Source organism: Porites lutea, chromosome 1 (assembly GCF_958299795.1).
Source record: "Porites lutea chromosome 1, jaPorLute2.1, whole genome shotgun sequence".
Taxonomy (NCBI): Eukaryota; Metazoa; Cnidaria; class Anthozoa; order Scleractinia; family Poritidae; genus Porites; species Porites lutea.
In genome coordinates this window covers 34,563,394-34,634,539 of record NC_133201.1, presented here as the reverse complement: position 1 = coordinate 34,634,539, position 71,146 = coordinate 34,563,394, and the positions used below count along the sequence as shown (strand labels likewise).

At 38.9% G+C, this 71,146-nt stretch overlaps 6 protein-coding genes and 1 non-coding gene across 7 annotated transcripts in view; 4 read left to right on the top strand and 3 right to left on the bottom strand.

Annotated features, from left to right (window-relative positions):
* Positions 1-2,813, top strand: part of LOC140937636 (dermatopontin-like) — a 3,614-nt gene extending 801 nt beyond the window's left edge. Inside the window, exons 2-5 of the mRNA XM_073387195.1 lie at positions 1-337; positions 859-1,081; positions 1,792-1,953; positions 2,293-2,813. The exon at positions 1-337 is cut by the window's left edge and continues 115 nt beyond it. Of these exons, the coding sequence (XP_073243296.1) occupies positions 1-337; positions 859-1,081; positions 1,792-1,953; positions 2,293-2,365 (795 nt within the window). The 3' untranslated portion in view covers positions 2,366-2,813. The remainder of the gene's footprint in view (positions 338-858; positions 1,082-1,791; positions 1,954-2,292) is intronic.
* A 997-nt stretch (positions 2,814-3,810) lies between these two features.
* Positions 3,811-11,897, bottom strand: LOC140948896 (large ribosomal subunit protein eL24-like). The gene is made up of 5 exons (XM_073398165.1): positions 11,836-11,897; positions 11,434-11,509; positions 9,360-9,607; positions 4,033-4,084; positions 3,811-3,951 (listed from the first exon to the last, which is right to left on the bottom strand). The coding sequence occupies exons 1-5, from the start codon at positions 11,838-11,840 to the stop codon at positions 3,865-3,867; spliced, it is 468 nt and encodes a 155-aa protein (XP_073254266.1). The 5' UTR covers positions 11,841-11,897; the 3' UTR covers positions 3,811-3,864.
* On the bottom strand, positions 4,175-4,245 carry LOC140924418 (small nucleolar RNA SNORD34). The gene has a single exon (XR_012164281.1). It is a non-coding gene; the product is annotated as a small nucleolar RNA SNORD34 (small nucleolar RNA).
* A 135-nt stretch (positions 11,898-12,032) lies between the features above and the next one.
* Positions 12,033-12,425, top strand: LOC140928558 (coiled-coil domain-containing protein 28B-like). The gene has a single exon (XM_073378322.1). The coding sequence runs from the start codon at positions 12,033-12,035 to the stop codon at positions 12,423-12,425; it is 393 nt and encodes a 130-aa protein (XP_073234423.1).
* Positions 12,426-17,497: 5,072 nt separating this feature from the next.
* On the bottom strand, positions 17,498-27,748 carry LOC140948887 (5'-AMP-activated protein kinase subunit beta-1-like). Its single transcript, XM_073398155.1, has 7 exons — positions 27,675-27,748; positions 26,947-27,112; positions 24,991-25,168; positions 21,818-21,911; positions 19,645-19,768; positions 18,200-18,423; positions 17,498-17,685 (listed from the first exon to the last, which is right to left on the bottom strand). Exons 2-7 carry the CDS (start codon positions 27,062-27,064, stop codon positions 17,599-17,601), a joined length of 825 nt encoding a protein of 274 aa, XP_073254256.1. The 5' UTR covers positions 27,065-27,112; positions 27,675-27,748; the 3' UTR covers positions 17,498-17,598.
* Positions 27,749-29,703: 1,955 nt separating this feature from the next.
* LOC140948876 (uncharacterized) lies at positions 29,704-54,957 on the top strand. Its single transcript, XM_073398146.1, has 3 exons — positions 29,704-29,777; positions 35,087-39,256; positions 53,946-54,957. The coding sequence occupies exons 1-3, from the start codon at positions 29,711-29,713 to the stop codon at positions 54,128-54,130; spliced, it is 4,422 nt and encodes a 1,473-aa protein (XP_073254247.1). The 5' UTR covers positions 29,704-29,710; the 3' UTR covers positions 54,131-54,957.
* A 1,885-nt stretch (positions 54,958-56,842) lies between these two features.
* Positions 56,843-66,657, top strand: LOC140928549 (uncharacterized). The gene is made up of 2 exons (XM_073378310.1): positions 56,843-56,906; positions 59,833-66,657. The coding sequence occupies exons 1-2, from the start codon at positions 56,843-56,845 to the stop codon at positions 63,984-63,986; spliced, it is 4,218 nt and encodes a 1,405-aa protein (XP_073234411.1). The 3' UTR covers positions 63,987-66,657.
* Positions 66,658-71,146: the final 4,489 nt, after the last annotated feature.

Genomic DNA, 71,146 nt, shown 5'->3' with positions numbered 1-71,146 from the left:
CGCCGAAGAAGAAGGTACCAACGGCCACCGCCACCTCCACCTCCACCGCCACCACCTCCGCCGCGACCGCGACCGCCACCGCCACCGCCACCGCCACCGCCACCGCCACCGCCACCACCTCCACCACCTCCGCCACCGCCGCCACCACCGCCACCGCCACCACCTCCGCCGCCGCCACCTCCAACAACGCCGCCACCACCTCCGCCACCACCTCCGCCACCACCGCCACCTTCAACAACGCCGTCACCACCAACAAAGCCACCGCCGCCCTGTAATTCATCAAGACCAATGTGGCACAACAAGTGGAAACAGTCGTTTGAGGTTATGTGCCCCACAGGTAGGCCGTTTTAGTGGTACACGAGCCATGGTAAACAATTACTTTGTGGTTCAGACTACCTATTTCACTTTTGTAATAATTTAAATTAACTCGCATTTACAAAAGTTAGAAAAATTGCATGGCGCCATCATGATCAGTTTCTATGGAGACGCGAGTGGAGACACGCGCGAAGAAAGTGCGAGGATACGCGCGTGGAGAAATCTCATCAGTCTATTGTCATCCTGTAATTTCTCCCTTGTCTGGTGACGCATTGAAAAGTTCTGTTTTTGAGAAAAGACCTAAAAAAAATCGTTTTTGATTACCAAATATAAAAACTAAAGAAGTGAAACACGGCTAATAAGAATGAATGGTTTGTTTTGAACCCCTCAAAAAAGTTATAAAAGGTTAACCATTTGGGATATAAGGCCAAAATATACAAAAGCACCACCCGTTTTTTGTCTGACCCTTTGGTAATAGAGATTCACCGGTAGCTATGGCCAGGCAAAACGATTTTCAAAGGAAAACCTTCATTTCAATTGCAGGATATTCCCTAAACGTGTGGTTCAGTATTTACGGAAAGTGCCAAAAAGACCGCATCTTCCACTTCAGATGCCAACTCATCCGGAAGGAAACGTACATCGAGAAATTCTGTAAATGGATCAAACCATTCTCAGCTGCTAAACAAGATGTGAAGTTCAACTGCCCTCGCAGAGGTACTATCACTGGCATTCGTTCTCTCTTTAATGAATCCTCAAGCGACCGAAGGTATGACACGTGTCTTAATAATACAACTATAACCACCATCCAAAACAACAAAAAAAAAAAACCACTCATCTCCTTTGCAAGCGCAGTCTTTGCAAGCAAGAACGATTTGCTTAAATTCTCTTGAGGATAACGATATGTGCTCAGTAAAATAACTTAAAACAAGAGAGAGAAAAAGAATACTGGACTGCTTATTATTACACTAATGGCTTCCTTCTTTGGCTTCTCTGAGGTTTGAGTATAAACAGTGAAAAGCCGTTCTTTTTTGTGTCATCATAATTTCATGCTGAACTTACTGCCGTGATTACAAAATTAAATTTTCACCTTGTTTGTCTGTGAAAAGAGAGGAGATCACTGACAGCTTTATTTTTTTTAACATTTAAAAATATCGAACTTTGGCTAAACCTTCTTGGAATTTAAATGTTCATCTTTTTATTTATTGAGGCAAAACGGCAAGTGCCCTTATTTCGAGGCTGAGCTCACTTTTTTTGCCTCGTCCCTATTATCTGAACATAACATACCTGTAACAACTTTATTTAATTGTCGATGTTTTTAGCTAATACAAGCTAATTGGGGACACAACGAACGTCTGTTGAGCAGGCAAAAAATATTACTGTTTTTAGTTAGCACAGAGTGAGTTGATTGTGTAGAAGAAATTTCCTTATACATTTGATTTTTAGTTGTTTAAAATCATCCTCCTCTCATTTATTTAGGGTTTCCTTCAGGTGTTGTACTCCCAGTGAGTCCGAAAAGCCTGTTAAATGTCTAAAAACACCGTATATGAACAAGTTCGGTGGGCTTTTGCTCTATGTTGTACCAAGAGGTTACCAGCTGGTTGGCATAAGGAGCAAGTATTCGGGGAACAGCTCTTCCAGGTTAGTAGGACTAAAAACTAATAGGCGTAAAGAATACTAAATAGACCTTGTGCCTTTCTGACGCAACCAAACAGCACAACGTTCGTTTTCCGTCCTCGAGCCTAAAGACCCGAGAAATTCCACACAGCTGTCCACATCACTTAAATTACTTTGCTTAACTTTTGCAAATATACCTCCGTTAACCACAGTCAGCGCTCGGGCGCTGTATTTTCGTTATTTTTCATAAATTCTTACTACGATAAGCTGTAAACTTCACACAAACCTAAAAAGACTTTGACTGACATCAGTTCCCTCTTGCCTTTTGCGCCCAGAGCCTAACTATCCTTTTTAACTTTTCAGCCTCAGTGACCGCCGTTGGAGGTTTATAATCTGCAAAAGATGTGAAAAATCTGACGACTGTAAAGCCGGATGAGAGCTGTGCACTCAAAGCGCGGGGAGATATCTCATAGACTTAGTTGTAATAGGGTTGGTGCTGTTAAGTGCATGATCATGGCAAGTGGTTTTTGGAGGGAGTAGTTCTGTGAAGCTTGTAGAAGCAACACAACCCTTGTATTAGCATTTAGGCTAAAAATAAGCATAGCGGATAACTTTGGAGGCAGAAGCATAAAAAACTGGGTAGATTGGCTTGGACAATTGTTGCTCATGAAAAGACCCTTTGGGGAGGAGACGAGACAAAAATTAAAGAGATAAACGCTTTGTGTTATTTTTCCCTTGACTGTTTGCACCTGTTAAATTGCTAACTGCAAACTCCACGACATGACAAATCAGAGTCAGTCGCCCAAGGCAATCAAATGTAACTGCTGTTCTAGTACTTTTAAGGGACATGCTTTGCAATTTTTAATAAAACCCGTGCAGATGAAGATTTGTGTTCATTTTTTCTGTGTGCATAAGACCTCCCTCTCCTTTGGTACTTACATAATGAGGAGGTAGTGGTCCCAGACTAGTGCCCCCCCCCCCCCCCACACACACCTCCAAAAAACAGCTATGAATTCAACACAAATACGCTACACATTACGCTACACCATTACAAATGCGCCTCGACCCTCCAAATTAATAATGACTTTAAGCATAACATAGATTTAGCCAGAGCTAAAAGCGAAGCTCTTGTTTGTGCGTTTTACTTTTACTTCAGACAATGGACTTAGAAAAATTGAAAGGTAATTCACAAATTTATACTTAACTTTAGGGGAAAACCAAATGACTGAAAAACATAAACTTGAGCCTGCTATCAATTCAGAGTTGTAACTTGTCAGCGGAAAACGTCAAAAAACACGTGACCTCGATGAGTTGGCATCTGAGCCCACAATATGGTCATGTGACTCTGGTCAGCAGATACCCTGTTTTGACAGCTTTCAATTGACAATAATATGGATGTCTATTATAAAGTTAAACACAGGTTACAGGCTCCCACACTGGCTTGGAAGTTTGACATCATCAGTATCGAATAATAATTTCAGTTCTTGTTTCTAAGTCAAATGTCACCTCGCAGGGAAACCAGTGTTGGCATTGCGAAATGTTGGCTGTTTTCTCACGCTACATTTGACACTGAATTATTAAAAACTGTATCATTAACTTGTAAACTGTATTATAACAAAGTGTTTTGCGGACACCCCCGCAAAACAGAATTGCTGGTGTCTGTGGGTGTCAATAATACCCAAGCCTGCTCCACAATAGAACTCTGAGTCAACATACACACAATGCAATAAATTACAGCAATGTAATGAATGAAAGGGAGAGTAGCCTGTGAATGACGACGTTTTTTCGGTGGTTGGGTGGAGGGAAGCGACGACTGCCTGTGTTCGCAGCATAAAGGGAAGGAAGCAGTCCAAAGATACACAAAATAACTCATGCACGAGCCACTTTTAATCAAGGGCTTTATTACATGTTGGACACTTCTTAGAACTTATTTTATTAGCGTTTTCCTCCAACACGTGGAGCCTTTGTTTGCACTGGTTTGGCTGCCTTCTGTTTTTGCCGGACAGGCTGCTGCTGTTGTGCCTGTAGGAGAGAAAACAGTTTTTAGAAAAAAATAGAAATAAGGGATAAGTTGGAGGCAGAAACAAAAAAAAAATTGGCTACCTTAGCAATCCTCTTTTGTTGCTCCTTAGCCTTGGCTTTTTCTCGTGCAGCCCTTTGGGAAAAAAGAATAGACAAATCAAATTAACTGATTGCTGATTGACACATTTTCCATACATGTTCTTTAGCTAAAACAGAGCAGAACATTTTTCTCAGAGCATGTTTTTCTCACAGACACTCAAACAATGTAGGTATAAAACATCATCACTGAAAAATGTTCAGCAGCAACTGGTAAACAGCATCAAGTCTGCTGTGCATCATTAACTGAGCTCTTTTCTCCATGAACAACGAATTCTATTTCTAACAAGGAATGAATGAAATACCAACTTGCAAACTTGCAAGTTTGGGTGGTTCAATTGATCATATTCCGATATACATGTAAGACTACCCAAACGTTTTGCTACAAGTCTCTTCTACTGGACCATTTAAACTTTATCTACAGGAAAATAATATATTTCAAGCCATTTTTGTAATATCGAAGTACAAAAAAGCCAAAACAAGTGATTTTTAAAGTTCATTCCATTTATTGTTATTCCACGTTTAAACAGTGTCATGTGTGAGTACTGCTGAACAAATAGTGCTTTGCACTATTACTAAAAACGGTTTTGTCACAGAAGACCCCTGCATGACTCAAACAAACTTTGCATTCTACTCAAATGATTTGTATGAGCAACATGCATTTCCGACATAATTGTTCTCCAATCATAAAATTTGCAATGAAAGTTTTTAAAACATTTTTTTACCGTTATTCTCATAAATAAAAGCCATTTCTGCTGTAGGGAGCAAACCTGGTCCAAGTGACTCAAATAAGCGAATCTCTGCTGACGTCATTGTTTAGATTTTTCTCATGAGCATACAACTTAACTCATGGAAGCAATGGCTTTTTAAAGGAACTAAATTCAAAAGTTGAAAGAGCTGATTACCTTGAGTAATTTGTGTGATTTTCTGTTCGTTGCAAGCAATGTTGAAAGAAGCATTAGCCATCAAAAACTGCAAAATTGCTGAGGGGCAAAAAAGTTAATGAGCCATGCATTTTTGGTAAAATTTCGAGTTTTTAAAAGAGAATTTCTCCAAAACCATTTGGTATATCGGGCTCAAATTTTCAGAGATAATTGAAACTTTTATGCTCTTTCAATATTCATAGATTTTATTGCATTGGCTTTGGCAGATAATGATAAGCCTATGTTAATGAAGCAAAAAATGTAAACAAAAATTCGCCTATAAACAGTGAAAATCAGAAAAGAAAACCACCTGGTCAAAGTAGGCTACTAAAATCATATCCGTAGCTCTGTCAGATAGCACTGAAACATCGAAACAAGACATAACATTTCTTATTGTGTAAGACTCCAAAACCAAACATGCTAAAGAGAAAATTGAGTTTGTGTGTGCTTTTTGCAAGCCTGTGGCAGAATTTCTAAGCTTAAAAGCACACCAACATGAGCACAAACCGGAAATTGTACAAGTTTATTATGTTTGACTGTGTGGCCAGGTAGGAGCCGTACAGGGTTTTATACCCTATAGTAGCATAATACATATAAGTGTGCCTTTGCCCTTGTAAAAAATTGAGCATCATTTGCTTTTCATTTTAACCAAATGCGCCTTTTTTTGAACAGCTTTGCCTCTCTGCTTTCTGTACATTTCTTAATAAAATGTGGTAAGATATTTTACCTGCAGTAATGACACTGCATTAGGGATAAAATTAGTCACTCAACTGTACAAATATTTCCATGTTTAACATAGTCTTGGCACATGTTTAATAATCACTTGCAGAATACATATAATTGAAATCAAGCCAGATTTCAGTTCTTTTGATGATGAAAACCTTTAAAGACAATGTCAAGTTGCAGGTGAACGTGATTTTTCCTTACAAAATTCTAATAAGGATCATGTTCAATAGACCTTTTTACTGATATGGCAGCCATATTGAATTAAAGGATTATTATGGGATGCCCAGGGGGCAAAACAAACCTCACATGACATGACGCATAGCATCAAGGTTGTTTATCTGAGAGCGTATATTTTTATTTTCTTAGTCATGGCCCGACCAATCAGATAAAAACAAAAAAAGAGTTCTGTATTGAGGAGCTGAATGAATGGAACGTCAAGAAACTGTGAAAATATTCGAAAAATCGTGGTATTGTTATCATCAGTGATACTTGTAATGGGGACTTCTTGGATAAATTGCTAAGCTGGGTGAGTGAAAGTCATAATTTTCCCGACATGATGATGACTGACAGAGAAGATTACCTGTCAAAAAATAACGATAGAAAATCTGCAAAGGAGGGAAAAAAATCTCCACAAAAGCGGTTTACAACTTTTACCACCAGTATTCGATCAGGGTCTTCACTGGGTTCACACATACTATTTTGCTCTCCCCTCAGAGTGTCCACTTTAGGAATTGTTTATTTTTTCACCCGCTGTTTAGAATCAGTATCTGACTTCTACTTCTTAATCTTAATTGGTTGTACTGGAAGCTTTTACATGGGAGCTTTTCTCTAACATGTATGCGTTACTATTTCCCCATCGTAGCCGTTCAGAAAGAGCATTGGATGAGGATGACTGTCAACTGGTCTTCCAAATTTAAAATGATTTGAGCCAACTTAAGTATATTATTTTGTTCACGTTAAATCCCTTCCAGCTCAGTAGTCTCATCCACGTAGCTAAGTGCCTTGGTTCCTTGTACTTCTGGTTTTCTTCCAAAGAAATAGGTTTGGTCTTTCACCAAATATTTCTCGGGAAAACAGCGAGCATTATGACAGTGTAAATCCAAACAAGGCACAAAGATCTTTGTTGTTTCGATTACAATCTTGTTCTTGGAAAACTTTAAGGTGACGTTACATTGGACAATTCGCAACGACGATTTTTAGCGCAACAAAGTGATGCAATGTTGGAACGGTGCTGCAACCATTCGAAACAATATTGCAACAATGTTGCAAGCTGTATTGCGCTAAAAATCGTTGTTGCGAATAGCACACGTTCAACATAAATCTTATTAAAATTCTAACATGACTACGAGGCTTTGGGGTCAAAATTGCAAATTTTTCATGACTCCATTGTCTTGCAAATCCTAGAAGAGACTTGACCACAAAGAAAGCCAAACCAAATATTAAAAAATGACTAGAAAGTCTCGGAGTCATGTTAGAATTTTAATATACTGAACATACACCGAATGCAAATATGGCGGACCTCTCGGCCGGCCCGGGTCTAGTCGCGCGAAAGCGAGGCTAGTTAGGCCTCGAGAGTTTTGATCAGTTTTGTTTTGACTGCGCGTCTTAGTGATTGAGTCGATCGATATGGTTTGCATCGAGTTGTTGCATGCCTGAGGGCCACCAAAAAGAAGATTTTACTTTAGCTGGAATAGCCTTTACTTTCCCGAGATCTTTTCACAAAGAAACTTAAGAATTCATGCGATTCGGCGCGGCGATGGGAAGCACTTAACAGCGAAACTGTGCTCGCTCACTTGCTTCAGATGAGAAGACTCACGAAAGTATTTGAGTGAAATAATTTTCATAAGAGATGGTGCTGTTCCAAGATGTTTGCATGGTCTGTTATTTATCCAACAAAAGGTAAACATTCTCGAGAACAGGAGCAACCGCGGTGGACCGTAAAATCTTTTAGATTTCCCGCTGAAAACAGCTGCATTAAAATATAACAACAATAATAACAATCGCCTGTTAATCCTACAAACAAACGTGGCCTGTGAAACTATGTAAGAACCAGAAGAAAGCGACATATTTCAAGAACAGTCCTTGACCAAAATGCACTGAAAAAACTAACGGAGGAACCGTTGCCAACTAAGAAAGTAAGAAGAGGAAAAAAGGTTCTGGAAGAAAAGGAGCGTGCAAGTATTCGAGCATAGTATTTGACCTTGCGCGTGATCTATTTTAGCTACTTGTCGAATGGTTTCAAGATAAACTAACAGCGATTTTCCAAAAATTGATTCTTTTATGGCACTGCTCAAACTCTTAAACACAGGATCGTGAAGACTGTGAAAAAACATTTGCCCTTGTTGTTTGTCGTTGTGTCCCTGAGAGCGCCTAAAGATTGGTTAGTCGCGACGGCAGATTCACTCGTCCTCGAGGATATTTACCTTTCCTTGGTAAGAGAACGGACAAAGCAAACTTGAAACAGTGAGTTTTCTCTTCTGAAGTGAAGCGAGCACACTTTCGTTCTTTTAAAAAATAACTCCGTGATAGTAGAGTGCCTCCATTCGCCGCGCCGAATCGCTTGAATCCATTTCTTTCTTCGTAAAGAACTTTGGCAAAGCGAAGATAATCAACTTTCGTCTCTGCTGGAGTTAAATCTCCTATCTGATGGCTCTTAAGCACGTAGCAACTCGAAGGAAACCATATTCATCGACTGAATCACTAAGACGCGCAGTCAAAACAAAACTATCGAGGCCTCACTAGCCTCGCTTTCGCGCAACTAGACCCAGGCCGACCGAGAGATCCGCCATATTTGCATTCGGTGTATGGGCTTGTGTCCAGTGTAAACATCACGTTTAAGAAAAATTGCCCCAAAAGGCGCACGTAAATACTGAGCGAGTGTCATGTCCGCTGAGCATCCCATAATACTCCTTAAATTTAATTAATTCAATATGGCTGCCATATCGGTTAAAAGGTCTATTCACCACTTTAGAAACGAAAAGGAAACTGGGCCAAGTGGAGGTACTCCTCACTGGAGACACACTACTGTATTTAGCTACAGTGTATTGGCCAATTTTTTAGCCCTGTCCCTAGTAACTGTCCCAGAAGTCTTTGTGAAAGTTAACTCAGCCCAGTTTACTTATTGTTTCTAAAGTTAGTGGCAAATGTCTGAGTCACAGCAGCAACCAGAAATTGGTAATATCATTGGCGTAAAGTGCTATCGTGTTTGGGGAATAGCACCACTATAGGTAGACTTAAAATTCTAAAAGTCCTTTTTTTTGGTTGGTTTATATGTCCTCTTAAAGGACTTTTCATACCTGTTTGGCATGAAATTCACCAGTTGAAAATTCTTTCAGTGACGTCATGACAATTTGACCAATAGGACAGTGAGTGATATTCAAGTCGCTCCAGATACAGCAAACATGTCAATCATTTTTTTCCCGTGTGAATTTATAATATCATTCAAATCCATTCAAGTGAACAAGTTGACCTCGAGACTTCGTCACTCACTTCGCTCACTTTTAAGAACTTATATGTATGAGAGGTCGACTTGCAGCAAGTCTACATTATAGGATTTTGTTCACAGGCTTGAACACACAACAACACACTTCAGGAGTGAAAGGGATAGACACAGTGAGCTCTAAAAACTTTGGGGAGCAAGGGTACAGCAAGATAATCATTTACCTGATAGCTTGTTCACGCTGTGCTTTTCTTACTTCAGGCTTCTGGTTTCGCTTAGCCAAGATGTTTTCTAGAGTTGCACCCTGAACTGAACGTTGGAACTTGACATTACGCCTAGTTCGTTTCTTTGTCACTTCCTCTGTAGTACCCTTTTTGTGCTTTCGTCGATAGAGAACAGTCCACGTGATCTTACGGGGATTCCGGTGCATCAGAAGAGCCCTCTCACATTTCTTGTTTAGGAAGTTAAAGACCTGGATAAAAACAAAGAAAACTTTTGGTTAAAAATGACCCATGCGCCAGACACAACTCAGGGATGATATTTATTTCTCCACAAGATCGTATTGTACACTTAACTTAGTTCTGAAATCCTAGCAATGTATATACACGGGAAGTTTGGAGAACACAAGACGAGCGTTAGAGTTGCTTGAGGCGTAGCCAACTTCTTGAGTGCTCTTAAAACTTTCCAGTGCATCCATAACTCTATACATGCACAGCTAAAAGCATGAACCAATAATTTTTTTATAACATGGCTAACAAAAAATTAATGCTTGCTTTTTGATAAACTGCAAACTTCTTGTAATGTGCAACACAGAAAACAAACACTTCCATTGGTTGGTTACAAACATGCCACAATCATCTAGTTTGAAAGAAAATTCTCTGTCTCAAACTGACAGTGGAAATTTGCTTGTATTCAGTAACGATCAAAGTAAACAAAACAAAAACAAAGTTAAAATACTCATTATGTTTGTTAGAAGGCATGGAGTATAGTTTGGATTCATTGAAACAAGGCTCACCAAAAAAGTTGAAGTTTTTGAGAAAGTTTCACGGCCTCTATCATAATTCAAGTGGGCAATCTTTCAAATCGGCTGACGTCAATTTCAGGTACAGTACAACAATTTTGGCAGCACTTATATTGCGCAGTTATCTTGTTTTTCTATGGAAGCCTTTTATGAGAATATATAATCACTGCATTGTATTTCTCAATTTATCTACACTGTCACGATGAACCAAATTTTAAAAGCTTAAATATTTTTACAAGTTTCATATGCATTTAAAATTGAACATCTCTTATAGTTCACAAGATAGAATTCGTATAAAAATACAAAGACTGGAATATCTGAAATTCAAGACAAACAACCACTCGTTGGTCCTTTTTATCACCTAAAACTTACACAAACACCTACACAGTTGCCCCTTTCATAACCGGTTGCTGCCATTTTTAACACACTCAAAAAACCTGGACCTTTCATATCCTAATTTCTCTCCCTTACCACTACACTACCATACCAACCCACCAAAATTTCAAAAAATTTAAGTACATACACTAATAAACTGTCTTTGTTAACTGTTACATCATAACAGGTGACCCTAGCCCTTTTTGTAAATTTTAACGAAAACTCACCTGGGGCATCAACGTCGTTCTTTCTAACAGTATTTAAAAACATGTTATTTGCCTTTTTGTAACTTATCCAGGGAATATATTACATATACCATGACTGAAGGCTTGGTTACCAATGGTGGCATTGGCTCTTAAAATTGGCAAAGACTGTTTACAAAAGGGAAATAGGCGGTGCTGATGGTTGGTGCGAATTTTCGCTGTAATGCAAAAAGCTTTTAAGTTATGAATATTCAAAAATGCTGGTTTCTCTAAACTTGATTCTCTAGTCTTGAAACTCCATTCGTTCTAGCTTCGAGAGATAAGATTTTAGTTTCAAGTCAAGACTAAAATCTGTCAACTCATTAACCTGTCAACTTACATTTAAGCGGTACTGCATGTCTTTCTTATGTCTGTCTCGCACTTACTTTTTGTATCTTTCTAGTTCTGTAAACACTTGTCTGTCTCATCTTCATTTGCACCCACCGAGCCACCTCACTTTAAGATCTTACGATATGGCTGTGTATTCTGTAGTTGCTCCCTTAAATTTTACTTTGAGTTTTGGCAGTCCACTCACAGTACTTTTACGAACACAGGAATATTTGTATGTTTTTATAAGCAGAAACTGGATATCATGCTTAATTCTTAGGTGAACTTTTCGAAAATACTCACACAAAAATATAAAAAAAAAACTGTACATACCTTTCCGTCCACCCGAGCGTACCTCTTGCCATGACCCGGGTAGATCTTGTACCCACTGAAGTTACACAACTCGAGCCTAAAACAGTTTTGCCTTGTAAGTTTTTTAATTCGATGTTTTTTACAAACCAAAATTACTTTAGAATACCTAAGTTTGTCTGTGGTAAAATGCAACAGATTCTTTGGAAATTTTATTTAAGAATTTATTGTACGACCGAGAAATTTTTCGCGATACGATAATAAAGGGTTTTCGTTAAGTAGTTATATAGAGAAGGCTTAACATTCCTCTTTTCAAATGTTTAGGTTAAATAAAGGTACGATAATCACACTGGCCGTTCATTGCTAATAACGGCAAAATATCGGCAGTTTATACCCTGGATGGAAAAAGATTTTCATCAAACTTACTTCATCCTGCGAGATGATTATTTTGGTGGAAGAGAAGAAACATAGGTGCGCATGCGTGAATTTGAGCGGAGCAGGAGTCGGCTTGTTTTGCATTCTGGGTATTTTTAAGATGGCGTCCTCGAGGACGCGAACGAGACGCAGTACATGTATTTCTTTCTGATCTGTGTAGTTTATACAGGCAATCGATGGCTATATACATGGAAGGCGCAAGCAGCAGTAAGAATAAATCAAGGGAAGCAAAGGAAGGGGAGAGATCGCAGGTTCAGGCAACGTCCAAGATGCAAGAACATTCTTTCTTGACTGATAGGACAGACGTGAAACAAATGGAAAAAGGTTTGCTTGACCTTATGCATGATTTTAACCACGGTAAACTGCATGCGTTTGGAAAAGACTGTACTATTGAAAAGATGGATAAAGTCCGCGAGCTTCAAGAGCGTTTGGCTCAGCTGCATTTTGAACTTGATGATATGACTGAGGGATTTGGTGAGGAAGAAGACACCAAAAGTGGGGGAAACCTTGAGAAATTAATGAAGAATTTAGAGACTCTTAGTTCAACTGTTCAAAGTCTACATCAAGAGAGTTCAACATAATAAAGCGAGAGGTCACCTAGCCAACAAGCCTACACTCTGAAGCCTTGGCGTGTTCACAATTTTGAAAACTAAAAGGAGGTGAACATGCATTTTACATGTACAATTGAGTATGCTCAAAGTTTTTTCACTGCGATGAACTGTGCACCTATGAACTCCTGCTCAAGGCACTATCACTTAGTAATTTTCATCATTGGTAAAAGAGAAGTTATGGGTAACTTATATTTGAAGTAACTGCACTGTAATCTAGCACAGAGAAACTGTGATAAGATGAAGTCTTAAAACTTCTCAATTTTAAGGTTGTTTTCAAGTTGTCTCTCTTCATAGGACATTTACAGGGGAAATTTGACTGACTTCAGACCAAAAGTAATATTCTCCTTTTATATAATGACCCTCTCTAGGGTGCTCATTAGGCATCAGAGATCAGAGAATTCTCCATTAACTACCCAGAATTCTCCGACAAATCTGTAATAGCCTATGACTTTTTTTTATTCAGACGTGACGCTTCTTTCAAAATATTCTCCTATAACATTACACTTTTCTCCTGCTACTAGAATTCTTAGTGAAAACCCCGCCCTCTCAGCAGTGGATAAAAAGGGTTAGAAACATGGGGCCTGAAGGCAGGTAACTCCCACACGAAAATGACAGGGATGCTCATTGTCTTAGTTAGAGGTAAAAATTGCAGATTTTGTTCTCAGTTAAGGTTTTCAGGACAGAAAACCAATATTTTTACTCATTAAGGACTTAAAAAGGGGCTACATGTTTGTCACTAGAATAAATCAGCTGTTTTAGGTCAGTTCTGTGCTGAAGTCATTACTAAGTACCTTTACCCATACACAAAATGCCCTGGTAGAGTTGTGAAGCAGATATCAAACAAATAAATATAATCAAGGAGCACTGACCATAATCATAATTGTTTTTTGGTAATTTTTGCAGGGATAACGTTTAAACTTTAAAAAGATGGCCCAAGTTCTTCAAAATTCAATCCATGTCCATCCCTGCTATCTGTTGCAAAGGACGACAGGAAACAGTTTCAGTGCCTAAATATAGTCTAAATAACAAAACTGGACAATTATTTTTGGAATTCAATTGATGCAAAGATACATTTTAGCCCTATTTGAAAAAAGCAAATAGCATGACATAGTCCCTTTAAATGTCCAGTTAAAAAAACAAAATGTTTTATACTGTGTTTGAGCTATGTCCTGGTTGGTCTCCTTTAGGGAGCCTTAACTTCTAAGTTTTCAATGAGCATCCCCCTTTCTTACATAAGGGAGTCCCCCCCCCCCTTTCAGGACCTGTATTTTGCTTGGTAGACTTGAACTCATCCTAGATTGAAACTTGTTGTACAACATACATATTGCAAATTTCTCTTGATCTTATCTCTTTGGTGATCCAAAATAATTTTTTTCGTGAGAATGGTATTGAAATGAAATTTTGCATTATTTTGTACCAAAAAATGGAATGTTCCTGTGACACCATTCTCTTAACCTATAATCAATGCATTTTCTCCACGCTGTGCTATGTATGATTCCCAAGGCACTGATGAAAAGAACTTGGTGATTGGTCAAGACCAATCTCACTTTTTGATCCTTTCCATTTTTCTCACAACCTTCCTGTTTGATAGTGAGCAGTGTTACTATGGGGAGAATTGAATGCTAATCACTCAAGTTAGTAGGATCAATATTGTAACTTTATTCATAGTGTCTTCCCCCAAGGGGAATTTATGAGATTGCCGTGAGTGAGCAGTTGTCATTTGATATTAGTGTGGGCTCAAACAACAGTTTAGTCAACAATTTATTTTATCGTGAATTGAATATTAATGTAGGAATTTTAATTCATTAAAATAGTACATGTAGTATAGATAAAATAAACATCTTTGTGTTTACTATTGACATTACAGACTACCGGGTTCTAATATTTTACAACTTATAGCCAAATTTGTTGTATCGCGCTGCTCGTTTGCAAACTTCGAATGGGTTTTTCTGTTCTGTCAGTCATTTGCGTGGGGGCTGAGTTAATGCAAATCACAATGCAATGCACTCGCCCAGCTTGGCCCGCAAAAACAAAACTGAGAATGACTCAAGACTGCCCAAGTATAGCAAAGGAAGTCGCGATGATGAGTGGAATTTTTGTGGAGAGCAGGACGCAGACAGTGCTTTATTCTTGCAAGAGACAAGAATAAGAAAGATCAGAAAAATCTCTGAAACAGGGCAATCACAAGCAATAAACCTTTAAACACAGAAATAAACAGAGTGGATCGAAATGCACCGATCACAAGTAAACAGGTGTTTCTTAAGAGGTCCATTAAGATGATTGATGGAACAGAAAAACCCAAAATACTTTCGAAGTTTGCAAAACATGCAGCGCAATACAACGAATTTGACTGTAAAAGTTTTAAAGTAGACACTAGGATGTATTAAGTAGGCAGCTTGGCAATTGAGTGCTGAAGGCAATTTCAGGCATTTACTTGTCTCATCTTACCTGTTTCCATAGAAAGTAGGTGACTCAAAATTTGCAGTAACAGTTTGGTAACTGGTTGCAGTGGCACTTAATGAGTGCCTAAGTCAATGGAAACTCAATCAAAAACCACTAACTTTCAACTAAGTCCTCGAAATTGGAAAACACTGACACATGTTTAACGAAACCTTGTTATAGTGAACATATTTTTCCAGCCTCTTGACCCTTCATTATTCTATCAAGGTTCCACTGACTGTAATTTATATGACCGTGTAGTACTTGTCACCATCATTAAATTGCATTTTTTTACTATAGTTTTATGTATGACCCAACAGTGCACAAGGTCCTCTAGTGGCATGAAAAAAATGCCTGTGGAATCTGGGTGTCTCCTTCGTGCACCCATTTAATACTTCCAAGCACCTGCTACGTAGGCTAAATCTGGGTATAGTCTACTCTCATTACTGCAGATACCCTCAGGACACCTCATATTGGTGTCCATAGTGGTCAAAGTCAGTATAACCTCAGACTCTCTATAGGTACCTGTGGGTGTCCCTTTTGTCATATATTTTCCATCAAATTACAGGTTGTTCATTGAAGTCATTGCTTGCATATCAATGTTATTGTTTTGTATGATAGTACTACTAGTGAGCTTGAGCAATCAGGATGATGAAATATAAACAATAAGTGGTTTTATAAACAAAACAAACTCTTGTTTTCTTTGCTGTCATTTCACGACTAACTTTGTCTTGATGACGATGACAGTCATTGTGATCATTGCTGAATTTATCTCCAAGGATTACCATTCATCAATAGCGATCATCACAACTTTAATTTAGTTGGAAATACCCATACCATGCAGATAGTCTTGATAGCATGTTGCAAGAAATTAATAACAGTACCTGTCTTCATGAAAGGAGTAATGTGCAATAACATGTGCTACTTCATTTTTTTGAATAATGAACAGATCTGCTCAGTGGTTCTAAAACAATGGAAAGGTGCATTAAATCAGATAATGCCTGAGCTCCAAGGCCTTCTTAAAAATAATGACGAAGGGTGTTTATCCTGTATATAAGAACTTCCTCATCGAAAATATCAATAAAACAATTGGTCAGGAATAAGTACATTTTTTCAACAACAATATTTTATTGAGTGGCATAATTTTATCATAACAGGCAAAATTACTCCTGTATTTTTTAATCATCCTTAGGTTAGTTATTTTCAGCTTACTGGTTACTACAAACAGCCTTTCACAGAATGCCCTCTGTAATTAAGCTATTTTTTCATTCCCTTGTTACAAGTACTGGTACATCTAATAACATCATGGAAACCAGAGGCGTAGCTGGGGGGCAATCCTAGGAAAACCGTGGAAAACCCCTCTCCTTTTTTCCACCAAAACATTAGAAAATTCCACTCTAAAAGCTTAAAATTTGCTGTGTTTGAAGGCTGCTGTGTTCCAAATATTTTGCCAAAAATACCACAGTTTCAAAGCTCACTTTGTTAAAAAGTTTTTTTTATCAAAGTACTTTTGTCAGCACTTGTTGAATGAGCATTTTATTCCAGCTATTTTGCAGCCTGATGGATGTGCTCCAGCAGTGCCCAGTGGCCCCTGGCATTTAACTTTTGCTCCTCAGGGACTAGAAAATCTACGCAGTTTTCATAGAAGTCATATGCTAGGCACCCTGGATTACAAAGGTTCAAGGCACTGGGCCCCTTCAATTTTTCTAAGGGCACAGCCTTGGGGCTTGTCCCTGCCACCATGCTCCCAATCTGGTACATGTAAGTACACTGGGTGTGCTGTGCACAGTGTCACACCCCTCTTTTAAAGATCATAGCTACACCCCAGGAATATAAAGTACAGTCAACTCTCTTTATAGCGGACACTTAACCCTTTAAGCCCCAATATCAACATAAAAATTCTTTACTCTTGACTACACCGATTTCCACACATTTCCTTGAAAAACTAGTCGAGAGAATTTGTTTTAAGATCAAAGCATTTTCACTTAAGAGATCATTTTATCAATTCTCATGACCCAGTCTCTTGATTATCTATTGATATTGTAAGGAGAAAATAGATGTTGGTCACTCCAGAGACTTACAGGGTTAAGGGACCTTGAGTTAGTGTCCTTATTAGCGAAAGCCCATAAAAGCGGGAGTTTATTTCAGCCAAACTTCTGTAATATTTTTTAGCCTGGGATTTAGCTGCTGTCCGCATTATCTGGGTGTCCATCATGGTGAGGTGTCCGCAAGGCAAGAGTTGACTGTATCCACAAAAACCATGAACAAAAGCAACAGTTGATGTTTAGATCCTTAATTTATCTTATAACGTTTTCACACTTGATGTCGTAGACCTTTTGAGTAAATCTTGGGGAGAAAACAGCTTTTGTAGGTACATTGTACAGGCTGTAGGTCAAAGAATGCTCTTCATATTAGCAGTTTTTACACTAGCAACGGGCTATCCATCTAGGACAGATTTTCTGTTGAGTAATCCGTGTCAGATGGACAATCCATCTTGGTTACTTTTGAAAATCAGGCAATTTTCTTTGTAGACAAATCCATCTGTTTGTCTGTCATTTTGACAGAATTTGAAGGAAAGTGTGAAAAATGGCCGTTTTAAACTATTATTGTACAAAAAGACCGTAACCTTTGGCATAATATTATTAAAAATGTTCTATAATTTATACATGTTTCTTTTTTAAGAAGCTACTATCCTTTGCGCAGGCTATTTACAATTGATAGGTTTATAAAGAAGAGTTGAGACAAACTTCTCCCTATACCGCTGAGTTCCACTTAATGTCATCACACCATCCTACCAAAAAAAATAGAACATAGACATGTAAAAATAGATACACCAATAATGCTGTCATAAAAATGAAAGAGGCAAGCAAGTAAACAAACAAAACAAAACAAAAAGTACTTGATAGGCTTAGCTAAGCCACTTTAGACTACAGTTATCAGTTCCGAACCATTCTTACATGTACTTGTAAATATAGTGTTACATGAATGTGCCTAAAAAATTTCTATCAAGCTTTCTTTCTCATCATTTTTCTTTTTTTAAGTAGTCCATAACATAAGCACTTTCAAGGAATAAACTCTTGTATGTCCCCTGTGGAAATTCAAGATCTAAAAGCCCCATACCTGCGGGATTCCAAAAATTTTTTGTAAGTACGCATGCCTTTGAATTTCCAGTTCAAAGAACCCCCTTGCCCCCAGAATTCCGAAACTTAGCTGTCCGTGGTATGTTATGGATAAATTATTTTCTGGAAATGCCCAATTAAGCAAAATAATGATTCTCATTAATAACACCATGTAGTAGTAATCACCTTGATGGAGAGTGCATAAAGATGATTGAGAGAGACATGATCTGGCTCAGGAAGCAGTGATGGGTCATTGTGATCCACAACCTCTTTGTTGAGTATAACATGGAGCAAGTGAGGCGGAAGTACTGGAGGAACACTGGAGTGCATTCCGTCACGCACTGTAACAGGTGTGTGGTGTGATGGAATAAGCTGGCTATAGGAACCAGGGGGAGATCCAGACAATGACTCTATAACAGTAAAGGAAGCAGATTGTAAGTTAGAATAGGGCTCGGAAAAACAACAACAAAAAAACCTTGAATTTCAGCTTGTCCTTTGGGCGAGCAGCTCTCACCTATATTTTTGCTTGCCAGGGGTCACTTCTGTCCCGGTCTTAGTTAGTGATTTTGTTCTGAGGATGACTTGCTTATAAAATTATTGACACTCGACCCTAACCGTATATAACTCTTTTAAAGTTGTTGTTAAAGTTAAAAGATTTAGGCTCTAACAATGAACGATAGCCACAGAGTCTTAATAAGAACTGTTTAATTGGCAAGACCGGTTTTGGAAATCTAAGATGGTTTCCTTTGTCTTCATGAAAAGCTTTTAAAGCTACTTGCCCAGCAAGGACATCTACTTGTCTTGGACTACCAAATGGGACTTTATTTGAGCCCTGAATAACCATGAGCTAACATACAGAAATAATATTACTTACAATAGCCTGAAAAAACAGTTTCTGAAGTTTGAGCAAGTGTCAAAGACAAAATGTTGAGATTTTTTAGTTTTATGGTCACCATGGTACTCAACACTGTCTAATGTCATCATTTGCTTTCTCTCATCACCACCTTCTTTCACTTTTTTTGCTTCCCACATAATTTCATTTGCTGAGAATTTACCAGGCTTAAATCGTTTTGGTGGAAAAAGTTTGGGCAAGACACCATGGATTCTGGAATAATTCTTTTTTAATTTAAACAGGTCAGGCTTTAATGTAGAAGGCATAAAAAAATGTTATTATTGGAATTTTCTAGTCAACTTTCCATTGTATTTCTTGTGTCTTTTTCTCTGGCCTGTTCAACCCTCCAAGTTAAAGTTTTTCCTCGGTCACCATTTGGCAACCAACTCTTTTGGTTTAGGGAGGCTTTTTTTACAAATCAAGTCACTAGTTCCAAAATCTTTGGCACCATGGCAACCAAAATGGTCGCAACTTGGAGGGTTGCTGTTATACTGATCTTGCACTCATTCAATTATGGTTTTTGAGAGTTCCTTCCCCCCTGCAGAAATTAGATTCATAAGGCTCATGTCACAAGCAGTACAAAAGGAACTCAAGTTATATTCAAAAGGGGCAATTAATATACTGTAATAATTATTATGGGTAGTTGAGTTTTGAATGATTGCATTTTTTGCTCTTTAACTGCAAGTGGTGCAAGCCTTTGATATAGCTTATGATATTTTAATCCTTGCTAGTAACTCACTTATTGATCCAGCAGAACCAATACTTGCACTTGCATCAGACTCGAGAGCTTGGAACACTTCAAAGTCAGACTTCTTCACGTTGATCACATTGTTTCTACCACCAAAATTGTCATTTGTGGTTGGCTGTTGGTAAGGAAGAAAGTAAAAAGTGATTACTATGCAGTTGAAATGGATTATATAAGATTTATCAATGCAACAAAGCTGACTTAGAATATCAGATCTATGTTCTCCTGTGAAAGGTTTTTATAGTTGTAATTGGTGCATTAATGTGCATGCAATGCAATGTAATATACTGTAGTCTGCACTAGTTGGTTTTTAGACTACTTTTGCAAAGTGAGGCTTTTAATTGAGCAAGTGTGTCACTTTAGGCAAAATTTTAGTCTTATTCTAGAAAAAATGCTTTGACCACCTTGTATTAAAGGTGATTGATCACTTTGGATAATTATAGAAACATCACTTCTGCAGTCATGGCTCCTCTCCACCCTCCAGTAAAAATACTACTTCTTAACATTTAACTACTGCTTGGCAAGAAGACGATACATACAAACATACTAAATTATTCTGATTAACATACTACAGGGTTCTCATTACATTTTAAAGTAGACAGCTAGGATGTAAAAGTAGGCACCTTGCCAATTGAGTTTTGTAGGCAATTTGAGGTTTCCACTCTCTCACTACCCTCTTTCCCAAAAAAGTAGATGGCTCAAACCTCCAAGTAGCCAGTTTTTAGCCGGCTACTGGCAGATAATGAGAACCCTGTATACAAATATGTATGGTTGGAAACTGACTTTTAACTTAAAGGGGCTAAGTCACGGCAGTTCAGTTCATTTTGCAGGGTGTCCAGCGCCAGGGTTGGTAAAAAAAATAGGAAAATAGGAAACTCAGGATTGAGAAAATAGGAAAAATAGGAAATTTTATATTAAAAAATAGGAGAAAAATAGTACTTTCGTCGACAAAGATAGTCTTCCTGCACCCCATCAGGGTTGTAACAAAGGCTACGAGTCCTCAGTGTCTACGTTCGCAGGATTTAGATCAACTTTCGTGGCTCAGAAGGAGTGATCAGTAATGTTCAGTTTATTGGCTCAGTTACGCTGTAATTAGAATGATATGTTTGATTACAGGTCAAGCGTGGTTCTATAATCAAAGGTGGTCATATGCAAATCCCTTTCAAATTGGCGGCAAATCTTTGAAAAGCTTAATATCGAACTAGGACTAAAAAGTCTTATGAAAAGCTTTCCTTCCATTAATCTGCAATTGGTAGAGGGTTGAGAATATGCTTGTTTGAGTCAAAAGACCGCATAGTTTTAAGTACGGAACCAGGATTTCTGTGGTGTACGCAAATGACACTAATCTATTTGGTAGCAGATTGTAAGTGTGTCATGGTTTATAAGTTCTAAGAAGAACATAACACTCTGCTTAGATATGACTGCAAGACCTGTTTTCCAAAATATTGGATCCTTCGTCAGTTGCTTATGAATAGCTGTTAACACGCGCTCACCAAGAGAGCTGGTGCTGTAAACTTAACTTGAATCTGTTCTTTTCATGTAGCATCCAGAATCCAGCTAGTGATTCAGGGTTCATACAAAAAATTGCAACTGTTTTTCAAAGACAGATTCTGAAATGAAGTTTCAGTGGGCTATACACAATAATAATTTAACAATACAAAATTATTCCTCGAGCCTGAATGGGCTCTGAGTCAATAGCCCATGAGGCCCAAGGCCGAATAGACTATTGACTCAGAGGAAGATGCTCAAAAAATAGGAAAAAAATAGGAACTGAGCACCCTGATTTTGTTGTATTTTGCCAAATACTTGCCCTCAATCGCTATGGAACTTTAGTAATCAAAGAAATTACATGTAAATGACAAATCAGAGATCCGAGACAAATAAATGTGTCTCCTGAGCATTATTTTTGAAGTTGCAAGCAGCAGGGATCAACTTTGAAAAACTGTTAGGCTGAACAGTTTTCAAAAACCCTAATTTCAATCCTTTTCAATCTTCTTCAATTTTGCTCATCTGTGGCATCTGTTGTTTCTCTTTTGTTATTTTAACCTTCCTTTAAAGTCTTAAGAGGCTATTTTTGTGTTTATCTTAATTTAACAGGCATTTTGTAATTTCCTAATTTGGCTGAATTTCGTGACACAGCTCCTTTAAATTATCTTGTACTACTCACAGCATTCGGGTCGTGAATCCAGCGCCCATCAACACAAAACTTGTATTCATGCTCTCCTTCGGGAAGTTCAATTATAGCTGAAAATTCTCCTTGACTACAAAAAGAAAATAATGAAGAATAATGATAATATAAACTTTACAAAAACAGAACATGAGTACACTTCCTTTAAATATTAGCAAAAAGATGCCTAAGATTATGTAGTAAAGAGAAAAAGAATCAAAGTGCTCTAGAAATCCTGAGGGGAGAGCAGCTCAAGCAATTTTGGAAATCCAGGTGGAAGAGGGGGGTGTGTACATTTTTCTGGAATAACTCAATATTATTGTTAATTGACCTTGAATTGTCAAAAATAGCCTGGTATGGACCTTTAAGGAGCCGCAAAAATTCTCCTAAAAAAAAGAAGCAAGTCTACTGCAAGACCTTTATGGTGGCCCATTATTATCATAGAAAAACTAACTGGAAATGCCTGTTTTATTTAAGGAAATTGAAAACATATTTTAAAAAAGACCAAAATAAATAAATAAATATACATAAATATAAAAACACACAAAAAAATTAATTAAAATAAATTTGAATTTAAAAAAAATAAAGAAACAAAATGAAAATGTAAATAAATTTCAACCAAAAAAAAAAAGAAAGAAAATTTAAATTAAAAAATAATAATAATAATAGTAAACAAAAAAAAAATGAAATCGAAAACAATATTTGAAAAAAAAAAAACAACATATTAAAATCCCTTAGTAGAAATGCAAATTGATTTTTATTTTGCTATGATAACGCTGGGCCGAACTGAAATCACAATAAATTTCTTTTCTCAAAATGAAATGTCGTAAAGTGACCCATCGTTATCATAGCCTGCGACACGTTACATCAGACTCATCGGAGTCATCTCAAAACAGCGGCAAGCTCTGTACCTGGCCTGGAAGGTTCCTCGCGCGTGTGAGCTGCAAGCTAGTGCTTTCACCGGCTCATAACCTGCCTCATACATTACACCCATCTAAAGTCCTTTTATCGAGATGAATAAAAGGCAAACTGTATGGAACCGTTTACAAGAGGAAATGAAGACGAAAAGGAAGCGACCGGATCCTCGCAGAAAGGGCAAGAGCAAGAAATCTGGTTCCGCTCCGCATGAGTTAATCGTGCAACGTTTGGCTTCAGAGCCAGACAACAAACAGACATTTCGTCCCGTACAGCCTAGCCTCCCACGCAGGCGTTTTTAGGGCAGCTCGTATTTCTTCCCTCCCCTTGGGGAGGGAAGAAATACGAGCTCCCCTAAAAACACCTGCGTGGGAGGCTACGTACAGCCTAGAGAATTTGTGGCATTCCCTTATGAGGATCTCACGCTGACAAACTCACTAAGATACACAAGCCGTCCCCGTTCGGCAGACCGATAGTATCAGGGTGTGATGGCCCAACGGAGAAACTATCATCATTTGTCGACAAACTCCTTTAGCCGATAGCACAACAACAAAAGTCGTATCTTAAAGATACTACCGACTTCGTCAATTTCATAGAAAATACGAAAGTCCCAGCGGACGTCATACTTGTTTCAATGGACGTTGCGAGCTTGTATACAAATATACCGCAAGAGGAGGGAATAGACACGGTATGCAGAGCATACGAAATATTCTATAGAAACGAACCTCCTATCCCTACACAACTACTAAAACGAGCGCTCAGGCTAATTCTCCAACAAAATCCTTTCCAGTTTAATGGAAAAAAACTACCTTCAAACACATGGTACGGCCATGGACACGAAAATGGCAGTCGCCTTTTCTAATATATTCATGAACAAGGTAGAGACGGAAATCCTTAGCCAAAGCCTTTTTAAACCGCTCGTTTGGAAACGTTACATAGACGACATCTTCTCGCTCTGGACTACAAACAGAGACAGAATAGAACATTCCATTGAACAAGCAAACAATCATCACCCTACGATCAAATTTACGGCTGAAATTTCCGATAAAGAAACAACATTCCTGGACACCTACATCTACAAAGGGGAAAGATTCGAAAGAGACGCAATTTTTGATGTGCGTACTCATTTCAAACCAACTGAGACATTTCAGTATACCCACTTTGCTTCCTGTCACCCGAAAGGAGTTAAAAAAGGCTTCATTAAAGGGGAAGCCCTCCGACTCCTCAGAACAAACTCTTCCGAACTAATATTCGAAGAGAAAATTACAAATTTCAAAGCGCATCTGCTACAGAGGGGTTACCCAGAGGATCTTATTAACACAACCCTCTCAGAGGTGAACTTCAAAGACAGGAAACTAGCCCTTCAACAGAAACCAAAGGCAAACCAATGAATCTTGCCTTTTGTCACACAATACCAACCATCAGTGCTAAACCTAAAGCAAATTCTCATGAAAAACTGGCATTTAATAGAACAACAACCATTACTGAGCGAAATCTACAAACAACCGCCCCTCGTATCTTATAAAAGAGGGCAGTCGCTCAAAGATATACTCGTGAGAGCCAAACTATAAAAAGGTTATTTTGAACATGCGCTGGGGAGTAGTGTAGGCCTGTCAACCCCATTTTACACGAAGAAAGATAGAGGCCCTGGTAACGAGGGGTTCTCCACTGACCTTACGTGTCGCAGGCTATGATAACGATGGGTCACTTTACGACATTTCATTTTGAGAAAAGAAATTTATTGTGATTTCAGTTCGGCCCAGCGTTATCATAGCAAAATAAAAATCTATTTGCATTTTTACTAAGGAATTTTAATATGTTGTTTTTTTTTTTCAAATATTATTTTCGATTTCATTTTTTTTTTTTTTTACAATTATTATTATTATTATTATTATTTTTTTAATTTAAATTTTCTTTTCTTTTTTTTTTGGTTGAAATTTATTTACATTTTCATTTTGTTTCTTTCTTTTTTTTAATTCAAATTTATTTTAATTAATTTTTTGTGTGTTTTTATATTTATGTATATTTATTTATTTATTTTGGTCTTTTTTAAAATATGTTTTCAATTTCCTTAAATAAAACAGTTAGTTTTTCTATGATAATAATGGGCCACCATAGACCTTCTTTTTTCAGGCCATCCTCATATCACTATAAGAATTTAACTAACAGTAAATGATAGAACCAGTATATAAACCCTTTTCAACAATTCTGGTAGGGCTGAAATTTAAATACAGGATCACAAAATGGTTAACACTAACCTCAGGTTCATGGGAATCCTTGCTTTCCATTCATTAAAACTCCCAGCCAGTAGCACGTCTCTGCCGCCATTCTCCCATCTAAACACTGTTGGTATTGTTCTTTTCTGTGGTGGCTCCGGCTCCATGGCATCATCTTCATAATCATAGTCACTGTAGCTGTCCATATCTGGTTCCCTTGCTAGAGATAAGTTTATACAGGTGTAAGTGAATTATACTTTTGAGTGGATGTGTGGAATAAGGCCATCAGAGACTTCTTATTCCCTTTGATTTATAAATTTATAGATCTAGCAGAAGAGAATCTAGTAATAACAGTAATTAACCAAAGTGGAAGTGAAAAAAAGTGATGGGCATTTACTTTGCTGCTTCATGGCTTGGTATAACAGCAAGGAGTCCAAAACTGTGACCTCCTTTAACCCTTTAAACCCTAAGATCAAAATTTGAATTCTCATTTGTTGCCCCTATTCATTTCCTACAGAAGTAGTGGGGAGAAGTTGATTAAAATATCAAGCAAATTCATCTTGTGTGATCATGTGCGTAATTCTCATGACAACTCTGTTTTACAAAGCATTGATATTACAAGGAGAAATTTGATGCTGATCATTCTTAGGGCTTAAAGGGTTAATAAACTCACATTGTTTCAAGCAGACATTAACCAATCAGAAGTCGAGGACAGTTTCCAGCTGACTTCTGATTGGATTAAATCTGCATGAAAGAATGTGAATAAATCAAAAGCGGTCTCCTTGCTGTAAAATATCCACCACTTTAACCAACACTTTTGCGAGTAATAAATAAATTGATTTTAGGAAATACATGGAACAGAAAAGTAACTATCAAACCAAAGAATTAATTTTTTCTGGTCAAATGCTATGAATTTTTATTTTGAAATCTTGCACACTATGCAATGCATATTGATGCTCACAAAGTCACAAGGTAAAATAGGTGATCAAATGAATGATCTTCAGTACCAAAATTCCACTATTTTGGAATCCAATGCTCTGTGCTCAATAAAAAAGTCCACTTTAATTTTCAAAAGCTATTTACTTCTCTTTGGTTGCTGGGAGGTGAATAGTATTTGGCTAATCATCCCTGAGCTGGCCAATCAGAGGTGTGATTGGGATTTTCAATATGAATGGATGTGACACATGCATAATTTGTGTGCTTTGGCAAGTATTAACAATAGTGACCAAAAACAATTTTCTCCTAAGGGAATTGTCAGAAATTAGCAAGGGGGGAGGGGGGGTGATAATTTGAAATTTGGGTTCGGAAATGAGGTGACCCATCCCTGCAATGGGAGTGAAATTTGCTGACCCTCCCCTTGAGCTTGGCCTAAAATATGATGACCCTTCCCCTCTTGTATAAATGATAAAATCTAGTTCTTACAATACACTAGGGTGAGTCAGTATTATGAAAACTCAAAATATATTTCTAATCTGTTCTTTGTAATACTATATACATACATTTTAGATGACAGCATTAAGAGTGCCACTTTGATTCTGACAGCTGATCACTAGACTCTCCTATTTCTCCCAGGTTTTTTTTTACCAAATAAAGAACTTACTTTTTCTTCTGTGGGTGAACCTCTACATGATCATAGGCATATAATTATTTGCATGACCCTCCCCCTTTCAACGGCCCATTTTTCATGACCCCTCCCTTTTCTGAGTCTCAAAAAGTTGCGACCCTCCCTCTGTTTCCACCCCCTCCCCCCCCTGCTAATTTCTGACAAGTCCCTAATAATATCCACAAATTGTCAAGAGATAAAGTTATGAGAATTAATAAAATGATCACCAAAGGGAAAATGCCATAATCTTTTATCAAATTCTCTCAAGTAATTCTTAAGAAAATCTATGGAGATCAGTTTGGAGAATTTGTATGTGGATATTTGGGCTTAAAGGGTTAAGTAATAAGGCACTCTTCATCTCATGCAGTTTGTCCTGATACAACATTTCAACGCACCTGACAAAATCCTCTTGGCTTCATGTTCACTGGGGAACATTTTCTTGCCAGTTTCAAATTCCAAGGTTGAATCCGAGCTATGAACGTCTCTGTGTTTCCCAAGGCCTGTATTTCCCATTGTGCGTATGTTGTTCTGTTTGATCTTTTCACTTTGTATTACATCTGGCTACAAAAAGAGACAAAGTAAACTGACAAACAGTCATACAATGTATGATGTTACGACGTTTTATGCTTTCTACGTAACAATACAGAGAAGTCAGTTTAACTCTTATGTCCTCTTTATCTGCGTTAGAGCTTAAAGGTTTATAGAAATAATCAGAAATGGAGCATTTTATAAATTAATTTAATTTTGAAAAAAATTTATACTGAAATACAGTCGAACGTCCACTAACGGCCAAAGGCAAAGGCCACTTTTTTTGGCGGACAGTTCATACATTGACTCTTGCTAAAACCTCTCTACAACGGCACCTTTTTTGGCCTTTTGGCGGACAGTCCATACATTAATTCTCTACAACGGCCACGTTCTTCTGTCCCCAAGGCGGCCGTTGTGGAGAGAGGTTCAACTGGAGTACTGTACATGTAGTAACTTTAGAAATACTTGGCTGTCCTCGATTTACAGCTCTCGCTAAATAAAACTTTCAGCGATAAGATGACAGGCGAAACAATTTCTTACAGTTTGCAGCAGGATTCTGATTTTAAGATCTTTTACAAAGGATAAAAAACGTTACCTTTCAAAGCAGAGAAAACCCATCAACTTCAAACGAAGTTTACAACGACGCAACTTTGACGGTGTGAAGCCCAGTCCCTGCGCAAGAACCTGGAAAACCGCAATGCGACATTACTACGGGCTCAGAACAAAAGGTGAACAGGCAGTAGGTCCCCAAGTCCTATTATGATCTAACAACAACATAAGCTTTATTACCAAATAAAAGTTAACTTAATTTACAAAATAATATATTAATACAAAAAAGGTAACATTTACTCAGAATAACTAAAAAGCTAATCGAGCTGAGTAAAGCTAAATAATGTTGAGGCATAGGAGGTAGCTTGGCACTAAAGGTAGAACAAACAAGGAATTTGTAAATAGATAAAAGGAAAAAAATGAAAAAGAAAAAAAAAAAGACTCACGAACAGTAAGACTGTAAGATGTTTAACATGACTTTGTTTTCAAAGGATTTAAGGGGGAGGTGTTTAATGCTTTCATCAAGGTTATTCCAAACTTTTACAGCCACAAAGCGAAAGTTGAATTTACCATAGTTTGTTTTGATAGAATTGAGGTAATAGGTTGATTTAGAAGCAAGCCTGGTATTGTATGAGTGTATGGGTGCTACCGTTTTAAAGAATTTTCAAAGGAAGATGGAAGACGATTATGGTGATAGTTATACATGAGGAGTGCATTATGAAGGGTAACAAGATCAGTTAATTTAAGAATGTTTAATTTCTTAAAAAGAGGCTCAGAGTGATCACCTGGTTCCGAAAAAGTTATAATACGTGTTGCTTTCTTTTGAAGAATTATCAAAGGTCTGAGAGTAGAACTATAAGTATTGCCCCAAATTGATAAACCGTAGGTGAGGAAGGGGTAAATAAGTGAATAATATAATTGAAGTAATATGTTTCTGTTTACATAATGTCTAATTTTAGATAGTACCCCAATACCTAGCTCTTGACAAAAACATACAAAAAACATACAAAAAACACACAAAATATTTTTTTAAGGACAAGTACTACAGTTGCTGATTCTCCTTTTCACCTTTTTACCCATTGCTGCCGGGTTGCCAGGTTTTCTTTTCTAGGGCTTGGACCGCCGGGGGGCATGAAGCACGATTCTTCTGACATAAAACGACAAAGACTATCATTTGTGGTGAGGTTTTATACCGTTTGCCATTGACCACCGTGAAGTACCAAGTCATCAAGGGATCTACAAGCTACCATAAGGCCTTACCTGGAACCCGACTTCGTCAATTGAAATACCACAGGTAGCCCAAGCTCGAAATATAAGCATCGGCGAACATCGACATTGTTGCATAACATTCGAAATATAAGGATTTGTATGGGAAAAAAAACCTATCGTTTCCGTAAGCTACAAAAATTAAAGGATGTTAATAAAATACAGCTTACCTTACATAAAATGTGTGTTACGTCTCTCCTGTGTAGTCCATGGGCCGATTTCTGGCCGTTTAATGGGCTGTACTGTAAACGGTTTTCTCTCTATACATACCTATATAAACCGAGAAAACCATTTACAGGACAGCCCATTAAAAGGACATAAATCGGCCCATGGACCACACACACATTTTATGTAAGGTAAGCTGCTTTTTATTGAAATCCTTTCATTTTCGTAGGTTACGGAAACGATAGGTTTTTCCTCCATACAAATCCTTATATTTCGAAATCAATGTTACGCAACAATGCCGATGTTCACCAATGCTCATATTTCGAGCTTGGGCTACCTGTGGAAATACTGACTATACAAAAGTATTGTAATAGCAACAAAACTGAAGCTAATTCAGCTTTGGTTATTTTTCGGTTATAAACTAAGTGTAACAGTGACTTTTACACAAAGTCACGTGAATCATATATTTCTCTTGGCCAATAAGTACGATACTCGACCGCGACCGGGTTGCGTGAGAGCTGCTACAAAACCAGGAAATTCGCCAAAACCAAGATCAAATTAAAGTGAGTGATTTACCGCCTGTATGTACACATTGACGAACTCACCGTAGGATTAAACAGCCCTTAAATATTTAGCACCGACTACTTGATAATGATGGCAAGTGCAAGTCGTTACTGTGTTGGTGTACGTTGGTTTCTCTTGTGCTTCATCTTGAAAGGTAATCCTGCAGTACATCGATCTAAACTTAGAACGGTAAACTGGAAAAATTAATAGGCATGTTGCATTCAACCGTCAAAACTCGCAGTATATATCAGTTATATTGGAGTTTAATTACTTTCGATTTTTTTAGAAAAACTTCTTAATGATGATTTTTTTCCTTAAAACACACTCCTTTTCCTGCGTCAAAAATTACAAACTTATCCCTAACTTTCGAACCTTTGAGAAAATTACGTTCGGACTGACGAATACTGAAAGATTTTCCTTCGATACACCTCGGCGAAAATGTGTCGTTATATTCTCGAAAATGTAAAATTCATATGATAACCCAAAAGACCCCAAAGAAGAAGATTAAGGGCCCCTCTTCATATGGGCCCGGTTTGCGAGACTGTCCAAGATCTCGCTTTGCCTCTAAATCCTTTGAAAAATTTTCGATGTGTTCATATGAGAGGGCGGGTGGTTCGGTTCCCGAGATTTCGGTCGGGCTGGAAATTTTGCCATATGAACACTTTAGCCCGGTTACCGCGATGAAAGGGGGATCACGGAATTCTAGCGGTCCGGATAGCATCGTCTTGCATTTCCTGCTGTATTTTCCACAATCATAAGCATCCACTTTTAATAAATTTAAGAGTCGCCGTAGCTTTGATAGGCACGAAAGTTATAATTTTTGTGTTTCGTCATGTTTTCTTTGTTTCTCGAATTTGGAACCAGAACTCGTCACCACGATCTCTGGCCTTTTCTCTTCTCGGAAACCGAGCTGAAATTTGTTATATGAACCCAAGGCGAAATTCGTTCCGGTAAGCCGGCGAGACCGGTCAAACGGGCTCATGTGAAGCTCTAGGCCCTAAATTATTTACGTAGATCACATTTTTAGACGACATCGGTTTTAGTTATTCGCCATATCACCAAACCAAGTAACAGTCAATGAATCTGTTTAAACGCCGTCAATACCTCTCGACTCAATACTGAATTACTAGATTTGTAAATGAACCGTAGTTTGCTGAGAGCACTTTCAATTTTTTTAACTTCCGGATATTTCATACTCTAGTATCAGTCTTTCGAATCTCTTTCGAGAGGAAGTTAAGACAATTAACATTTCACTTAAATAACTTAAGAATGCTGATCGATTTGTCCACTTTGCCAAGACAGTTTTGACAAGCAGGCTATTATATCGAGATAAAAGAGAAATTTAGCGATTCGCGATCGCGAGAAACTGCCGATATCAGATTCAAACTGACACTTAGTTTTTTAATTTCTTTTTTCGGGTATAATGAACAGATAAAGACGGTCTAAGATAATTCTCCTGGATCAAACTGATATGAAATTTGCAACTAGGAAAGGAAGCGGGTTGTTTGCCATTTACATGGTCTTACATGGGCAAACCGGTCGGTTCACGGTTTGGATAAATGGTATCAAGAGCCATTATGGCTCTTGATGGTATGCAACCTTAAGACTGGTAAAGTTCGTCTCGGAATAGCGTTTTACCATTGGACAATTTAGTCCCTTTTGCCGAGAAACGGCCACGAAGGCCTGAAACTGGTATCAAAGATGCGATTTCACAAATGGAACACGAATTTCAGTTTCCAAAATTCCGTAAGGAAAAAAGGACAACCTTTTCAGACGTTCCGCTACTCACGGAAATTTTCCGCTGGAACGACCCAAAAAGTGCTGTTCCATTTACTTTCTAACGGGATTTTCCGGAAACCTCTCAATAATTAGTACAAGCGTTTCCGTTTGCCTTCAAACAAATACTTTGTGAGGGAAGGGGATTAGGGGGAATGAGCCGTAGGCGAATATCCGCTTGGGGAAAGTGCATATTACTTCATTAATAGCCTTTGTCTGCTTTGTCTTCTTTGAAAAGTTTCCCCGCCGCCACCAATCCGATTCCGGTGCGTCGCTCTCCTAGTGAAATATTTGCAGATCCCTGGAAGATCCAATAATTTAATCTACTTAAAACATTTACTGAAAGCCCAAGTTCTGTTCATTTCATGTGATTATTTTTTTTTATTATGAAAGACACGACTTCTGGCGAGAAATTAGAATAGCAGGCTAAAACGACTTATCTCCGTCCCACGAATGATACCTCTTTCTGTTATCCAGTCTTTTGTGTTCCTGATAAAAATGAAATAGCAAAATGACCGAAACCAGTCCATAGTCCAAGTTATCAGAATACTGCAATTTTGAAACTACTTTTTCACGTAGAATTGCTTACGCGCTCCTTACGAAACCGAAAAAAATTAAATCAATAATGAGGTGAAATGTTTCCCCGTTCGTTTTTTGTGCCAACTTGGAGGTCACCTGGTATAAAAAACAATGGAGCTGTTCGTGTTTTATTCTCAGACCAATGTAACACAAAACCGGGCGTTATAGGAACAATCATGGACAGTATTAAGCTGCCTGGATGGGGTTTTTCAGGATCAATATATCTAATATCAACTACAAGGCCATTACCTATTTTACCTTTAGCCGGTGATGAAGTTTTTATGGTTAGAAATACGGTAAATACTGGACAATCTTGATGTTCGGCCCAAGAGACTATAAAGGGGACAGAGAGGGCATCCCCCCATATACACCCTATTCCATAGGTAATTCGTCTCGAGTTATTTTCAGAATCGGGATAAAGTTACCTCGCGCGAGGCGTGGATATTTCGTGGAGGTTTCGCATGACCAAACGCCGTGCAAAACATGTCGGGCGAGAGGCAATGAAAGCGTAAAAAGATCGAGAGCATTCCTCAATATTGAAGCGAAATGAGTCGGCGCTCACCTGGGAAAAAGGAATCGCTGGACTCTTTGAAAACCCGTGAAATCAGTTTAACTCGAAGTTGTCGCAACCTCAGTGCTTTAATAAAATGAGAAATTTCGCCGGTCTATTGAAACCGGTCGTTTGTACAATTTAGGGAGGAGTTTAAGATCCAACGACGCGGACGACAACTAGAACGTCAAAAAAACAATAGGTTTAATTAGCAAAACAACAACTTCGCACGTGCAACACACTTTTTCGTTCATTTCTTTCCCGTTTTTGCACGACTACGATGTGTAAATGCCTAATTTCGCGTTTTATGGAGGACGTAAATAAGCAACGACGAAATTTTATTTCTCTTTATGAGCTTGAATATGGTCCCTTGAAATTCAGCTTTAGGAGGGTTCGCCCACAATTGACAAAGTAACTGGGTAGGAATAATCGCTATAAAGACTGAAAAAAATAAACATCAAACCAGAAATTGCTCTCTTCAAACTGTAAATTATAAATGATCCTGAGAGAATATTCATTGTGTTAAGGATTTCCCTGCTCTACTGTTAGCTATATACAAGAGAGGAAGGGCGATTCTTTTTTAATTTCGGTTTCGCTGACACAGCTTTCGCAGAAATCTCGCTGTAGTCGTTTTCGTCGACAAAAGGAATAGCAAAATCGCTCTCCGCGTCTTCCCCCATTTTGTTCTGCGTCATTTCGTGAAGGACGCGTGGCTCTCAGCGTGGGTCATCCACACGGAACACATTCGCGCTATGTGATTGGCTGTTGTCTAATCCCCCTTGAGATCTGTGGTGTTAAAAATAACTCGAGACGCATTACCTATGGAATAGGGTGTATATGGGGGATGCCCTCTCTGTCCCCTTTATAGTCTCTTGGTTCGGCCGTAATCTATGGAAACGAAAACTGTTTTGAAATGCAACCTCAAAGCAGTCTGAATTTGTTTAAAACGTGTGTGAAATATCATGAAGAAAGCTTTAGCCGATTGCTATATGGAAAGAAGGATTTGATTAGTATGTATCGAGGCACTCTGCTTGTCAGCGGCTTAAATTTGTAAACGTTTTGGTCTACGTGAATAAATAAGCTAATAATTTTGAAACCGCTCGATAGATTTTCTTGATATTACCTTTGAGTTTCAAGATTATTGATAACCTGTAAGGCAGTAAAATAAAGGCTACTATTCGGTATATATACAAGGGAGAGCCTCTCATTACTAAGAGGCATTGCATGCAAGTTTCATTTTTGCCTGAACAGCAGTAACTAACAACGCACTTTCGAGAGCACTTGAAATATGCAAAAGTGTTATCTATTGTGTCCACTCCCATGTCATTGTAACCTCCGATCAAAACAAATTTTCATCGTTATGTAATACAGCTGTGGTGGTAATTTTTCCAAATCTTTGTTAATAGCGACGTAGTTTATGCTCAAACTTTAAATATATTGACTTTGAAAAACCCCATAGAGCCACCACGGTTTTTTCTACTGTTGACTGGGACCAGTTAGTGCCGGAAAATTCGTCAACACGGCTAAAAAACGTCTCAAAATTTGCAGAGATGCCAAGTTTGAAGGTCATTTGTTGAAAAAAATGAAAAGTGAAGAGGATACAGCCCCGCAAGTCGCCAAACTTTACAGATGTTGGTACACCGTAATTTTTAAGGGAGTTATTATAACTCCAAAAATGGAGTAAAAATTTTAGCCCCTTTTTGGGGGTTATTTTAACTCCTAATTAAACTCCGAATTTGGGGTCATTTTTACTCCTGAAAAAGAGTTCTTTTTACTCCCAGTCTGGAGTTAAAACAACTGCAAAATGGGGTTACTTTTACTCCTTACATGGGTTGTTTTTACTCTTTTTGGAGTTAATTTAACTCTGAAAGTGGAGTAAAAATTTTAGGTACAGGATAACTCCTTTTTGGGGGTTATTTTAACTCCTCAATATCTGGGGTCACTTTTATTCCTGAAAAAGAGTTCTTTAAACTCCTTTTTGGAGTTAAAATAACGCCCCCAAAAATAACTCCACTCTAAGGAGTTAAATTAGCCCCACTAGAGGAGTTATTATAACTCCTTGAAAATTACTGTGTATCTGGGGTGCAAGGTAAGTTCATGCCTCCGCTATACAAACGTCTGTAAAATTTCGCGACTGTGTGGAGCAATATCTTCTCTGACTTTTACCGTATCGCCTTACGTAATTAAATTGATTTTGATGCGCCTTTTCTAGCAGTTTGAATGAATATTCTTTAACTTATCCGTTTATCAGAGCTTGAAAAAACGCGTGAAAGAGTCTATTGTATGCATGCAATCATCCAAGACATCACGAGCAAACAAAGCTTAAGACGTCCGGGTTTTAATTTAATCGTTTTATTTAAGCGTCACTATAATGTCATATCTGAAAACTAAATAAGCAGTAACCCCTCCCTATTTCCCTATTTCTTTGGGAGGCCTGTCGCTCTTCCTCGAAAAAGCCTAGGACTAGGCTCCGCATAAATGGTGACCCTTTTTGTTTATTTATTTTTACAAGTGATAACCTGCTCTCTAACGTTATGGGACTTGGTTACTTTTTGCAGGAATTTCTGTCCATCCAAAGAACTTATACATCTCCCGCGCTTCAGGAAACGACACATGGTCATGTGACCCGCAGAAACCTTGTAAAAGTATCTGGCGAGCTGTCAAGTTAGCGTCAAGTGGGGATCACATTTATTTAGAGGGAACAGACACTGAAAAAGACCCCTACAACTGCCAAAAAAGTCTTCATCCAGGACATCCAGGCCTAGGCACCCCATTGGATAACCAGCTTATCATTTATAAAAGTCTCTATTTCATAGGACATAGGACTATGCCGCATATAAAGTGCACACAGAACCAACTTCTCTTCCTCCGACTGAACAATGACCTGTCGATGACCGTTACACTATCAGGACTACACTTTAGGGAAAGTCTTCTGACATTTCAGGATTTTTCCGCTATGATTAATGGCTGCATATTTGAAGGTGGAGAGCAGAGCACAAAGTTCCTAGTGGAACAAGCACTGACTTTGAACATTGAAGTTACAAATTCAATGTTTAGGAATATTAGAAGTGGAATCTCAGTAAATGCTTATGTTTCACTCATTAAAACAAGGCTCCTGGTGAAAAATACTTCTTTCGATGTGAGTGCATCGCAAGACAAAGGGAACTACATTGACGTAACTGTGTATGAAACAGATTGCATCCTAGATTCCGTTACGTTTACCAGCCAGAATGCGCTCATCACCAGCAAACCAAATCAGTTCTGGGATCGAAAAAATCAGAGTGGATTTACAGTTAACAGCAGCATCGCCAACATTTCAGTAAAGAAAAGCATATTCATAGGCTCAAACGCAGGATTCGAATTTCTAAATCTCTCTACATTAAGACAGCTTTCATTGCAAATCATAAATTCTAACTTCACCAGACACACAGGGGAAGCCTATGGCCCAGTTATGTCATTAAAAGGAAAGCAGTGTCAGATAGACGTTTCAAACTCATCATTTTCCAACGCGTTGTCTATATTACACGGTGGAGCTATCAGTATTGAATGCCCCCGAATAAAGCTGGATTTTCAAGAAAATATTTTTAAAGACACAAGGGCCATCAAAGGAAAAGGAGGAGCCCTGTACATCTCCACAAACGATCCTTATCCATCCTCAAAGTCCGAGAGTGATGAGCTCTATCAATTAAATAGCATCAGCATCTCTAAATGCCGCTTCAGTAACACATCTAGTTATTTAGGAGGAGGTGCCTTTGGCCTTGATAGCAACAGTACACATACGTTAACAGTAAGCATTTTCGACTCTGCTTTTAACAACTGTGCGTCGAGCACATCTGGAGGAGGAGCAATAGCTTTAAATTCATTTTCGTCGGTGACCTTGACATTAAATGTTATAAATTCGACTTTTAGCAAGTGCAAATCAGCAGGGTGCACAGAACATGGTGGATCTTTAGACGTGTCTTCCGTTGGCCAAACACAGGTTTTTGTCAAAAACAGTAATTTTACGGGCAATACTGGGTACCATGCCCGTGGTGGCGCTTTAAACGTTGAGATAACAAGAAATGGAAACGGAAATGTTAAAGTAGAAAACTCAAGATTTAAAAACAACATTGCACATCAAGGTGGTGCTGTGTTTTTACAGCTGAACAGGAAAAGCACTGTTACATTTCAAACAGTCATCATGGAATCAAACAAAGCAAACGGACCCAAAGGACGTGGAGGTGCCGCCATGATTTTTAACAACTTTAAACTAGAAATATTGCAATCTATATTTCGGAACAATCAAGCTGGTGAATGCAGCGCAATTTGCATGAATGACACACAAATTATCTTAGTGGCGGACTCTTTATTTGACAATAATTTTCGTGATGTAAACCATCCTTATGACGAGCCTGGTTCAGGAGCTCTTTCAGCCATGAGTAAAAGTAACGATTCATTGTCTATAAGTATATTGAACACGAAATTCAGCAATTGTCTAGCTGCAAAAGGAAGTGCAATATTCGTCAAACATTCAAATGGCAATGCCAGCTTTGTTCTTAACAGGTCTCATTTTGTGAATAATTCAGCCATTGGTGGCTTAGATAGAGAAAAGGGATACGGTTACGGAGGTGCCGTTTTACTGTCACTAGCACCCAACTCGCCATTCCAGTGTGGATGTGCCAAGAGTTTTTCTAATTTTTGTGGAAAAGGCGGACAACATAGAGAATGCCGAACACCACTCCACGAAGGTCATGTTCTCGTAGAAGATACAATGTTCGAAAACAATCGCGCGGAATTTGGAGGAGCAATACATTTGGTTAACGGAAATGTTTTTTTTCGGAAGTGCAATTTCACTGATAACTTTTCATCTACCCATGGCGGTCATATTCACACAAATGATGGCTCAACAAGTCTCAACATACAAGGCTGTCTCTTTAGAAGAAGCAAAAAGTACTTAAAATTCGGACAAAGGAAATTAACTAGGAGCTCTTTTATTCACACAGAAAGTGCAAGATCGTTGAAAATTCACAATACTACACTGGACGCACTTCTGGATTCCCAGCCTCATGCCACTACATTTACTCTACTTGCTGTATATGATAGCATTGACAATAATTTGAAATTTGGGGACTCAGCGTTTTATTGTCCAAATGGAAGTCAAATGGAGAGGTTAAATTTCTCGAGTGTCATACCAATGCGTAATCATAACGACTGCAAAACGTTTAATATAACAACCCGTAGATACGACTGTAAGGTATGTCCAATACACACATATAGTCTGCAGCGTGGGAGTGTGTTTGAAGATAATAAAACAGCCCTGCAGTGCCACCCATGCCCTTTTGGAGCAGATTGCACTGGTAATATAAGTGCCAAACCTGACTTTTGGGGATTCAAAAATCATTTAGATCCACCAACACTGAAGTTTACCATGTGTCCTCATGGTTATTGCCGTCCTCCAAAGAAAACAGACTTTTCCGAATACAATGGCTGCCAAGGCAACCGTTTTGGTAAATTATGTGGACAGTGCAAGGTGAATTACTCAGAATCACTTTACTCCGCAACCTGCCGACCTTCACAAGAGTGCAAAGATTATTGGTTTTGGCCTCTGGCTTTTCTATATGTATCATTCATGGCTCTATACTTTACATTTAGGACAATGGTCTTGCCATGGATCAAGCGTCAACTCCTATGGTTCAAGGATGACCTAGATGATGAAATGGAGAACAGCTTCGATAGTGGATACTTGAAGATTATCTTTTACTTCTACCAGGCAGCAGATCTTCTACTAATCTCCAAATCATCGAAAATCATTATAAAAACTCATGTTATTGAGCCCTTCATGGGGTTCTTTAACTTCCAACAAAGGCTTTCTCTTGGTGGGTCACTTTGCCCTTTTCCGGGACTCACAGTTCTGTACAAAAAGCTGTTTTCTTCCTGCCATGTGGCTGGTACTTTCGTCATGATTTGTGCCTTCTACGCTTGTCACTATTGTGTCCTGAAACTCCGAGGTCAGAAATATCCATCACCACAGCCCTATTTAGGCGGCATTCTACGTACGATGTTGCTTGGGTATAGCACATTAGGGTCCACCAGCTTCAGTTTGCTGCGTTGTGTTCCTATTGGCTCTGAGAAACGCTTATTTTACGACGGAAACATTGTTTGTTTTCAGTGGTGGCAATACATCTTGATCGCTTTCGTATTTGTTTCTTTTGTGCCTTTTGTTGTTGTTTTGTTTTGGGGCTCGTTTAAGTTGTACAGTGGAACCATTTCTACAGGAATTTTTATCCTTGCCTGTTGTTTTCCTTTACCGCTTCTTCTCTATTGGGCCTTTGCCGCCAAGTTTTGTAAGGCGAGCAATCTATATTATAGAGGATCGTTTACGAGGGAGACATCGAGGAACTCTGCAGAGAGGGTTCTTTATGACTCTTTCAAGAGACCAGAGGATGGTGGAAAACTTTCACTGAGCTGGGAAAGTGTTATGATTGGGCGCCGGCTGGTTTTGATCGTGTTCAAGGTCTTTATCAATGACCCAATGCCGCGTCTGCTTCTTATGACCTTCTTCAGTGTTCTGTTTCTTCTCCACCATGCCCTGACGCAGCCGTTTCGAGACAGCACTGCCAACAAAGTGGAAACCATCTCACTTCTATTTCTCGTAGTTTTGGCAATAGTCAATGTCTTTTTTGCTTCTTTTATGTCCCTGGCTGTTCCATTTAGCGATCATTTTAGTTTCTGGTGGGACATTTGCCAGGGTGTGGAAATTGTCATTCTCTGTTTTGTGCCTGTCCTCTTTGGAATTTTCTTGGCGATTACAATTTTATCACAATTGTGTCGAATGGTTGTTGCAGTGTGGTTTTCGTTTCGTCCGCGACTTAACAGCAGAGACGACATAACAGAACCGTTGATATCTCCAATAAACTGAGAAGACGTTTATTCCTTCGGCGTTGTGTGTTACGAACTGACAATATCGACCTTCTCAGGAGTCCGTCTATGTATTTTTAAGTCAGCTATGTTAGTAGGAATCTCACTCTCTTGCCTTGTTGACGACCAAGGTGACAAATACCAAAGGATGAGACTGGAGTAACCCCATCGGGGAGGGGGGGGGGGACACACTATTAAAGATGATTCTATAGACTTATAAGTACAAGTGCGGCTCTCAAGTTTCGAGTTCTGTCATTCCTTTAGAACTCTCACTCTTCACAAGACATGAGATGATTATAGTGATTAACCACCCGAACAAGCGATATGGTTTTGATATCTCTAACTAAAGCAAGCGCGAGGCGGGGATGGAGCCCACTACACTCGTAACTGTACCACGGGATTCCCTACCGTCGTGCGTGTCTGGTGCTCTACACCTGCATCACGCTGTCCCTTGCTCTCCAGATAAAAGTCAAAAGATGGCGCCTTTTTCAGAATAAAGGTGATGAGCGATTATTCGAGGCTAGCGGCAAGTCTTGCTTCTAATAGCAGGAACAAATCTCACCGTTGAAGACACTGTCTAATGAAATGTTCCTTGTAGCTCATAAGCCTGCACGAAAGAAAGGCAGGAGCTCCTCGAAAGGCATGTGACTTGTGACTTGTGCAATAACATACTTTGTCAATAATGCAGTGGCTATTGTACCTTTTTCTTTGGATAAAAGTGCTACAAAACCGAAAGAAAAGAGCGAATAGTAAGGCACAGTAATTTAATTAAATAAATTTCTCCGAGAAGACCGTGACATGCATGCTGCTCATTTTGAAAATAATCAGTGCCAAAAAGCCTTCAATCAGTCTTCAATCAGTTCTACATACTATTGTTGAGCGATTCGTTGCCTGCGTTCAGGTGCAAAAAGGGAAAGGGGGCAAAACAGGAAAAGGGAAATACTTCCTTGCTCTCATCCCTGTAGACGCCTAGAACTCCCTTCAAGCGACGCGTAGTAAGGCGTGGTTCTCGTTAAAGCACATATAGAAGGGGCGTAGCCAGCTTTTCGACTAGTTGTAGGCCTGGCTGACTTACATTTCCACATATCCTGAAAATTGCACGCATGACTAGTACGCACAAAACTTTGACCTCTTAAGGTTTTTACCTCACCCTATAAAGAGTCTGTAAACTCATAATTCATTACAAGAGGTAGAGTGATCACACGAAAAATCTGTAGGCCGGGGCCTACAGGTTTGTGGGCTGGCGACGCCCCTGTATAGTAACTCATGAACCACAATACTAGGTCGTTGTCAGTTCGTTGTTATGATTGTCGCATTACTCCCTCTTCAATGTTTTTTGACATGTTTAATGCTCAATGAAAAAAAGCAGGACTCATCGTTCGGGAAGCGGAACAAGAGAACAGAAGGAACAAAAAGACGATGACTTTAGGGGTTTTATTCGCCCAATGTAAAGGAATCCAGGCCGGTCTTGGATTCTAGATTCCATGTCATGGATTCCGGATTCCACGTACTGGATTCCAGTATTTGTCAGTAGAACTTGGATTCTGGATTCCAATCGTTAGTGGGATTCCGGATTTCTTCATTCATTCATTCCCTGGAGTTGTATTCCGAATTCCAAAACCCAGGATTCCGGATTCCACAATTCAGATTCCCTGACATGGGGCGATTTTATTTAAGTTGCTCAGTGGCACGTTTCAACAATCTTTGGTGATTGCTGGAGCTGTCTATTACCTTCTGTTTTTAAAGAATGAAGATTTACAGTGAGTGTGAGAAATCTTCCCTTTTATACCTCACTCTATTTTAAAGTAGGTTTAATTGAAAAATTGGCACATTCCTTTAAAGTGAGTGAACACGATCTGAACTGATTGATTTTTTTTTATATAGTTAAGCATTCCTTAGATTTATTCAGCTTCTCTAAGATAGAATGTATATATCAAAGTAGCTATTATCTGTATGATCACAGAAAAAACAATAAATATTAAAGATATAATGAACAGGTCTGCTTAATGGATGTAATGCTGAAAATCCAAAACCCATAGATGATTTTAAGCTTTTCCTCGAAAATACTCAGACAAACATTGTAGCAGTATCTATATAATACCTGGGTAGCCCATGCGAGCAGGCTCATTGCGTGGAGCTCCGCTGATAATTAATGGGCCCATTGAATATAGAGCCTTGCGGCACGCCAAACACAATGCTTTCTTTGTCTGATCTGCCTGTCATCAATCTGCACATGAGAACTCTTTTGTCGGAAACCCCTATTATATATCTTTTTCAGTTGAACAGTCAGCAAACACTAAAACTGACCTTCCCCTCGTCTCATTGATCGTATCATGTCATCTCGGACGCCTAGGAGAGTACTGGTGGTATAGTGCCCGTTCCCAAAGCCAGGAAATTTAATAGAAACAAACAAACAATCTTAGAGTTGTTCCTCAGGTGTTAGATGAACTAAGCCGTAGTTTCGAAGTGATTGTGCTTTACAAGATTGTCCAAGAAAAGTACAACGAAAAAAGGTCGATCATCGAGCAGGGCTTCCATCTCACGTGGGCACGTAACCGGAAAGGAGTCTTAAATCTCTCAGATTTTCATTCAATGTCATATTTTACAGGGGCGTAGACATGCATTTTTTTCGTTTAAGCTCGGGAGGCTATCAAGGATCAAGAATAAGGATCTACAATAATAATAATAATAATAATAATAATAATAATAATAATAATTTTTTATTTTCAAAATAATTTATGAAAATCTTATAAAAAGCTGCACACAAAACTTCAGTAAAATATTCATAAAAAGAAAACGTCAATATCAATACAAAGTTCCGGCAAAACCCTTTCACAATTCAAAATTCCAAGAAATCTCATAGAGTTATAAAAAAATCAAGTCAAAAGTCCCATTGGATAACATAAACGTCAATGCGCTGATTCTAATAATACGGATAAGTTTCCGATCCATGAGGCGAGATATAAATCTATTGCTATTCGTTTTCCGTACCAATTTCTCGATAAAGAGATGTAACTAAAGATTAAGAGATCGATTGAAAAAAAAAACATTTAATAGTAAGGAAACACATCAATAGTCCCGTTGAATGGCTCCTTCAATAACTTCGACGTTAATATCATCATTCTTAATGTCACATGGCACTCTTTTTGTCCTAAAGCCTCTAAGAAAAACCAACGCAGATCTTAAGAGTGCGAATGAGGTTCTGGTTCTGATCCATGAGATGGTTTTGGCATACTGCTCCCCTTTTTTGATGGCAATCAGCTATGCTAAACGGCTATGATACATCAAGCACGCCTTTCCCATTCCTCCAGTTGTGGTGAAGACTAAAGTTGCAAATGTTCCATGCTCGATGTCCAGAACTCTCCTTGGCTAGAGATGCTTCAGTTTTCTCGTTCTCATGGATACGATAAATTTGGTCCCTATATGATACAGCATTACTGGGGTGACAGACCCTCACTTCGAAGAATACCGATTGATGGCTTTCCCAGAAACCACGTGCGTGGATATCTAACCTCGCATCCTGAGCTTTATTAGATCCTCGGTTGAGATGTTCGCCGGAGATGTCTTGAAGGGCTTGCTCGATCTCGACATCGCTACACATCATACTCAGAAATTCAGCTTCGAGATCTCTTAGCTCGTTGTGGCGTTGAGTAATAAAACCTCCTGGTTTGCAAATCATAAAGTGATCAACCGTTAAGGCTCCCCCAAAAGCACATGCGGAGGGGATATCTGCTACTGGCCAGTCGTAGCGAATTTTAACAGCATCACGAAACTCCTCTTATTCAGGTTAAAGCCCAAATCCTAGAGGGGAAGCACTTTGCTGATGATCCCTTTTCTGCCACCAGATCTTGTACTCCCTGAGTCTTTCTTGGTGCCATCTCCTTAATACGCTCTGCCCTGTGTTCGAGTTTTTTTTTTTTTTTTTTTTCGAGTTCCTTTAATCTTTCACTTCTTACTTCTGGTTGTGCTAATTTTGTGAGGGAATCTTCTGGTAACTGATGTGACTGAGATACAATTTGTTCAACATGGGGCTTCGTTACTTTGACAGACGAAGCATACAGCTATTTCGAGAAAGGTTGTCGGAGAAATGTGCACGCGACAATCCCGAAAGGTAATATGGGATATGATCGATACACTGTTTCTCACGACTTTAGCAGTCGAACCTACTTTTGTTACTTTCCTTTAGCACTCGCAAACATATGTCCGTGGCCTCTCCTGCCATTCTTTCAAATTTCTTTGAAGAACAGTGAACTCAAAACCACCCGCAATGCCTTTCGGGATTGTCGCGTGCACTTTTTCCGACAACCTTTCTCGAAATAGCTGTATTCGCGCCTTGCTTCAAGGGACGGGTCTGGCCTTGCCTAGTCCCTAGGCCTCATTTTTCCTCGCGGCCAAAGCGTTTCGGGTCACGTGGTCCATGCGAAAATGTGAGGGCGTTTCGAGCCCGTTCGCCTCGGATACGTCACCGAAACGAATTGACCTAAAGGAACTGGGAAAACGCCGTACAGGGACTAGGCAAGGTCTGGCCCACAGCAGGCCACCCAAGCGAACTGCGAATATTCCTATCCAGCTGATAATAATAATTATAATAATTAAAACATAATCAACTCACCAAATTTTCCTATAGAACATTAACAACAACAACAAAAAAACCTGCACTGATTTTTGTCCCGGAATATCTTGACTTTGGGGGTGTTTACAAGAGAAAACTCGCACCGGCGCGAGTTTCACACCGGGATGACTTTTAGATTCCGTATCGCGTTTCCATGATGACTGGGTCATGTCATATTTCGCTAATTGAAGGTACACTTCATGTTGATAAAATACACGTGTAATTCAAAATCACAAACATTACGCATGCGCTATCCGTTCCAATCTACCGGCAGACCAATTTCACACCGAAACGTGTAGTCGTCTCGCGTTTACATGATACTGTTGTGAGATTGTCGTAACGGAGTGAATTTCTTTGGAACGGATCCAGGATCTAGTCAATGTTTTAACGGTAAACTTATGGGTTTTCGAATAAAAATTTTCAAGAAACAATTTGTCCGTCTATTGTTTTCTGTTTGTTCATTCATAACGTAAGTTGAAAACATGATCGCCGGCATCTAAGTTTTATTACACGCATCACCTTCTGCGAAGATGTTAGCGAATTTTATACAATTTTTACTTTCAATTTCAGCAACAAGTGAATTTTATTTGCAAATATGTGTTACTAGTTATTCTAAATAGATAGTAAGTGATTTTTTAAAGGTTATTTGCGCTAATAGTCACGCAAAAACCGTTTTTGAAGTAACAACTTTAAGTATCGACAACGAAACGGACGTCGACGACGCTCCGCAATCAACCGAGGCAGACTGGGTCAAAAATATAAGGGCTTCGTTTTCGGCGGGGAAAACGAAGTTTAAGCAGTGCAGCTTCCCAGACAGACGACGACTTTTTCTTTGCGAAGAACTTTGTCTTGTTACAGTCAAGTTATGGCATTCAAAGGATTCCGTAATTTAAATCTTATAAGCTATAACGATAGTTTAATCGACGATGGCGAATTTATTGTTCTTTACGACCTGTATTATTCGATTCTGGAGGCTTTCTCTTCGTCGCGCAGGTTTTGTTTTGGTTTTGAAGTTAAAAGTGAATACCAATCTCGAACAGCTCGTGACTTGCGGTTACTCTAAATTTGGGCTGCTGAAGAGAATTCAATGCTGCTACAATGTTCTCCTATATTTGTCCTCTCTCAGGGTTCCTCATAACCACATCATGTTCCAGAGTCCACTGGAAATAGTTGCCTTTACTAGCGGCTAAAAACAACATGGGAAATTAATTTTAGTACGAAAAAATGAACATTTATTCTATAGTACAACCTAAAAATGCACGAGTAAACATAGACTGCTAGGGAACGAACAGTATCTAATCTATTACAGGTTCGGAAAATAGCAGAGGAAAGCTTATTTGTCTTTTCTTGTCTTGTCTTGTCTGTTCTGAGGGATTGAAAATGTCGGCTGTTTTCTCAGGCTAAAAACGTTAGTGTAGTTTTTCCCTCTTGTCGTTGGCTAAATAAGCCTATTGTTAACGTATTTGTTAATCGCGGAAACAACTCTGTTGGTTCATTGAATTTCACCGTGCCATTCTTGAGGCTCGTTTACCATGGGAGAAATGAATGCATGACGAACGAACCCCAAAGGACGTCTGCGGGGAGGCTACCAAGGGGAGGACGACCGCTATAAAAAGGAAGCAAACGAAAGTTAGAAATAAACTCCTGAAGGAAACCAATATGGGGCTGGTTAAGGCTTTATTTAGCATCTAAAGGCGATCAATTATTGTAAAACAGTCAACCCAAATTAAGAACTGAGTTGACTCTTATTGCAGTAAGAAAGTTGAATTTGAGTGACGCATTTTACACAGTAGGGTTGTGTTCTTTATTGTTATAGTCAGAGATATTTTTTGGGCTGATATATGCAGAATTTGATTCGAATTGTGCACTTTTGGGTTAAAAGCATCATACTTGGTAAAAATATTGCCTTTGTTACATTGATTAATCTCTGATATGGAGCCATCTCGGATTTTGGTGCACACGCGAGTTATGCGGATTTTATTTAAACGGCAGCCATCTTGACCGGAAGTGAAATGATAAATCGCGGAAGTCGAGTTTCTTCGCCTTTCATTAACTCTTAAGTTCAAATATCTGTTCATTTATTCTTATTAACAAAGATTAAGAGGATGTATTATTGAAGTAATGCAGAGAACATTTATAAAATTGAAGAATTTTAGCGTTTGGCATTTACTCCGTTCTACACCGGAAGTGCTACACTCTCTTGTTGGAATTGCTAAGAGAATGACGTAAAAAAAAGCAGTTGATAACCGCAAAACAATGAACGTTGTAATAGTAAAAAAAATGAAAATAGACATAGCTATTGTTCAAGAGCCGTAATTTCTGTATCAAGGTTATTAAATTTTATGTCCGTAACTAAAGAATAAATCACTACGTTGAGCCGCTCTCGCAACGCATAGGGCCATACGTTGAGCCCCTCTCACAACGCATAGGGCTGGTCCGGAATGACGGTTCTTGCTACTTTTAAAATCTTGATTTCTGTTAATGTTACTTAAAACAACCCAAAACTTGAAATAGCCGATGATTGTCTCAGTTAAATTACCCATGATGCAAAAGGTCTAATGACATTCACATTTTTCCCATTTGTGGGGTTAGACTTGCATGTTTTAGAACGCAGGAATTTGTCACAAAGACGTATAGGCAGATAGGAGTTAGCTAGAAAGATTAGTTAATGTAGTGTAGAGCTTAAAAAGATTGGAAGAGATCTGTTTGAGTGTCAGTACATGCCCTGTAAAAAATATTTTCCGGTAGACTCACACTAATAATTTAAAGAAAAAAAAAAAACAGTTTGACTTAGCGGGAGACTCATGAGGAGACTAGTAAGTGAGTTTTGGTATTGGATTTGAAGTAACCTGAGAAGAGTGCTCCAAATGGTATCGATGCTTTAAGTTTCTTTTTTCAACTGAGTCATTTTGGTAAATTTTTTAATCAACTGATGTAAAAGTACAAACAAATAAAATAAAATAAGTATTTAATCAAGTTAACATAGAGCCCCAGTTAACCAAATTAGCAATGTTTGAGGTTGTACCACTGGGTATTTTTGTTTTGTTGTTGTTGTTGTTGTTCTAATAACAGACGCTTTCGATAAACATTTAAGAATAAAAATCAACGATAAAAAATTTGAATGACGTTTCGATGACTCGCTCATCATTTTCAAATTCTAAAAAGTTAGATTGTTAAAAGTTCTTTACATATTAAGAATGCGTGTGAAGTCTCGTTGCACGTGATTAAAAACTACAATGTGGAATGTAGTGAGTGTGGATTAGGTACTAAATAGTTTCGCTTTTATTGAGTCTGATTGAGTGTTCAGTTTGCAGGGGCGGATCCAGGATTTTTTTTAGGAGGGGGTGCACTCGTCTCTGGCTCTACTTCAACACCAATAAACCACATAGTTTTTTTTTTGGCAGAATACCAGTTGTATAAGAAAACCGCAGGTCATCTCAGGGGGGGGGGGGGGGGGTGCGCACCCCCTGCACCCTCCCCCTAGATCCGCCCCTGGTTTGGGTTTCTTTTCCTGGATAAAAAGCATTTCGTAGATCAAGCATTCAAATTTTCCACGACATTTCTTCAGTATAGTGAATTGTTCAGTGAGGTCTTTGTTTTTCTGATTGTGAGAGTCACGCAGGTGTTTTCCAATAGCTGAGTGCTTGTGTTCATCAATGCGTTGGAAAAGGTGTCGGCGAGTATAACCAACATAATCCGCATCACACAGATCACATTTGAATTTGTAAACAACGCATTATTGATTTATTAACGGTGGTTTGGCTTCAGCTACTCTGATGTCGTCGGAGATTTTCTTGCTTGTGAAAACTGGGCGTATATCACTGTTTATTTTCTTTCCAAGATCGGACAGCTGTCTACGTACAATGTCCGCTGATCTTTGATCCTTGAATGGCAGAATAATCCGAACGGGGCATTTCTTTGAACATCGCGAACCTGCTGTTGTTGTTGTTGTTGTTGTCATTTTACTTTTAGTCAGCTCGATTTGTACCAATCCAGTATTGCAATGGAAACTGAGTTTATACCTTATTTATCAAAAACTGAATCATTAGATTATGTATTTCTAGAGTTCTGTTTGGCTTAGCCATCATGGTGAGCCATTTTACCATGCTCTCCAAATATGTTAACTGTAAGCGTCTGCTCAAAATGAAAAACTCGCGATTGTTGGATATGAGATGATTATAGCCAACTTGGCACTACGCGCCTCGCTGGCTATCTACCATCTCATATCCATCGCGCACTCGTTCAGTAATTGTTAATTGTCCATTTTCTTGACATCAGAAATTTAAATTATTTCTAAAGAAATGCTGAAAAGTGGCAGTAGCCCTGGGGATAAACAGATAACACCGATGCTATTGGTAAGACCTACTGGACTCAATGTGCCATTTGCCAGCAAAACAAAGTAGAGCCTTTACGGTGTCCCGCTGATTCCAAACGCTTGTGTGATGTTTTATCAGGTTACAAGACCTTGACTGGGAATATAGCAAAGTTTAGCGATCTCGATTGGTTGCCTATACAGATAGATCTTTCATGGCTAGATGAAGGTGACGGATTAGAGAATACGTTCGTAAGGTGCCAAGCGCGCTGTCACAAAAGTTGCTATGATCTCTACGAAGTTGAAACGAGCGGTTGTTGGAAAGTATACACTGTCAGCTTCGCCTGCATCTCTCAATAGTGACGGTACATGCTTTTTCGTGGAGAGTATTCTGCACATAATAACCCCTTTCACGATGTCTTAACATTTGGTTTAGATGCTCGCGTCAGGAAGTCGGCGACGGCATTGCAAAATGAAAAGCTTTTGGCGAAGTTGAGAGCAGGCGACTTATAATTGGTAGCACTAGAGACTAAAGATCACGCCCCATGTTTAGCATCACTATATAAAAAGGCTGAGAGAGTCAAAGAGGAAGGCGAAGAAGATGGGACACGTCCTCGACGACTAGAGGGTGTCGCGCTCGCGGAGCTGGTTTCCATTATTGAAAAGTCACGTGAGTAGTAGTGCAGAGCTCCCAGTTTTCAGACTTGCCGAACTTGTTGATAATTAAGTATACGTCCCATTTGAAAGAACTTAGCGAAAACACACCTGAACGTGTTCACACTACAACACAAGGACCTTGGCCTTCACTGAAAAATGATCTTGCCAACGCGCTGCAGAAAAAAGATCACAAGGACGACACAGGGGTACCCAACGAACAAATTCTTTCGAACGGGTAAGAAATGTCTAAAATGGATTTCTCTATGCTTTACAAAACTCTGTTTGAATTTTAGGGGACGATTTTTCTTTAAACCGAAAATTTCAGGTGCCGTACGCATTGTGCGTAAAGAAATGTTCACACAGAAATACACATTTTACGGATCTTTTGAAGCAAACTCCGTTAGGTTTCACCATCACTGGTATCTCTCGTCAACTTGATTCTTTATGGTCCTTACACTGAAATACAAGCTAGCACTTTAACCAAGTCTCAAGCTGGTCTTACCATCTCTCAGTTGCTACAGTACAACAGTTACCATTGCCGACCCACCAACCAGAGCAGCTCTAGTGGAACACGCCAAGCGCGCTGCATATCAGGCGGGTGACTGCTGTGGACACAAGAGTGGAGATGGATATTGGATGAAGGCATTTGGAAGCCATTCTGGACAACATTACCTCATGTGAAAAAATAGTGTCGAGAGGTTGTTCAATGCGGATGTAAACAAGGATGTCAGAGAAGATGTTCCTGTACAGAGGCAGGCTTACGCTGTACTGTACTGCCCTCTGCACCTGCACGGATGACTGTGATGATACATGATTGTTATTCAGGCTTCGATTTATTGAATTTTAATTATTTCTTAAGAAAATAAATAGAGTTACGGTACTTTACAGATGAACGATGAATAATTTACCGAAATACAACAACAACAACATAAACTTTATTTTCACTCGAATTTATAGAGGGTAACAAAGTAACTTTTTGTAACATTACCCTGCTGTCAGGCAAAATTCTAGGCCAGGAAAATACTTTTGTTTATTGATCATAAATGTAAAACTAGAAATGAAGAAGAAGAAGAAGAACCTTTATTAATTTATACCGCTCAGGGTAGCCCCTTCAGACGCAAAAAGCTGTCTGTTATCAATGGAAGCCCTGAGCAACAACGCACAAAAACACACTAAACATATAAACATTACACTAATACAGGTAATAATATAAATAGAAAACTATTTTCAATTAAAAGATTAAAAGATGTAAAACACGAAATATCATTAAGATAATTCGTTAAAAAGAGTGCAACCATAATAATAGAAGGATCTTTTTGCAATTTCAGTTCTCACAGCAGGCGGATGTAAGAGGTAGAGTAGAATGTAAATGTAGAGTGGAATAGGATCAAAATATTAATACGAAGGAAAACGATCAGGGCTTAGTTTGAAATTGTTTGCATTTTTGTCGTGGATTGTAGTAACATAATTCCCGACCCCCTCCATTTTTAAACTGCACAATAATAACTTTTTCACACCAAAAAAAAAATAGTTAAATTCATTATGCATCTCCCTAGTCTGTCGATATTCAAATTAATTGATCCAGAGAATAGAAAAATGCTTTTTTAAACTACTTCCTGTTTGAAATGTCTCACCTCCGGTTTTAATTGATGGCTATCTTGGATACTGGAAATATCTCGACAACCCATAATGTTTCGCGATGGCTCCATGTCCACATTTGATAGGCACATGAAGTATACTCTTCTGCCAAGTTTCATGCTTTTAACCAAAATATAATTCTAAGGGAGACGACGAGCATCTTCGTCCTTTCCTGTGAACGCGGTTAGTGAAAATAGTGAAAGTCTAACGCGAGAAATGAAAAGGAATAATCACTGGCCAGTGAGTATGAACCTGCAGGTTAAAAAGAGTACTTTCAGCGGTAGAATTCTAAAGCGTGACCACAATGAGTGCGTGATTCAATATTTGCTATCACACGGCAACGAGGTTCAGGTCCTTTGACTTTCGCTTTCAGCGTCCGGGTTCGCATCGGTTCAAGTTACCCAACACAAAATGGCAAGGCTTGCAATCGATGCTTTTATCGTCTTTTACTTCGTGCGGAGTGTCATATCTGAAGGTAAGAATGAATAATAATCAATGAAAGGTTTTAGCCATATTGTAGGTAACATTCGGGAAGCCAAACACAACACGATTCCATATACAGACAATTAAAATAAGGTGGAATATTACCTCTCCCCCGTGTCGCTCTGTTTTTAGAATACCGCAATATCGAATGAATTTACACCCCAATACTGCAAACGAATATTTGAAACATTTATTTGTACACCTACATGATTAGGGTTTATGGAAAATTAAGCTGATTTCTGGTCTTCAGGACCCATTTGCAAAATAAGAGGAAAATGGTCGTCTTGCGTGAAACATTCTGGCGAGCGATTTGATTTGCGAAAACTGGTAAAATTCTTCGTTGAAAACTGTTTCAATTGCAAAATTTGTTGTAAACATATACTGTAATTTGGTGCGATCTGTTCTGATCCGGGGGAATGTGCTATCTACATGGATTAATGGCAGTTCAGTACTGCTTGCCAAGGGCAAAATGTGCATTTACTTAGGATAAAACGCGGAAATGCAAACTTGAGCTAATGCCAGATATTGAGTGAAACATGCAGTATGCACAAAGAAATAGATGTCCAGGTCGTATATGTTCATAACATGGAAGACTTGCATGATATAATCCCGGGGAGGGGCTCCCATATGAAACAGACGGGGATGCTCGTCGGAAATTTTGAATTCAACCCCCAAAGGAGACCATCTGGGCGTGGCTTAAGCAAATTTTGACCCCTAAAAGAGACCGCTTAAAAACACACAAATACGACATGCAATGAGTTATAATGATGTAAAGACATAATCATCGAATGCTTTTATCTAAAAGTAGTTTTTAAAAGCATTGTCATAAATCTCAAGTTCTCTGCGGAACCCTAAACGAGACCTTGGCGGCTTAAAATATTAGCGCTTTGCCCGGAACACCCTAAGCGAGTAATTAGTTGATTAGTCATTGATTATTGGCGATGATTAATGATTAATCGATGAGTAATCGAAGCCCAAAAATTTTGTGGCCTATCGATTACTCATCGATGACATCAATTACTCATTGATGTAATTGATTACTCATCGATGACCCATCGATTACTCATCGTCTATTATACTGCGTACGACAGACACTTTTCTTGCTTTCTTGTACCATTTTTTTTTCGTTTGTGATTCTTTTATCTGTGTTAGACGCATTTTTCCTTGTATCTGAAGATCCTGAAGATCCTGCTTTACAGGAAAAAGGAAACGAGCTGCTTCATCAACTGCAAATAGGAGGACGAAATTTTCGCATTTGCAGAAAATGGCTCTTGAGGCCTTGTACAAAGACAGCAAGTATCCATTGCACGGAGTTATTGAAGAATTTGCAAAACTGAACAACCTTGACGGGGCAACCGTCAAGGTATGGTTCAACAACAAACGGCAAAGAGATACTGGAGAACCTTCTGAACCTTAATTTCCATGTACTACTTAAGCTGAAAAGAATAAACCTGGAAACATCTGTTTACATTTAAGTCTTTTTAATTTTGTTTTTCTTCGCCAAATACGTTTGCAGCCACGAGATGATATCGATGAGTAATGGATGAAATCAATGACTAAACAATGCAATCAATGACTAATCGATGACCAAAAATTTTGTGGCCTATCGATTAGTCATCGATTACTCATTGATCATCGGCAATAATCAATGACTAATCAACTGATTACCTATCGATTACCTATTGATTACTCATTGATTTCATTGATGTCATTGATGTCATCGATTAGTTATGTCTGGCGTGGTAACATGTGGTTACGTGTAAATTAATTCCCAAGGTAATAGACCTTTTTACCGATACGGCAGCCATATTGAATTAATTCGATTTAAGGCCTATTATTGGATGCCCAGGGGGCATGAGCACATTTCGTTTGTATTTTCGAGTGCTTTTCGGGAAATTTTTTCTTAAAGCTTTCTTAGAATAAGATTGTAATGGGAAAAAGATCCTTGTGCCTTGTTTTGATGTAATAATGATCGCCTCAGTTTTCCCGAGAAACATACAGTGAAAGACCATATTTCTAATTCTAAACTAGAAAAAGGCGATCATTATTACATCAAAACACGGCACAAGGATCTTTTTTCCCATTACAATCTTATTCTAAGAAAGGTTTAAGAAAAAATGTACTCCCCAAAAGCGCTCGAAAATACAAACGAAATGAGCTTAGGCCCCCTGGGCATCCTATAATACTACTTAAATCAAATTCATTTAATATGGCCGCTGTATCGGTAAAAAGGCCTATTTAGCCGCTTTTACAACTCCATTCGTGTAATTGCGGTAATAATGGCCGCCGATCATGGCATTATTTCGTGTTATGTTGAAAATTTACAACATATTCCGCGCGTCCATCTCCGTTGGAGAGTTCCTCTTTGCTTGTTGTTTTCCTTTCCCATGTCTCCTTTACTGGATATTTGCATCTAATACTACAAGAAACCTCGACATAGACTCACCCACAGGTGAGGAGTCGAAGATAATTATAGAGAAAGTTATTTACGGTCCGTTCAAGAGACCAGAGGATGGAGCAAGTCTCTCTTTAAGCTGGGAAAGCGTTCTGATCGGACGTCGCCTGATTCTCATCGTCCTGAGAGCTTTTGTCAGCGACCCGATGTCTCTTCTTCTTGTAATGACCTTTTTCTGTGTTTTGTTCCTTGCACACCATGCTTTTACACAGCCATTTCGTGACAGAATTGCAAACATGCTTGAAACCATTTCTCTTCTGTCTCTAGTTTTGCTGGCAACGGTTAACGTGTTTTTTGCTTCTTTGTTGTCATTAGCTGTACCACTTAACGACCATTTTAACACTTGGTGGGACTTCTGCGAAGTAGTGGAAGTTGTCATTCTCGGCGCGGTACCTGTGGTTTCCTGTCTTCTTGTATTTGCTGCTATGGTTTCTCAGCTGTGTCGCATCATTTTTGTCGTATGTATCTCCCTCCGTAATTTGTTCTCAATATGTTTTAGTTTTGGCTACAGGGAACAAACTGACGAGACGAGGCCAATAATTTCGTGAGCGGATTCCCTTCTTTAAGTTTCTTTAAGTTACTTGGTTAGTGTGATCTGGTGGAGAGGGGTAAGAATGTACTAGTCTTAACGAATATTAAACAAGTTCGACAGTTTTAGCAGTATCCGGTCCTGCCTGTTCACATTTGTTTTAAGAAGAACTATTAAAATAGTTACCATTTATTGTTTAAGGTGTTTCGAAACAGTTTTTTGGAAACCATACCGATATTTTTCAATCGCCTTAAACGTGATTTTATCCTCGTTCGGTCGCTATAAAATTTCACCAGTGATTGACTATGAATTGAAGTTTGTCAAAATGCAGTTTTAAGTAAATCGATATCACTATGACAATTATAAACAAAAAACTCTTAAATCTATAAAAGCCGAATTTTGCCGCGCGATCTTGACCTGCTACTGAAAATCGGAGACGAGGACCTTAAAGTGTAGTGTTAAGCAAATAACCACCGTGAGAAGGAAAGAATTCTTTATGTTTGAATTCAAATAAAACGTAAATATATTTCAAACCTTACATTTTCAATAGCTGTTTAATAAAAAAGTTCTAAATAACTCTTATTAATCTTAAGTGGCGTTAGAATGCTGCTTAATATCATATTTCGCTGCTTGCAAATTTTGGCGTATTTTGGTTTTGCGGTTCTGAAAACTAACCTGTTTTGTCACCACCTGTCTTTACTTTTAGCGCTTTTCTGTATATCTCTAAAACGGCTCTACAGAGTTTTTTTAAACCTCATCACATAATCTTTACAATGTATATCATAATGACTGAAACTTTCAGTGAGATTGATTCACTGCAACACCTTAAAATTTTTAATTAGATTCTATTGTCAGCGGCGGATCAAGGGGGAGGGTGCAGGGGGTGCGCACCCCCACCCTGGGATGACCTGCGGCCGCTTTCTAATTAACACTGTGCAGTCGCTTGACAGACATACAAAATCTGCTCTATGGTTTGATATGTATTCTCAGCAGTTCACATTATGTTATTTCCTAGTCAAAAGCCCTCTTCTTCGTATTCGCTTTTAAAATTTTTCACGTCATCGGTCAGTTAGTGGTGCACCCCCTCCTAAGAAAAATCCTGGATCCGCCCCTGATTGTTGTTCTTTTTCTGCATGCTTTATTTCATTCTTTTACCATTTTGTAACATTTGTTTACAGTTCTTAACATGTTTTTACAGCGTACATATATATATATATGCTAATTTTTCATAACTTTTTTACTTACTTGAAAATGACAGAAGATCGTTCGAAAAGCCGTTTTTTATTCGTGATTTTTACTGTGTTAAGTTTCAGAAAACCCTTATGATTGTATTTAACCCAATAAATTAATTTGTTTGTATTGTGTCAAAACGTGTATTTTTATCAATTGATTCTGTGATGATAACTCAAGGAAGCATCTGCTTGCTTCATGGGGGGCACTTAGAATTTGTGACCTCATTATACTAGTCACATTTGTATAACACAGTGCAACACTTTGTAGCTTAAGAAAACAGCGAAGTTATTACAACGCCACCACTTGTCTCCTGCAAATATTCCGTACTGATGACTTGTCGCTTCCCAGATCTGGGTCATGTAGTCCTTTTGATTTGACCTGCAAAGATAAAAAATTGCTTTAGCCAATCAAAAGCACTTCTCATCTTTGTTCTGTTAATTGACACGCCATCAGTATAGAATTTCTTGCCTTGTCACTGCCTTGTCCCTCAGACGTCACTTCGCGGGGAAACCAGTGAAGGTATCACAAAATGTCCGCTGTTTTCTCAGGCTAAAAACTTTAGTGTAGGTTTTCCCTCTTTTCGTTGGCTAAATAAGCATATTGTTAACGTTTTTCTTAATCAAAGAAACAACTTATGTTGGTTCACTGAATTTCAACATGTCATCAGTCTTGAGGCTCGTTGACCATGGTGTGGGTGGGTGGGTGGGTGGGTGTGTAGGGGGGGAGGGAGGCCGCTATGAAAAGAATGCAACTGAAAAGTTAGAATTAAATTCCTAAAGAAAACCCTTCTGGGGTGGCTAAAGCTTTATTTAGCAACCAGAGTGAGAACCACAGGAAAAAATAACAGATTCCCATTATTGGACATTTTAGGGTATTTAAAGAATACCCATAAAAATCTCAATTTGGCAAAGTGAGACAAGTCCCAACTAGGAAATTCCCAACCAAGTTCCCTGGTTGGGACTTATCTCACTCTTCCAAATTTGGGATTTTGGTGGGTATTCTTTAAATACCCTAAAATATCCAAAAATGGGGATCTGTTCTTTTTTTCTGTAGACTGAATTGACTCTTATTGCAGTAAGGATGTTGAATTTGAGTTTCACCTTTAACACAGCAGGGCTATGTATTTTTATTGTTATACATATATATTTTTACATTCAACTCTGAACGAAACCTGTATGGGTTAAAAAACACCCAAATTCGTTCCGAGTACCCAATATGAGGAACAATTCGCAATTTACAATTCTGAGGGACACGACGAGCATCGTCATCCTTTCCTGTGAACGCGTTAAGTGAAAATAATGAAAATCCATTGCAAGAAATGAAAAGGAAAAATCACAGCCCAGTGAGTATGAGCCTGCAGGTTAAAAGAGTACTTTCGGCTGTAGCATTTTATGGCGTGACCACAGTGAGGGCGTGACACAATATTTGCTATAAGACGGCAACGAGGTTGAGGTCCTTTGACTTTCGCTTTCAACTTCCTAGTGTTACGCGACACAAAATGGCAAGACTTGCAATCGTTGCTTTTATCACCTTTTACTGCGTGCAGTGTATCATATTCGAAGGTAAGAAGGAATAATAATCAACGTTTTTAGCCATGTTGTGGGTAATATTCGGGAAGCCAAACAGAACACGATTCCATAAAGAACAGTCGACGGATACAGACAAAATATGTGAAACACTACCTCTCGCCCGCGTCACTCTGTTTTTAGAATACCGCAATATCGAATGAATTTACACCCCAATACTGCAAACGAATATTTGAACCATTTATTCGTACACCTACATGATTAGGGTTTATAGCAAAGTTGATTTCTGGTCTTCAGGACCCTTTTGCAAATTAAGAGGAAAATGGTCTTCTTGCGTGAATCATTCTGGCGAGCGATTTGATTTGCGAAAACTGGTAAAATTCTAGACTGAATTTAATCCGATTACTTCATGTCGTTATTGCTCCCTCAGTAAGTAATCGGATGAAATTCATTCTAGAAAAATTCATCGTTGAAGACTGTTTCAATTGCAAAATTTGTTGTAAGCATATATTGTAATTTGGTAAGATCTGTTCTGATCCAGGGGAATGTGCTATCTACATGGATTATTGGCAGTTCATTCAGTGTAAAACACACTGCCTGCCGAGGGCAAATTGTGCGCTTACTTTGGAAAATCATGATGCCGAAATGCAAACTTGAGGTAATGCCAGTTATTGAGTGGAACATGCAGTATGCACAAAGAAATAGACGTCCGGATCGTATATTAAAGCATGGAATGATATAATACCCCCTTCCGGCAATACTGATACATGGAGTGTTTCCTTTCGTAAACAAACCGCTGAGTGCAGTGAAAAAAATCCGCGGCGTACTTGGCTCTTCGCTCGTTTGGCTCTTTATTGTATCTGACACTATGTTATCCTTAAAAGAGTAGCCTTGTTACAGCTGGTCATTTTATTCGAATGACCGTGTCAGGGAGGGAAAACATTGTCGGTTTGTCGAAGGGGTAAAAAAGGCGCAAAAACACCTCACCAATTTATGTTTTTCTTTAGGTCAGATGACAAAATGTGAAAATGACCAGTGGTAAAAATTAAAAATAAAAAAAAAGCCTGAGTCACTTAATCATAGCTGGGTTAAGATGGTTAACTCAGGGTTCATAATTAATTTTAATTCAAGTTTGAAAGCTTAAAGGAAAGTCAGTTTATTCTTTTGGTCTAAAATTTGATGATTGGATGCTCCAAAAATTAGTAGAGAAAATTATCCGAGAAAATGCTTTTGAACAAAAGAAAGAATTTCGAATTAACCGGCCGTCGAAAAAGTGAACTCAGATTATTTTTTCCTATTTCATTTGTCAAACAAACATAGTTCAGACAAGTAAGAAGCTGCAACTCGTACTTTCACACAATTTCTTTCAGTTTTTACTTTTAGAGAAATTTACAATTTGTCATTTCAGTTTGTTTTTATACATGGTATCCAGCAGTTTTCCTTCTATTTAATACAAAAACTTGACCCAACTTGGCTCATTTTACTTCTTTCCCTATGCAATTTTAATTGCGCATAGATTTACTTTAAGTAACCGTGACTCTCTAAACGTCTTGTGAATGGGGCCACCATAATCTTGTACCCAGAGCTTTCCCTTTTCTCTGAGGCAAAAGCCCTGGGGACGAGGTTGAGACGTCATGATTCAGTTACATCAGTTCTGCTCACATTGAGACAATGCGGCGACGTCAACGAGAATGGCAAAAAACAATAGGTTTAGATTGGCAGAAAAACAACACGACTACGACGTGAAAATGCCAAATTTCACGTTTTGTCCAGGACGTGAACAAAAGGCAACGACTTTGCTTTTGTTTTCCTGAACTTCGATTCAGTCTGTTAGAACTCAAAAAAATATGCATGAAGCGATGAGATACAGCAAGAGAGTAGCGAACTGAAGATCGCTAAATGCTGAAATTTGATATTTGCCTTCATAATTATATTCTCCATGTAAGCACTTCAAAACGTAGCGACGATTAAACGTTCTGTGGACGAGTCGAAACCTTTCGATGCTCAGCGCAGAGGACGTGCCAGAAGCATTACATTTCAGTCATCCACGTGGATCATGGAGGGGATTTCGCCAGCTCAAGCACCGCGTGCGAAAACGATAACCATAATAGCGACTAACGAGGAATGCTTTTGTTCCGAAACTACCGCCTTCCTTTACAACTTGTATTACCATGAGTGTTACCTGATAAAAACTGGCACATGAAAAGTTGAACTAAACAGAACAACAGTTGCTCGACTGTGAAGCTACACTCAAAGGTAATTAACAAAAACGGAAGAATATGACAACGCACTCTAGTCAAAGACCCAGTTATCTCAAGAAAAACAAGATGGACTGCGTCTGCGCCTAAAGAATAATTTTGATTGAGCTTCAGTTTAAGCTACAATTCGCATTTGTAGATCACTTTTCGTGAGAAAACAATAGATGGACCCAGCGTTACAAAACATAGAAGAGAATCATCACACTGACGGACAAAACAACTACAAGTATTTATTCAGATTAAGGTATTTCGGAACAAACCTTATGAAACAAAGACTGCGATTAATATAGGGGCTCATGTGGTCAAAACAAGAACCTTAACGCTTAAAAAATTGGCCAAAGAAAATCGAATCCAGAGAGAGCTACAGACGTTAAACTGTAGGAATAATTAATCAATATGCATGGCCAGGTTCATGGCTTCTTAATGTGAGACAAGCAGCCAAAATTAAGATTTTCACCGTCAGAATTTAAGATTCTCCACAGTACAATCTATCTACCCGCTAGAGAGAAAAGCTAGAACACCTCTGATGCAGATCTCCTTGATCTGCATAATTCTTCATATCCTACCCAGCCTCATTCATTAATTGCTAACCAATCGGACGCAGAATTTCCCTGGTCACTTATTTTTCACTTCCTACCTCTTATCGTTTTGCAATTTAAAAGTATTTTTATGATTGAACTATATCTTTTCGCTCCTTTTTGTAGGAACTGCGACAGAGGGAAAGTACCTATACATTTCTCGAGCTTTGGGTAACGACACATGGTCATGTGATCAGTCAAAACCTTGTAAAACCATTTCACGAGCTGTTGAGTTAGCATCAAGTGGGGATCACATTCTCTTGGATGGCAGTAATACTGACAAAGATCCTTACACCTGTCAATCAATGTCACCAGAGCTTTCAGGAGTTCAGATCAATAAGAGTTTGTCTCTTGTGGGATATGGCAGTCCCATGCCTAATATACAATGCAACAAAGGAGAAGGATTGTATTTTAAAGGTTCTGACAACGAGCAGCAAATGAAAGTAACCTTATCAAGGCTACTCGTACGTCAAAGCTCTATCATGGTCCAGGATTCTTCTGTTCATATCGGTGGTTGTAGATTTGATAGTAGTGAGGGTTTGGTGATCACCATTCGTAGCAGGTTATCATTAAACATTTTGGTTACGAATTCGATCTTTTATAATAACAGTACATGCATCTCCGTCGTCATGAACAGTACAAAGAAACAGTCAAAGAACATTAAAGTAGTTTTCAAAATGACAAATTCTTCTTTTTTGTTCGGCAATGTACAGAAAGGTATGGGCAGATGTATTTCGTTCACGGGATCACAGAACAGTAGCCCGTCTGTAAGCTGTGATATCACCTTGGAACATACAACTTTTTCCGGCAACAAATTTATCTTTCCAGAAGGTCTTATTTTCTTAGAGATCAACAATGGCAGCCAAAACATTAAATTCAAAAGCGTGATTTTCTTTGACAATGGTATTTCATCAACAACAAAGGATTTGATGGTTGAGAGTGTTATATGCATCGTTCGTAGCACCGATGTAAATATTTCTATCAGTTCGAGCAAATTTAGCAGTGAATATGCCAAAGTGCTCAATGGAAGTGCAGAGGATATTTCTGTTCACATCTATAACTCCACTTTCCATGGTCATAAAGGACGTGCTAATGGCGGAGTCATCTCTTTGCAAGGAAATAACTTATGCAAGTTGAACGTATCAAAATCATCGTTTGCAAATACATCTGCTGTTGTAGGTGGAGCAATCAGCATTGACTGTACCACTATTGATGTTGTCACCCTTAACCAGAATAATTTTACAAACAACACAGCATCTAATGTAGGCGGGGCTTTATATATCAAGGCTGTTAAGGCCTCAGTAGTACTGCAGCATTTAACATTTACCAACTGTAAAACGATGGGTGTTGGCGGAAGTGGGGTGTTAATAGACACAAGTCTTGAGTCACTTAACCGAAAGGCGGGCAACGACTTGCTATTGACTGTGGAGAGTTGTCGTTTTGAAGGATGCGTTACTGAGGGTAATTTCATTGGTGGGTCTTTAGGTGTCTTTTATAAAGGGAAAATTAAGATAAACATCAATAACAGCAATTTTATTTCTAACTATGGCGTCCTAACCATAGCACTTGGGCCATATTTATCTGAATCGACATCAAACAGTACGTCGATAAAAAAGAGCTGGGTGAAAATACAGAACTCCATGTTTTTGCACAATAGTGGTCTTGTTTCTCCAGTCTTTGTAAGGGTATTTAATCAAAGTGTCGTTATTTTTCAAAATTTGAGTATGAAATCGAATAGGGTTTTCTCTCATCCTGGAAGTGGAATGGGTGGAGCTGCCTCTATCGGAAACGATTGTTTTCTTACAATACAAAAGTGTCGATTCTCGCAGAATAAAGCGGATAATAAAGGTGGTGCATTGTCAGTTGCAGCTAACTCACTCAATGTGAAGGATTCCTTTTTTGTCGGCAACAAAGTTTTATTTTTACCCGCAGCCGGAGGTGCTCTGTTTATAAACAATGCTATGTCCGTTGTCATTTTTAACACCACATTCAACAGTTGTTCAGGAACTTATGGAGGTGCTATCTACGCGTCACTATCAGGCGGCGATTTGAAAATTAAAAAATGTCATTTCGTTGAGAACAATGCAGGTCACATGGACAAACCAGCTACTGGAGGTGGAGGTGCCGCTTTCCTGTATGGAACTCCTGTGATATTTGAAGAAACGACTTTTCAGAGAAATACAGGTGAATTGGGTGGTGCAGTTAGTTTAGAAAATGGTGGAGCAACATTTAAACACTGCCATGCTTCTGACAATTTCGCAGGGGTTCAGGGTGGTTTTTTGTACTCAGCCTCTCGTGTGGACAGTGTTGTTATACATGTAAAAGACAGTGTTCTTAATCAAACTATAACAGAGTTGAGGTGGTTAGAAATAATTTACAAAATACCCTCATTTATATACGGAGACAGTTTAGAGGAATTAAAAATATTTAACACAACAATGGAACTTACCCCATTTGACAGTAATGGTCCTCTACTGTTGGTCACAAACTTGGAAGTCATGGATTTTGGAAAAGACAATTCGACTATTCTTAACTGTCCTATTGGGAATAAGGTGGAAGTTTCCAGCTTTACTATGGGCGATCTAAAAAGCACTTGGCAGTTTAGCTGTTCAGCCTGTGCAGGCAATTCCTACAGTCTACAGCGTGGTCGTGCTGTTGGGTCTCGTGTGGTACCAGGATTTCAGTGTCTTCCATGCCCGTTTGGAGCAAACTGCTCTCAAAATATAATCGCCAAACCAAACTTTTGGGGTTTTAAAGAACGGATTGCTCCCCCAACTCTAAAATTTGCCATGTGTCCCGTTGGTTATTGTAGTCCTCCTGAAGAAAGAGAGTTTCCCAAATACAATGGTTGCCAGGGTAACCGTAATGGCAAATTATGTGGACACTGCAGTGATGCTTGCTCTGAGACACTTTACTCTGCAGCCTGCAGACCCTCAAGTGAGTGCAATGATTATTGGTTTTGGCTTGTGTCGTTAGTCTACGTATCGCTAATGGCATTTTTTTTGACATTTAAACCTCCTTTAATACCTTGGATCAAGCGTCAAATCAAGTGGTTTAAAACCCAAGAAACGACAGACGAGGAAAGTAACAGAGACGGAGGTTATGTTAAAATAATCTTCTATTTTTATCAGGCGGTTGATCTTCTCCTCGCCTCAAATACGTCGGGACTGCGTTTTGTAGAGGGTAAAGTAAAGTACGTTCTTGTTGGAGTGTTCAACTTTCAACAATCATTTTCATGGAATGGACTGATTTGTCCCTTTCCGGGTCTTACAGTAGTAACGAAGCAGTTATTTTCGGCCTCTCACGTATTTGGCACATGTCTCATGATAGGTGTCTTTTATTGTTTGCACAGGGGTGCTCAAAGGTGTCGAAGAAAAGAGATTCCATCTGTTTCTCCTTATATGGCTGGCATTTTGCAGACCTTGTTGCTAGGATACAAAACGCTTGTTTCAATAAGTTTTGACCTCTTGCGATGCGTGTCAATCGGCTCAGAGAAACAGTTGTTTTTGGATGGAAACGTTGTCTGTTTTCAATGGTGGCAATATATTTTGATTGCTTTAATCATCGTTTTTTTCGCGCCATTTGTGTTTGTCTTATTTTGGGGTTGTTTTAAGTTGTACAACGGACACCTTTCTGTGGCGAGGTTTCTGTTGGCTTGCTGTTTTCCATTACCTTTTCTTGGTTATTGGGTATTCCTCTTTCTATTTCAGTTACAACGAACTGCGGCCCAAACAGCCACAGCCACGAGGCAAATGTCAAAGAGATCTGTGGAGACGACACTTTTTGGCTGTTTCAAGAAACCTATTGAAGGGAGCACACTTTCTTTGGGCTGGGAAAGTGTTATGATCGGACGCCGGCTTATTCTTATTTTGTTGAAAACATTTGTCAATGATCCAATGCTTCGTCTTCTCATTATGAGTTTCCTTTGTGTTCTGTTTCTCCAACATCATTCCATGACTCAACCGTTTCGAGATATCACTGCCAACAGAGTTGAAACCATTTCGTTGCTGTCTCTTGTCCTCTTGGGGATGGTAAACGTGTTTTTTGCCTCCTTTGTATCTTTGGCCGTTCCATTAACCGATCATTTTAAGTTCTCGTGGTATTTCTGTGAAGTAGTGGAAACCGTCATTCTATGTGCAGTACCTGCTATTATTAGTATCTTTGTAATTGGTGCTGCTTTTTCGCTGGTGATCCGCTTTCTTTTCGTTTGTTTCATCCGGTGTTACAGTAAATTAAAGCATAGTGAAGATATGAGGCCACTTTTGTCCCCGACAAATTAAAGACAGTCCTGTTTCAAACGCTTTCTATAAAGCATTTTTTTTAGACCTATCAGCCTTTTGGTCCCGATCTAAAGTTACCAGACATGATTATAATGTTTATTCTGATTTCGAAGGCATTTAGATCTTTTTATTGTAGCAGATAACACTAGATGTTTCTGACGTTGTTGTCATTGACTACAATTGGCGACAAAATTAGTTAAGACACTTTGCTCTAAAGGGCGTCTCTGACGTTTTGGCAACTTAAAAAGGGGAGAATAAGGCTTTCCCTCCCCCCACCCACTCCATACCAGTTGCACAACATTGCAAGGGTCCTGATTCTATTACTATTGTCATCTCCACCAATGAGTATTTCGCATCAACTTTTTCGATGCAGGCATTAAAATCCAAAGACGTAGTTGCAAGCTCTCCTTCCTTTTCCCGCCCCGCCGCCAGAGCCCCCCTGAGAGCATGCTCGCAGGCTACGATTAAGAAGAGGGTCAGACAATTTTTGCTTGTCGCATGTTTTCTTCTGTTCTAATCCTTCTCCCGTTGTTTTTCTTTTGATAATCACAATAACATCTAAAATGGATTTAATTGTTTTTTATATAAACACCAATGAAATACCAGGTGAGCTTTCGCGCGAAAACTTGTTATCTTCACATGTGAAAACATCACCGTTGCCAAGACTGCATTATAAATCGCGCCTTTCACACTAAAAAAACTATTTAATAAAATGGATTGTTCTCGTGTTGAAAAAATACTTCACTCGTCCGCTGCGCTCACTCGTGAAATATTTTTCAACACTCGAAGAGAAAATTCGTATCTCCGCGCGGCTATGTAATATCCTCTATTTATTTAGTCCCAGGGCGAATACCATTAGCAAATGCTGGCCGGCCAGACCAGTTTAGTGGTAAAGAGAATTCTGTTATTAATCAGGACTGTCCAGCCAGGTCATGTTTTTTCTAAGTAATGTGCACGGCTATTATGGGTTTTTAGCAAAAACTCTACACGCAAGGACATGTATTTGAGTTTAAGCTCTACACTTAAACACGTACCACAACGTTGTAGCACATTCACTGTTTGAAATGTTTTAAATATTATTGTACCATGGGCACCTCAAGATCACAATCGTTGTTGCGTAACGAAAATATGTAAGGGGTTTGTATAAGGATTTTAGCGCTCGTTATTCAGAGCACAAATAATAGCAGGAAAATGCTGTTGTTAAATAGCCTTCGCTAAAGTCGCTAAAATCCCCATACAGACACTATTTTTATTACGCAACAACGATTATCACTCGTGAGCTTGGGGTACCAGTGATTATGCTTTAGTGTAGTCAGTCACAAATAATACATTACAGGTATTGTATTTCTAATTCTATAATGATTGTAATATGACCCAATAAATTATAATAATTTGTTTGTACTGTGTCAAAATGTGTATTTTGACTATATCGATTCTATGATAATAATTCAAGCACTTGTTCCCTGCAAATATTCGATGCTGATGACTTGTCGCTTCCCCATCTGCGTCATGAAGTGCTTCTGATTTCTCCTGCCAAGAGAAAGATTTGTTTCAGCCAATCAAAAGCACGACTCATCTCTGTTAATTGACACGTCATCAGCATGGAATTTCTTTGTTCACTCCTCAGACGTCACTGACTTCGCGTGGAAACCAGTGAAGGCACCGTCGTAAAATGTCGGCTATTTTCTTAGGCTAAAAACGTTAGTGTAGTTTTTTCCTCTTTTCATTGGCTTCATAAGCATATTGTTCAGGTTGTCTCAGTCACAGAAAAAACTATGTTGGTACATTGAATTTCACCGTGCCATTCTTGAGGCCGTTTACCATGGGGAGGCAGTCCGCTGTGAAAAGGAAGCAAATGAAAAATTATAATTAAACTCCTAAAGGAAACCAGTCAGGGGTTGGCTAAGGCTTTTTTTAGCATCTAAAGGAACTAATTTCGATTTGCATGACGGCAACTCGCTTAAAGACGTTCCCTGAATCAAAATGTGGAAATCTTGAGGGAGACGATATCCAAATGCCCCTGAAACTAGTGCCGTGCAAGAGTCACCTTTGAAGATGTTTCTTACTGCCTACACGGATTCTGTCAACACCAGAATTGACAACCTGATGGAAGATGGTTAAGAGTTCTAAATTAGTCGGGTTACTTTACAAAGCTAAATGTACCACCAGTTGCCCTCAAAATCTCTTCTTACACTATACTATGCGCTTATTTATCCACATCTTACTTACTGTCTACAATTTAATTTGGGCCTCTACGTATGTCACCAACCTGCAACAAATCCACCTGCTACTGAAAAAAGTAGTCTGGGCGATCTCTAAGGCTGACTACAAGGCTTCAAGTAAACCTCTTTTTGCAAGTTTGAAAATTCTTGACTTATTCGAATTCGTTATCTATTCTGTCCAAAAGTTCTTTCATGTACTTACATCGCAATGGTGCTGGATATCAGATTCATCAAGATACCCTGACTTTTACCGACGTCATACTTGTAGAACAAATATTAAGAAATTTTGGATCGTGTTTCAGGGTCCTAGAATATAGAATTCTGCACTTTCCAGAAGTTAATAGAAAAACAAGAAACAACATAAGCAACAAATCATGGAGAATATTGGATATGGCCTGGGTGTAACGCCATAACCCACTTTAATTAAACCCAAAGGATAAAACACTACTGCAAATGAAATAAAACTAAAAGCTACATGTAAGTGTGCCAGGGGTGGCCAGAAAAAACCTGTGCCAAAAAACCCCGCAGGGAAAAAAGCACAGGAAATCTGGGGCGGGCCAGGCGCAACTTACCTCCCCCGCCACGACTCTAAACAAATTACTCAGAACTGCAATAGACAAAAGCAGAACTTCTAATATATAAAACCATTACACGTGTACACTGGAAAATATACTTAAACTTGTATACACCTGGACTGAAAGTGACTTAGATAAGGCTAAGCGCTAACAATTACACGCAAACCTTGGAAAATGTACTGAAATATACCTATATCTCTATCAAATGCACCTGGACTGAAAGTGACCTAAATACAGAGAGCTCGTTAAGACTATGCCGAAGATGCCTATGCCGGCTTATTGGGGCGGCACCTCCAACCGGCGTGGAATCCGACAAATCACCAGCTGTTCTCCTACAAGTTGGATTGGGCGCCGCGTCGGACTCGCGCCACTTGTGGGTGCGGTACGTACTTAGAAACATCACTAACTAATGGCTTAATATGCCTCTTAAACACCTCTCCCAAATAACGTGAATATAAAGAAACGCTTGCACTAGAATGAAAGTATAACATACCGTACTCCTAAGATGAGCTTGGACAATTATACGAACTAGTGGAAACGCAGAGGAGGTTTGAGGCAAGAACTTAATAAAACACTAGGTCTCAGCTACGGGACAAGACCTCAGAGTTCAAAATAGATCTACTTCGTGCTTGCATGGACACATAAATCGACATAAAACTATTACATGTATATATTTTAGATGGAAAACATCGCGATTTAGAGGCAAAATCTGCAGCAATCGCCTGACAAAACTAACAGAAAGCAGCTACTTACGCTGAACTGGGTGCGCAAGCCTAGCTTCTTTTGGCGTCCTCTAATTTAAAGGTAAACTTAAGCAAGGCGTGGCTAACAAAACAAACTTAAATACCAGCCACTGCATGGCCCCAATTTATACTGTAAGCAGCAGATACTAAATAACATTCGACAGTGTTATTCACAGAACGCTAGGCTAACTTAGATAGATACAATGAGACATGCAAAGGTTTTTCGAATAGCAGAAACACCAGTCTTCGATAAAGCCCACTCACGCCACCACAATAAGCCATATCCGTATCTTTAAGACTGTGGATGGAACGTTAGCATCCAACTGCAAACCAGTCAGGGCTGGAACTGTATCCCTCAGCGAAGAATCAGTCAAGGGGGCAGTTTCAAGCCATAACCTGGAACTTAGGGCAACTGGAATGAAAGGAAATAGCGTAAAAAAAAAAAAACAACTACAGTGTTATCTACTTAACTGAACAAAGAACATTGAACAAGGGAGGCGCTAAGCAAAATATTCGCGCAAAGAAGAATTGAAAAAATTATATTACAGGCCCAAAACGAGCCGACACCAAAATGACTTGAAACATGCCCAGTCAGGCTCAAAAATTAGATAAAGCAGGCTCACTGATATGCCAAATCAGACTCACAACTCAAGCCAAAGCAGGCTCACAGATATGCCAAATCAGGCTCAAGATTATGCCAAATCAGGCTAAAAAATAAGCCAAATCAGGCTCAAATCAGGCGACCACTACCAGACACACTGGAAAGAAAATCCAGTTATCCTTTCCACTCCAGTCTCGGACAAAGGCATCGGACACACCTAAAACGAGGAGAAGCAAACTAGGGGTCAAAAAGCAGACGCTGGACGCTCTATAATAGGATTTGAAACGGTTAAGATTCGTGCGAGGACCCCATTTAGCTTCAACGACTCGAATCACATAGGGATTAACTGGCGAATCATTCTCGTCAATGAAACGGCGCAAAAGATCAGCCTTCCTGGTGAGCGATCTAGGAATCCACTGCGCTTCCATGGCAATACCATGCGAAAACAACCATGAAAAACGCTTAGAGCCACCGACTGTATGGACCTTAAAGACACCAAAGGAAAGTACTCTGGCAGCACTCTGGTTGTCAGAGAAAATTCTCACCCTCTTGTGCTTCAACCGTTCTACAAAAGAAAGCAAAACACAATACAGTATTAAATAGCTATCAAATTCGCAAAAAATAGAACTTTGACCCAAGTAATCGATTGTGAACATAACACTAGCCACAGGGCGGAAAAGCCGCGAAATGAAGCGTCGCTTGCGTCGGGAAATACAACTGTGGAAAAATTGGGGGGGAGGGTGGGGGGGGGGGGGTGCCGAATAGAGTTACCGTTTAAAGAGAGTCAATGTAACAAAAACGAAAACTTCAACTACCCCAACGGCGGGGGAGTGAAGCGAAAAAGGTGATCCTAAGTCGATGAAGACTCCATAGCTACCTTCGTCTGGCTTGTACGAAGAGGGGAATGGGCTCCACCGCTAAGGCAACAGAAATAATGAAACCAGCCATCCCAGCTGATTTGCGATAGAAAGATGACTCATTTCGAATTGCAGAATTCGGCCAAAGCCGCTTCACTAGCTGAAAACTTGCTTCTCGGGAATCTAAAACGCAAAAATAATGTTGCAGACCGCAAACCCGAGCCACTCGCTCACTAGTATTGAGACCCGTTGGGATTTCTCCTTACCAATAAGGAAACGGAAAGAATAACCCCTTTGCGCTCAGTAAAAGCTACCGGGCGGCGGAGGTCCTTTTAGATGACTACCAAATGCGTCATCGAGACAAACAAAAAAAACTTCAGACCCATAGAAAGCCAGTAAAACAAAAACAAACGCTTAACTAGACCAAAGACTAAAATCGAGAAAGCGAAATACCAAAGCACACCTTGAAGGGCCAAGAAAATCCTATATACTTCTGGTGATCTAAGGAAATGTCAATCCAGATTATAGGTCCCACTCATAGCCTCGGTGCCCCTCTTTAAGAACCTGCGATAAGGTTCTCGTACTTAACCTTAAATCGAACGAGGTAGCAAATAACGTGACTGCATAAGATCGATGTCGACTGCAACCGTCAGAATGGAGGCTCACCAGGCTCGATAGTACAGCCATTGGCTAAAAACTCGGAAGTGGGCAATGGTAGCAACAGTGAACTGAGGTGCTTTTAGGCTCGACTCACAAAGACTAATTGGAGGACTTAAAGCGACCTTAAATAACTCCTAAACAGATATCCCCAGGAAAAATTCTTCGGAAACACTAAATTAAATCAAATCACACTCATCTGAAGTTTGACAAATGAATCCTTTCCTTCATCTATATTGTAGCCAGTCACTGCGAGGATTGGTCTTTGAAATGAAGAAACAGACGTGAGCAAAAGCCGAACTTCAATCACTAAAAAACAAAACAAACAATTTTTCCAATAAGCTGAGAAATTCAAAACAATAAAAAGAAATCAGACTGTGGGTTGTTAGGCGTTCACAGACTCGAAGGACGAATACGAATGAACAAGACACTTAACTGTATGCAAAATACTTAACACTAAAAATACCGAAACACAAACAGACAAGATAATACACGTGATTAACCATATAAGAACGTGCAGAAAACAAATATCTGCTAAACTGCGTACCGCAGATATTTTTGCATTCTTTACCGAACTAACATCAAAGACGCCCCAACGTTTAACATATTTAAGCGACTGATAAAACCATTTTTAAGGGTCCGAAAGGATGCAAGTTCAGTTTCTGATTACCTACATATCTATATTTGTTCAGAAAACATACTTATATCCTTAAAATAGTACACGTGTTTTTTTCCTTATATTTTTAAATGACGTCTAGTATTTAAAATGCCAGTAAGGGGAAATTTCCATTTCTTATAAACTCGTTGGCTTCTCGGAGATTTCCCCGCCGCAGTCAATCCTTCCAAGCGGAATTTAATGTTATTATAATATCTTTTTATTATGCTTTTACTTCTCCTTGCTGTAATTTATCTTGTGTGGCAAAATAATAAAAAAATAAAGATAATAAAATCATTGTAAAACAGACAGCCCAAAATAAGAACTGAATTGATTGTAAATTACGCTAAGGATGTTGAATTTGTGTACCGTCTTTAACACAGTTGGACTGTGTTTCTTATTGTTATACACTCTTACATGCAACTCTGAGCCAAACCTGTATGTGTAGAAACACCCAACGTCTTGCCCCCCCCCCGAACACCGAATGTGAGACAAAAATCCGCAATTTACAAAGGGGACGATGAGGAGCAACCTCGTCCTTTCCTGTGAAAGCGGTTAAAAATACGCGTTAGTGAAAATCCACTCCAAGAAATGAGAAGGAATAATTAAAAAGAGTACTTTCGGCTGTAAAGTGTTTTCACATGACGTCACGGCCGCCATGTTGGTGTTCTAAAACAATGAAACGGCGGCCATGTTGGTGTTCCAAACCAGTCCTGTGGGACTTATGCAAACCCTTCCTTTTGTTCCAATAAATTTTCATAAAAGCTGGCCATGTGAGTGAAAACACTTTATAGCATTTTTTCAAAGTGGACAATATGGCGTGATCAGATTGAGTGCTTGACTCAATATT

Coding starts and splice junctions, on each gene's coding strand:
- LOC140948896 (XM_073398165.1), bottom strand. Junction 4,085..9,359: donor CAGCGTGAACAAGCTATCAG/GTAAATGATTAT, acceptor TTTTTCCCAAAG/GGCTGCACGAGAAAAAGCCA. Junction 3,952..4,032: donor AACAAAAGAGGATTGCTAAG/GTAGCCAATTTT, acceptor TCTCTCCTACAG/GCACAACAGCAGCAGCCTGT.
- LOC140928558 (XM_073378322.1), top strand. CDS start 12,033: ATGGAAGGCGCAAGCAGCAGTAAGAATAAATCAAGGGAAGCAAAGGAA.
- LOC140948887 (XM_073398155.1), bottom strand. CDS start 27,064: ATGGGAAATACAGGCCTTGGGAAACACAGAGACGTTCATAGCTCGGAT. Junction 19,769..21,817: donor GGATTCACGACCCGAATGCT/GTGAGTAGTACA, acceptor CCTTACCAACAG/CCAACCACAAATGACAATTT. Junction 17,686..18,199: donor TTTATGCACTCTCCATCAAG/GTGATTACTACT, acceptor TTTTTTTGGTAG/GATGGTGTGATGACATTAAG.
- LOC140948876 (XM_073398146.1), top strand. CDS start 29,711: ATGATGGCAAGTGCAAGTCGTTACTGTGTTGGTGTACGTTGGTTTCTC. Junction 29,778..35,086: donor CTTGTGCTTCATCTTGAAAG/GTAATCCTGCAG, acceptor TACTTTTTGCAG/GAATTTCTGTCCATCCAAAG. Junction 39,257..53,945: donor CTGGTGGGACATTTGCCAGG/GTGTGGAAATTG, acceptor ACTTCTGCGAAG/TAGTGGAAGTTGTCATTCTC.
- LOC140928549 (XM_073378310.1), top strand. CDS start 56,843: ATGGCAAGACTTGCAATCGTTGCTTTTATCACCTTTTACTGCGTGCAG. Junction 56,907..59,832: donor GCAGTGTATCATATTCGAAG/GTAAGAAGGAAT, acceptor TCCTTTTTGTAG/GAACTGCGACAGAGGGAAAG.